General features: G+C 34.4%; 1 protein-coding gene across 5 annotated transcripts; it reads left to right on the top strand.

Annotated features, from left to right (window-relative positions):
• The first annotated feature begins 21,968 nt into the window (after positions 1–21,968).
• Positions 21,969–61,534, top strand: LOC131061015 (cytochrome P450 716B1). Of its 5 annotated transcripts, none has more exons than XM_059211205.1 (4): positions 21,969–22,793; positions 29,621–29,936; positions 60,841–61,028; positions 61,162–61,534. In XM_059211205.1, the coding sequence occupies exons 1-4, from the start codon at positions 22,131–22,133 to the stop codon at positions 61,459–61,461; spliced, it is 1,467 nt and encodes a 488-aa protein (XP_059067188.1). In that variant the 5' UTR covers positions 21,969–22,130; the 3' UTR covers positions 61,462–61,534. The 5 variants fall into 5 exon arrangements, with proteins under 5 accessions (XP_059067188.1, XP_057850502.2, XP_059067189.1 ...); XM_057994519.2 differs by lacking the exons at positions 60,841–61,028; positions 61,162–61,534 and adding exons at positions 30,265–30,452; positions 30,595–31,011 and having other exon boundaries at positions 21,978–22,793; XM_059211206.1 differs by lacking the exons at positions 60,841–61,028; positions 61,162–61,534 and adding exons at positions 30,265–30,452; positions 30,590–31,011 and having other exon boundaries at positions 21,979–22,793.
• Positions 61,535–72,089: the final 10,555 nt, after the last annotated feature.

The following is a 72,089-nucleotide window of genomic DNA, read 5'->3' as shown; positions in this document are numbered from 1 at the left end:
TCAACTAAATTATTAATAACTCGAAATATAACTTGTACAATACTGATAATTATGAAATTCACATACTAATAATAAATTTGTTTCTTATGCGATATCAATAAATGTGTATTTTACATGGATATGAAGAAAGTGCAACTTGCTAATCAACAAATACTAATAAGGTATAGAAATTCACATGAAGCAAGTATAGTGAAATTTACATGCAAGATTAAGCAATATTTATTTCTATTGTGAGATTATCTAGAAAAGGAGTCACTAGTTCAAAATAAGCAAAATGAGTTTAGACATTAAAAAAAATTTAGATCAAATCCTATAAATTAATTATTTTTAATGAATCTTAAGATGCCAACTAAGTGTCCCAATAAATCCCAAATGGATTGAAAAGATTCCAATTATTAATCTTAATTAAAATTACAATTATAAATTTATTTTTTACTAAGGATTTATTTGAAAGTATTAGTTAACAATGAATCAAAATTTACTTATAAGTTTATCCAAGTTTATCATTACCAAACTAAAATTTAAGTTAACGATTTCCATTTGCAATTTAAATAAAAAAGAAAATGAGTAAACTACCCATCGATTATATGATATTTACTAGATATTTAAGTCTTTTCCATTTCTTGGAAACCGGATGCATGAGGTGGCGAAGGTGGGGGTTAAACAAGGGAAGAGGGAATGGAAAGGTGGGCCCCCATACACCCTACGCTAGCAAAAGCCACAGGGAGTGGGGTCGGTGGGGCTCCACGTGCCCTCCTCACCTTCCACTAACCATTTGAACACCCATTTCATTAAAGTTTTGCAATGCCCTATTTAATTTTCACACGGTGTAATATTTGCAATGTAATATAATTTCTTTGTAATGTAATAAAATTTATTTGTAATGTAATATAATTTTCGTACGACGCTTCATTGAAACAAAAAAAGATGCAAATAAATATATATATATTTATGTGTGTGTGTATATATATATATATATATATGTATTTGTTTATTTATAATTATTTGCAATATATGAAAATGGACTCTTTAACTTTTCCAAGAGAATAAGAATAATAATACAGATAATAATGATAATATCATAAAATTTATAGATCATTCATGAGTTAGTTTAATCCGAAATTAATTTACATAGTGAATACAAATGAAATCCTCTCATAAGATTGATCAGAGGGGAGAGGTAAAGTTGATCACAGAGGGGAGAGATGAGGGTTAAGATTTAATCCAAATCTATATTCAGAGAGGAGAAAGAATTTATTAAAGGAAAAATAATGAAAGAAAAATGACTTCGATCCACAGATGATCAAACTACAAACACAGAGAGATAGATTTATTTCCATGGAGAATAATGAATACAATTTATATTTTATTATCAGACATTTTCTGTTCACAAAGAAGTAAGACTACTCATAAGGAGTTTAAAATCTATGATCAAATCTACATTAAGAGAGAGATTTATATTTCATTTTGCACAAAGAGATGTATACTTCTTTTTTTTTACAGAGAGATTTATATTCCATTTTGCACAGAGAAATTTATTTCTTCACCCACAGAGAGATTTATTTCTTCACACAGAGAAATTTATTTAATTAAAATTCACAGAGAGATCTTATTCAACTCACAGGGAGATTTATTTATTCTAATAATCACAGAGAGATTTATTTAACTAAAATTCACAGAGAGGTCTTATTCAACTCACAGGGAGATTTAATAATTACAAAGGGATTTATTCCTTAGTTTTCAACTATTATTTCCAGAGAGAAGTAGATAACCAAACACAAAAATATTAATGGAACCAAATGAGAATATCACAGAGAATTATTCACAACGAAACTATTCCTCCATTTCAACTAATTTTCATAGAGAGGATATATAGCCAGCTAATAGAAAAATATATATGGAATCAAATGAGAATATCATAGAGGATTATTCATAGCGAAATCTATTAAAAGGATGAGATTCAGATTTCTATTCGAAAAACCAAAGAGATGAATTAGAGGGAGGAAATAAAAATTGATCTAATCTAGTTCTTAGCAAGGAATTGAAACAAGATTCTCTTTTTTTTTTCTTTTACTAATCTAACACTCAGCAAGGAATTGAAACAAATTGATCCAATTCTCATCAAGGAATTGAAACAACATTGAACTAATCTAATTCGCAACAAGAATAAGATGCATGATTCAAAATAAAATAAAACTAAATTAAAAGAACCTAGATACTTGCAATTGATGTAGAATCCCCTATGAATCCTTCAATTAGCCTCCCTTGATCCTTCAAGCTTGAAAAAAAATCCTCCAAAGCAACCTTAGCTATTCTCCAAAATGAAATATGACTAACAAAACAATTACTTGAGAGAAGAATTTCTTCATGGAATAACTAACTCCCATTTTTGAAAACTTGCATATCATTTATAAGAAAAATCCATCCATTCCACTATCTAGAAATTTTAATTAAAAAAGAGATTCTTTTCCAATATTGGACTCATGCAAATTGATTAAACTTAGTGGGGGAGTTACATGCAAGGAGGTGGAAATTCATCTAGAAGCTTCTTATTCTTCCTACAACATGTGCCAAAATTGGGAGTGAAAAATAAATAAATAAATAAAAATAATTATATTCTCCAAGTGTGTGTGTGTGTGTGTTTATTATTATTCTTTTATAACAATTATTCAATCATTTTAAATAGCTTAACCAAAAATATAATAGAATTGCATTTAAATCAAAAAGTGATAAAGGAGGGTTGTGGCAATGGATACCATGGTACAGCCTCCATAGGTCCTGGCCCCCATCTTGGGTTATCCTAGTAACCTCTCCCGAGCCTCCAGTTCCAACTAAGTCTCATGCGGACCCTACCAATCCTTTCGTGAAGACAAGGTGGTAAGTTTGCCATTCCATGCCTTCTCGTAACATTATGAGCCCTGTACAAGCACTACACCTATGCACGAGGTACATTATCTTAATTAATATTTATTCTACCCACCCCCTAATCAATTATTAGGTTATCACTTTTTAACTGACTTTCGACGGGTTATCCTGTCATCTACTTTGGGCACGGCCCCCACTCGAAAGCCACTCTCTCTCATAGGACACTAACAGGAAAGGTCTCTCTACGAGAACTCTATGGCGAAATAGACAACCATAACTAATCCTGACAAACCATAGCTAAAGGATACACAATCACTAACCCAAGATTGACCATTTGGACAAAAACACACAATGGCTCACATCAATGAGGTTATACAACAACACCTAACCAAGGAGATAAAATAACATATGACACAATGACAACTCAACTAGAATTGCAACGAAATTAAGCTTGACTACAAACACCATTTACACAAGATCCTAATACAGGCAATCTTTTCTTAAAACAGCGAAAAACATAAATAACTTGCAATTAAAGATTTTCCAGACAATAAGAAAATACAACTATATTAATACAAAGAAATCAATGTTGTCATTTGTCCAATAAGGCTAAATCAATCACATAAAAATTAACCCCCTAATTATATGCTCATGATTAATTTACAAATATATCTAATTAACTTATACCAATAATCTAAATTAAATTACAAATTAAAGATATATATAATAATGTAATAAAATTACATAAATATATATACTCATTGAATATAATATCATATAATTATATCACATTAAAAATATATAATAAAATGAAGATTTAATTTTATAATAACTTTTTATTTCCAAAATAACATAATAAAACCATAATACTATATATAAAAAAAAATTAATTTTGTTTTTTAATTTTTATAATTAATTAAAAAAAATTTAATCAATTAATATTTTTTTTAATTAATTTTATTTTTTTTAAATTAATTTTATTTTATTTTTTTAAATGTTTTTTTTTTTTAATTCCAATAACCTAAAAAAAAACATTAAATTTTATTTCCAATAAAATTTATTTCCAGGGAATCTAATTAATACAGATTTTCTCCAAAATACTAAAATAAAACAATTTCTCCATAACTTTTAATAACCTAATAAATTTAATTAAAATTAAATTCATTACCATAGTAACTAAATAATTACACAGAGATGTACAAATATTGACAGAACAACCATAGCAAAATATCAAAACAAAATCAAACAAGAGGGAATGATTTCTCTGGTAAACCCCATTCCTCCCAAATCTTGCAATTTTCCATGCACAACAAAAATCTTGGCAAAACTTTCCATAATAACTTTTCCCAATTTTCTCAAAATTTAATCTACAAACACCAAAGAAATAACTTCTTTCCATAAACTAGAAATTAACTTCAGGAATGGATTCTAACCAAGAATAAGAAATAATCAGACAGGATTTCATATTTGACAAACGCCTTAATACACACATCATTCAGAGAGATGAAAGAAATAGAAATTTTTTCTTAAAAAATAACAATCAAAAGAAGCCACCCAACCTGGTATAGCTTTCCTAGAAGAAATCTGTAGAAGAGTCCTAATCTTTTCAACAAGCTGCCAATAAATTTCTTCACCTAAATTCCTGACTTGTTTCCTATGTTTTTTTTTTAAAATAAAAGACCTAGTCCCCTTTTAAACTAAAATTCTAGGTTGAATATCTTTTTCCAAAAAACCTAAATTTAGAATAAAAGCAATTTTATTGTCTTTTTCAATTTTCTAACCAAAGATAAGTTAACATGCAATAATTAAAAATCATTATTCATTCTTTTTTTTTCTCATGCAAATTAATTAATTTTCTAAATAAAGAATTAAAACAATAATTTAATTCTAATTAATTCTTTTATTCATTTATTTATTTATTCTTTTATTTATTTAAAATTCTAGGAAATAATAAATACAATTAATCTAATTTATTTTTCCACAAAAATTTAAATAAAAATATATTTCTAATATCATGCAGCTTGCAACTTAGTTTAATAGTTTCTTTTAATTAAATAAATTTATAATCTCAATGCATAAACAATTCAACTATGAGATAATTCCATAAACTTAATTAATTAATTAATTAAATCCACTAAAACACTCAAATTGAACAAATCTCAAGCAAATACCCATAAAAAGATCAAACGACAAAATACGAAGGCCGAACAAATTGACAAGACGACCAACTGACGACATTCACACGAGTGTAACTGAGTAAAAATAGGGTCAACTACTATCTCCTCAACTTCCATCAGAAAATATAAGGCACGCTCAGACTTGTGAAGCCAGGTGGAGATGATACCTCGTACCTACCCGATACTTGTACCTGCAAAACCCGCATCACCAAACCACACATGCATATATACAATATAGAAAACACGACATACCCACCGATGAAGAAGAATCACGATGTTCCTTGTCTCACCGAAACGAGTGAAGAAAAATCATCCCTTCATCCAATACACTCTCAGACACACAACATATAATTCCACATTGCATAGATAAAGTAAAGTGTCAGTATATAGCAATAATCTATAAAATGCCATAAATCACAAGTACTGAAATACTACAAATAAATTATGCATCTCATATCCAGATAAAGCATGAAATAATGTCATATAAATATGAATAACACATCATGGTAATGTATCCACTGAAAACAAACAATAATAAAATATGAGTCTAATGAGTTCAAACAAGTAGGGGTACTACATTCTCCCCCCCAAAACTAGGCTTACACCTGGAAGCCTAAAATAAATAAGAATATAGCTCTCTTATCTTCGTTGCATCCTCCCAAGTCATCGAGGTCTCATCATTTGGGTCCCATAGGACCCTTACCTGGTCAGTGGTGTGACCCCTAAGGATCAGCTTAGCGATCATCCACCGTTGTAAACACTCTATGGGTTCTCTCAGCATCTCCCACTGTAGGCTCTGATGCTGCTGGCCTCTGACTACCTGTATTGTGGAAACGTTGAGGGCACTGCGCAGCTCTATGACCAAACTGTCCACAAGAGAAGCAAGCTCCTCTATTATCTGTTGGCCCACTAGACTGCTAGAAACTTCACTGGCTAGGGGCATGAGATGCACTCTACGAGGACTGCCCTGAAGGGCCCTGAAATTGTTTCGATTTTGACGGTTGTTGTTGTTGTTGTTGTCCACCCTTAGTAGGTGCTTGAGGAGTCCTAAACAGTGTAGCTAACTGAGAATGATTTCCCCAAACTCTATTCCCACTGGAAGGTGCACTCCTTATCTACACACCTAGCTGACCACCAAGTGCATGACTAAGGTTTAGCTCAACTAATCTGGCTTTCGCCACAGCTATCTCAACTGAAGGTGGCTCAAATACCCTCACTCCTCCACTAATGCGATCATTCAAACCTCTCAAGAAGTGTTGAGCAAGCATAGCCTGGTCATTACCAATTCCAGCATATTGTTTGAGCTCATAGAACCTGTGCTCATACTGGTCTACTATCATACCATACTAACGCAAGGCATAGAACTCATCTTCTTGAGTCTACCTCCACTGGGGTGAGAGAAATCATGCCCTAAATCTCTCCAAAAATAGTTCCCATGTTACAGTGTTAATGCATACATTGATCTTCTCCTCCTCTAGTCTCCACCAGATCGAAGCAAAATTATTGAGACGCATAATAGTGCATCTCATTTTGGTGTTGCTACTGTATGGAAACATAGCAAAACACCAATCTAAACCGATAAGCCAGGTCTCTACCTCAAGACCGGTACCCATACCATCGAAGTAAGGAGGGTTGGACCTCATCAAGTCCTTTATGTGACCCAAAGAAAGTGGATCTCAGTCAGGTAGAATCTCCCTCCTCCTAGGTGATATCTCCCTCTCTCTCTCTCCTCTGGAACCTGCTGAAGCGGTTCCTCAACCTGAACATCAATAGACTGCTCAAACTCAAGCCTTTGGCCTAACCTAGCCAGAAACTCCTGAAACATCTGTCTCAGCTCTTCCCTTTTGAAAACCTGCTCTCCTGCATGCTGAGAATTCTGATGAACAGACTGTTCCAACTCAACACTCACATGAGTGGGTTGTGGTGAAGGATTGTGATGGTTAGAACCATGGCCCCATCCTCCACCTCTGCCTCCCTTGAGACCACCCGTATGGCCACCTCCTCTAGCTTTCCTAGCCATGACCTAGCACTGTATAGAGAAAACAGTTCAAACCTATAGCAAGGATAAAACAAGAGAGATACAAACATTATGACCTAAGCAAGATGGTCAACTAAAAGGCACACTACAAACCAAAAGTACCCAGTGTTTGAAACTTGGGCTCTAATACCAATTGTAATGCCCCACCAGGAACCCTAAAGGAAAACAACACAAATAGGCAACTAAAGGGTGAAATAATTTTTTCTTTAAAGATTAAGTACATTAATTATAACCATTGCACGTCTAATAACACATCAGAAGACTAACACATGATTTCCTAAAGGTTACCAACGAAGATTAATCGTAGATTATATTAACACCATTGTTAATCCAATTGTCCATTTAATTAGATAAAGTAAATGCTTAAGTTCAAAACTACACATACATCTAAATTCCATAATGAAGAACTTAAAGTCTTCCAATGTATCCAATTTCCATAAAACATGTATACATAAGATCAAAGCAGCAGAACAACCATAGCAAAATATCGAAACAAAATCAAACAAGAGGGAATGATTACTCTTGTAAACCCCATTCCTCCCAAATCTTGCAATTTTCCATGCACAACAAAAATGTTGGCAAAATTTTCCATAATAACTTTTCCCAATTTTCTCAAAATTTAATCTACAAACACCTAGGAAATAACTTCTTTCCATAAACTAGAAATTAACTTCAGGAATGGATTCTAACCAAGAATAAGAAATAATCAGTCAAGATTTCAAATTTGACAAACACCTTAATACACACATCATTCGGAGAGATGAAAGAAATAGAAAATTTTTCTTAAAAAACAACAATCAAAAGAAGCCACCCAACCTGGTATAGCTTTCCTGGAAGAAATCTATAGAAGAGCCCTAAACTTTTCAACAAGCTTCCAATAAATTTCTTCACCTAAATTCTTGACCTGTTTCCTGTGTTTTTTTTTTTAAATAAAAGACCTATTCCCCTTTTAAACTAAAACTCTAGGTTGAATATCTTTTTCCAAAAAACCTAAATTTAGAACAAAAGCAATTTTATTTTCTTTTCCAATTTTCTAACCAAAGATAAGTTAACATGCAATAATTAAAAATCATTATTCATTCTTTTCTTTTCTCATGCAAATTAATTAATTTTCTAAATAAAGAATTAAAGCAATACTATAATTTTAATTAATTATTTTATTCATTTATTTATTTATTCTTTTATTCTTCTATTTGTTTAAAATTCTAGGAAATAATAAATACAATTAATCTAATTTATTTTTCCAAAAAAATTTAAATAAAAATATATTTCTAATATCATGCAGCTTGCAACTTAATTTAATAATTTCTTTTAATTAACTAAATTTATAATCTCAATGCATAAACAATTCAACTATGAGATAATTCCATAAACTTAATTAATTAATTAATTAAATCCACTAAAACACTCAAATTGAACAAATCTCAAGCAAATACCCATAAAAAGATCAAACGACAAAATATGAAGGATGAACAAACTGACAAGATGACCAACTAACGACATTCACACGAGTGTAACTGAGTAAAAATAGGCTCAACTACTATCTCCTCCACTTCCATTAAAAAATATAAGGCACGCTCAAACTTGTGAAGCCAAGTGGAGACGATACCCCGTACCTACCCGATACTTGTACTTGCAAAATCCTACATCACCGAACCACACATGCATATATACAATATAGAAAACATGGCATACACACCGACGAAGGAGAATCATGACATTCCCTGTCTCACTGAAATGAGTGAAGGAAAATCATCCCCTTGCATCCAATACACTCTCAAACACACAACATATAATTCCACATTTCATAGATAAAGTAAAGTGTCAGTATATAGCAATAATCCATAAAATACCGTAAATCACAAGTATTGAAATACTGCAAATAAATTATGCATCGCATAAAATAATGTCATATAAATCTAAATAACACATCATGGTAATGTATCCACTGAAAAAAAATAATAATAAAATATGAGTCTAACGAGTTCAAACGAGTAGGGGTACTACATAACCTCTCTCCCCATCTCTCCTTCTCTCCCTTTGTTGATACTTTCCCCTCTCCCTCTCCTCCTACCCCCTAATTATCCCCAAAACTCTCACTCTATTCAACCCAATAACCCTCTCTTTCTCTAACCTCTCTTTGTCTCTCCCTTTGTTGATACTTTCCCCTCTCCCCTCTCCTCCTACCCCCTAATTATCCCCAAAACTCTCACTCTATTCAACCCAATAACCCTCTCTTTCTCTAACCTCTCTTTGTCTCTCCCTTTGTTGATACTTTCCCCTCTCCCCTCTCCTCCTACCCCCTAATTATCCCCAACTCTCTCTCTCTCTCTCTCTCTCTCTCTCTCTCTCTCTCTCTCTTCCACCCAATAACAATCTCTTTCTCTAGCCTCTCTTCCACCTTATGGTGTCCTAAGGGGCCACGCATGTGTTAGAACACCATGTATGACCCCTTAGGACACCATATGGACATCATGGTGTCCTAAGGGGTTATGTGGTGTCCCGAGGGGTCATATTATGTCCTAGGGGGTCATATGGCGTCATTAGGGGTCACATGGGGTCCTAAGGGGCTACACATTGTATGACCCCTTAGTACACCATATGACCCATTAGAACATCATATTGTCCTAAGGGGTCATATGGTGCGATTAGGGGTCACATGGGGTCCTAAGGGGCCACACATGTGTTACACCACCATATGACCCCTTAGAACACCATATGGACATCATATGGTCCTAAGGGGACATATGGTGTCGTTAGGGGTCATATGGGGTCCTAAGGGGCCACACGTGTTAGAACACCATATGACCCCTTAGGACATCATATGACCTAGTAGGACATCATATTGTCCTAAGGGGTCATATCGTGTCATATGGGGTCATATGGTGTCCTGAGGGGTCATATAGTGTCGTTAGGGGTCATATGGGGTCTTAAGGGGCCACACATGTATTAGAAGATCATATGATCCCTTAGAACATTGTATGATCCATTAGGACATCATATCATCCTAAGGGGTCATATGGTGTCCTAAGGGGTCACATAGCGTCGTTAGGGGTTATATGGGTCCTAAGGGGCCACACATGTGTTAGAACACCATATGACCCCTTAGGACACCATAAGGACATCAAATGGTCCTAAGGGGTCATATGGTGCCATGAGGGGTCATATGGTGTCCTAAGGGGTCATATAATGTCGTTAGGGGTCATATGGGGTCCTAAGAGGCCACACATGTATTAGAAGACCATACGATTCCTTAGTACACCATATGACCCCTTAGGACACCATATAACCCATTAGGACATCATATTGTCCTAAGGGGTCATGTCATGTACTAGGATACTAAAAGGGGCCTTATGGTGTCTTGAGGGGTCATACGGTGTCCTAAGGGGTCATATGGTGTCGTAAGGGATCATATGGGGTTCTAAGGGGCCACACATGTGTTAGAGCATTATATGATCCCTTAGGACACCATATGACCCATTGGGACATCATATTGTCCTAAGGGGTCATATGGTGTCCTAAGGGGTCATATAATGTCCTAAGGAGTCATATGGTATCGTTAGGGGTCATATGGGGTCCGAAAGCACCACACATGTGTTAGAACACCATATAACTCCTTAGGATACCATATGGTCCTAAGGGTTCATATGGTGTCCTAAGGGGTCATATGTTGTTGTTAGGGGTGATATGGTGTCCTAAGGGGCCACACATGTGTTAGAAGATCATATGACCCCTTGGGACACCATATGACCCATTAGGACATCATATTATCCTAAGGGGTCATATAGTGTCATAAGGGGTCATGTCATGTAGTAGGATGTTAAAAGGGGTCATATGGTCTCTTGAGAGGTAATATGGTGTCCTAAGGGGTCATTTGGTGTTGTTAGGGGTCATATGGTCTTGTTAATGGTCATATGGTGTCATAAGGGGCCACACGTGTTATAACACCATATGACCCCTTAGGATATCATCTCTCTCTCTCTCTCTCTCTTTGTTGATACTTCCTTGATAATTCCCTCTTCCCCCTACCCCCTCTTTCTCTTTGTCTCTCCATGTCTCTCTCTCCACTTTTCTCCCCATCTCTCCCTCTCGTAGTCTCTATCGCTCTCTCCCATATCTCCCCCCTCTCCCCCTTCCTCCTTAGCAACAAAAGTCATAGGGGAAAGATACTCCACACACCTCATCAAGAACTAAGATCCAAATATAGATGACACAAAAACATATAATTAGAAAAATAATCAAGATCCATTACCAATAGGGAGAGAGATCTCTACATAGATTAAAATAGAGATAGAGAGGGAGATACAAATAAAGAGAGAGGAGAGGGATAAAGATAGGTAGAAGAGATAAATATATAGTGAGGGAGAGAGAGATTTATAAAGATAAAGATTCAAATAAGGAGATATATAAGGGTGAAGAGAGATGAAGAGATAAAGAGAGGGAGAGATAGAAGGAGAAATAGAGAGAGATAGACAAACTTAGAAAATAGATAGAGACATAAACAGAGATATAGATATTAAGGACTATGAAGAGAGATGGAGAAATAATGAATGACAAGGATGGATAGAAAAAGGGAGACATGTCTAGAGATTGAAAAGGAGAGAGGAAGAAAGAGATAAAAATGAAGATAAAGGGAGAGGGAGATGAATAGATATAGAGAAAGAGAGAGGTAAAGACAAAGATAAATATATAAAGAGATAGAGAAAAATGGATAGAGAGGGGTAAAGAGAGTGAGATACAAAAATGAAGAGATAGAGAGATATAAAGGAAGAGGATATCGATAGATAGAGAGGGGGAGAGAAAGAGGGATATATATATATATATATATATATATAGAGAGAGAGAGAGAGAGAGAGAGAGAGAGAGAGGGCGATAAAGGAAGAGAGGGAGAGGTAGATTAGTCATGTATACAGGAAGATATATAAAGATAGAGGGACATATAGAAAGAAAGGTTGATAGGGAAAGAGATAGAGATGTGAAGATGGAGATAGATATAGATATGGACAGAAAGTGATAGAGAGAGTAGTACAAATGGAGAGAGAGATGGAGTGAATAAGTGAGATTTAGAGATAATTAGATATAAATATACATGAAGATAGATCTATAGGGATATAGAGATAGAGGGGACACGATAGGGAGAGAAAGGAGGTGATAGAGACAAGTAATAAATAGGTATAGGTAGGATAAGATAGAGGAGGTAGATAATAGAGAGAAGAGAGATATAGAAATAAGGAGTGACAAGGATAGAGTGGGAGAGGGCGAGATAGGAATAGAAAGATGGAGATATATGTAGAGATGGATGTAACTTGGGAAATATCTAGATGGGATGAGAAAAGGAGTGAGATAAGTAGGGAAGGAAGAGATAGATAAAAGATATTTATAGAAGTATAGATAGACAAGTGATAGATAAAGGAGGTGATATGAAAAAAAAGAGACTTTGTATGCAAAATTTGTGAGTATTTAAAGTTTTAAAAATGAAGGATTAAATTCAAATGATTATAATTAATTTTTGCTCTATAATATAATAAAATTACCTTATCCATTTGATAGGTCTCTGAATTACCTTTCCAATGCCCTTAAAAGATCAAAATTTTGATAAGAAACACAAAAGTTATGCCCATTTTACTTAAGTGTGTTTTTTATGTTGAGAAAAATGGATATCCGTTAATATCGGATATCCATTAATATCAAATATTCGTTTTGGTTTGGTATTACCAAACCAAATTCAAATTTTGGCCGACCCATACAAAAATTCAAAACGGAATTTGGTGTGTTTGACAAAGTTTGAAACACATTTTTTCCCCATTCCCACTTTTTGGCCCCTCATGATCCTACACATACCCTGAAATGGAAGGGAAGATTTGTTGAAGATTCATCATGGTTGTCTAAGGCAGAGGTTGATTGTTTGAGTTTTCTTGAACCAGCTAAGACGTGATGAAGTTACTTCTCAAACTACCTCGGGTGTCTGATGCAGGAGTATCCGGTGGTGTAATGACATACCTGCATCACCCGAAAAAAAGTTCCTTTTTGTTAGTTTTCTTTTAATGTTTTTTTATTTCTATATACTCATTTGGGTGAATAAGAAATTCCAACTGTCAAAATCACTTTGCTACTTTTTCTAGCCAACCTGCTATTTTTAGAAAGTTTCAATTTGAAGGCAAATGGGAACAAAAATTTGTGGGAAGCTTCAGAGTAGGAAAATAAGGACTTTGGAAAAAGAATCAAGTCAAAATCATTTATGGTTTGAAAGTTATTCAAGTTTCAGTTTCCTGAAAATATGCTAAAATCTCTTCCAAGTCAAATTTGAGGCACTAAACAGTCCCAAACGATCCCAAAAATGACAAGAATCAAGAATCAGAAAATTCTTAGCATATTCTTCACTTTGAGATCTTTCCAACGCTTCAAACGACATGTTAATATGACTACTGGATCAAAAGTTATGGCTTCTGGAAGTTGGACAACTTTTTCAGAAAGTTTCCAGTTTTCGAATTTGGCTCAATTTCAAAATTTTGAATTTCAAGTTTTGGCACTTGACTGCCAAATTTTAATTTTCAAATTGTACTTTTGGCTCCAAACCGTAGGGAGGCTATTTAGGAGCAATTTTGGGGAAACTTGTAATATTTTTTGAGTTAGAAAAGTTGGATTGTGGGAAAGGGTATTATCTAGAAAATTTGTGTAAGTTGTAATGTGTTGCAGCTTGTGAGGATTTATTCCTCTTGATTGTATTTGCATGTATTGAGAATAAATTTCAATCACTAATAAATAGATCTTTTGTTGTCTCATTTTCTATGTTTTTCTAAGTCCCAGGTTATGCCCTCATCAACAAGCCATGTGAGAGATAGGATAAACATAAGCTCATGGACACGTTAAAGATAAGTGAATATAAAAGAAAGGGATAAGTACTAACCAACTCTATAAATGAAGGGAAAATGTGTATTTTGTAAAATATCACCTTCATGGAAAATATATCCTCATCCCTAGCATAAAAATGTATGAGTGTATCAAGGATGAAAGGATCAAAAACCATAAAAGATAGGAACATACATAATAATCCGAAGTGCATACATGTAGATAAGTTAGATGAAATTACCTTTGAAGATCCATGTTAATGGATAATCCAAGGGGGGGGGGGGGGGGGGGGGTGGATGAGATCAAATAGATATAGTAAAATGATATTTCAAACCTAATATGTTATAATTATGCACAGGGGCTTCACTGGTTAGGCAATATTATATCATGTGCGTTCATATTGGGAGGTTTAATATCCCAAAAAATGAGCTCGATATATTGCCTATTTGGTGAAAATAGGGGACTTTTTAATTCAGGCTATGAAAAAATGCAATATCTAGTGTAAATAGGGGGTTTTTAATTCGTTAGGGCAATATGTTTGAAAATAGGGGAACTCTTTAGTATGCCATGAACACACGTGATATAACCCAAGTTCACTACATGAAGCCCATGTGTAATTATGAAACCTAAAGAATGGTGGATCCATACATGAATTTGATATGAAAGATTGTAATTAAAAATTTTGATTTTAAAAAACCTAATTAGAATGAGGGATATAAACCCTAAGGTTATCAAAGAATATTATAAACTCAATAGATGAGCAACGACTAGTAACGAATGTTGGAATAAAAGCTAAGAGAACTATGAAAATTGAATAAATTAGATGAATGAGTATTTAGCTTTATTTTTTATAATATAGATGTCAAGAGTACACTCATCATAGTGTCAAAAAATAATGACCTATCAAATGATTGTTGTTGATCTACATTTTTCATTTTGAAACTTCTAATTCATTTCTATAGGTGTGGAAGGGATCTTGATATGCACAAATCTAAACCTATATGCAAAACTAATGGTACAAGTCATGAACACAATTCAGTAAAGTTTTACTATTTAAAAATTGTTCACCTCTATGTATATTCTTTGATTATGATAACGAACATGTAGTTTGGAAACACCTTTAGGAGAATATGTTAAATTGTGCAGGTTATGTTCTCCTTGGTCAAACCTTTGGCTAGAGTGATTTACTGATGATGGACCAATTTTAAGCCCATCAAGCAAGTGTGTAATGTGCTTCTAATATGATGATGCAATGTTAATGTAATTTGTTTTACCCAATTGCAAATATAATTCTAAATGTGGTCCCTACAATATAGATATGATTCATTTGAATTTAGATCAATCTATGAGTACACCACCATAGAGATGGCATTTCGAAATTATTCCCACTTTAGTGGACTCATATTGTCTAATGAAAAATGTAACAAAGATTTAAATTTAAAATTTTAATATTTTAAATTCAAGAAGTTATCTGTAAAGATTTAGAGCTAAGTGTTAGGCCCAATATAGAAAGCTAATGTACTAAGAGGGGAGGGGTGAATCAGTACTCCAAAACTTCTCCTTTGTAATAACCTCACTGTTATGCATAAACAGAATAGTGCAGTAACATAAAATAAAACTATAATCAACAAATAACAATCATACATGATTCACTCCATAACACATATATTTTGGTCACGCAGAAACTCTTGGTTAGAGAGAAAAACTGTGGTGGGGATGGCACCCACAACTTCACTACTGTAATAATAAGGAATGCTCGGTTAGAGCTACATTTAGCTATTTCTGATAGCTTACCCTGTTAGGAGTATTAAGATCAGTTAGATCTACCTTACTAAAGGATTTTTACAACACTATATAAGTGTAGCACCTGGTTAAAGGATTTACAATTTATAGACTTGGTTAGAGTCTTTTACCCTGTTAAAGGTTTCTCTTACAACTTCAAAATATTACAATATAATCATTACAAATATCTGCAACTTTACATCTGAAATGTTAAAGCAGATTTTATGTGCTCTGAATAAGATTACCTAGCTTGTAGCATACCTCGGTAACCCATAATGTAACTCGGTAAACCCTTATGTTTACTCTGTTCTTCGACTGTTCACTGATAACCTATTTGGTGACCTCTCTGTGTCTTTGTAACAGTCTTCCTTCATGTATACACACTGCTATCTCATTGCATCTCTTATCACATCATATCATGTCATATATCTAACCCTAGAATCATGCTGTATATATAGATCTCTTACTGCGGTGATCTAATTCATTGCTTCGATGTTACAAAAAGATTCTTCGAATGAATAACTAAACAAAATATCTCATAGGTTAGATTGGCCTTGTAATCATACACAATCTCATAGTGCAATTTCCAATGCAAAAACGGTTAGATGTGCCTCGATCTTGTAACACGTTTTCATGTGCATGTCCAGGTTCAATGTATCTAGTAAAATGTTTCACTCGGTGAATATCAACTCAGTGAGTTAACTTTACCACTCGGTAGCCATGAACCTTTAATCGATAAACAGCTCGGTGAATACTGAGTTCTGTGACTACTTTCTTCAGTAACCGACTAGACTGTTCATATCGACTTCTCTGTGTGTACCGACTGCATGATTCGGCAATACTAACCGACTAGAATATAGTATGACTTTGGATATGAAACTAATGGCAATTTGATAAGTAGTAACACTAAGTTGGATCACCTTCACACTCATGGACATGAATGACATTAATGAATGGTGATTTAGGGATAAAATTTAATTTTGGGCGATGAATGATGGTGAAATTGAGGTTGAATGACATCATATACCAACTTCCATATAAAATAGGTCATCTCTACACACTAGTTAATGTATTTAAGGACAATTTAATTGCCACAAACCTAAAATATTAAAAAAAAGAGACATGAACATAAAATATTTACTAATTACAAATTTTAATTATTAATTAGATTTTTATGTTTGGTGAGATTTGAATTATGTTCTGAGTGAGATCTCAAAAAAACTGAAATATGATATATATTTTTTGTAGATTTCAATTTAAGATGGTATGTGATACAGCCAATAAAAATTAGAAGCCAAATATAAACAATATGACCACGAACAATATGATATTGGCAAAAAAAAAGGAATGGTAGGCATAAGTTTTCAGAATCTATTAGTTTAGTGTAGAGTACTTCTAGATTCAACAATATATATTTTTGCATTAAAAAAAGATGTTTCAAGTCAAGCTTAGTGAACTAAAAATAGAACGATGAAAGAGAAGGAAAAAAGATTAAAAACATAAAGGAAGCATAAATAATATAAAAACATAACATATATAGAGTGCTTTTGGATTCAATGGTATGTATTTTTTAATTAAAAAAGATGTTTCAGATCACAGATTCATCAGCAGAAAGAGAAGGATAAAAATAAAGATTATAAACAAAATATTTACAAAAAAAGGAGTTGACAATTTTTAAAACCAATAATTTCGTTGTTGTATGGTTGGATCAACCTTGCTTAGGTTGTGCTTTAATGGTTTATTCTTAAGTTTGTATTCGACACCTAATGATTATTACTAATAACCCTTAACAACTATTACATTTTTCTTATTTGCAACTCCTTTTTTATACTGCTATTCATTATGTATATGATATTTCAACTTTATTCAATAATACTAATAACTCTTAACGACTGTTACATTTTTCTTATTTGCAACTCCTTTTCTATCCTTGTTACAGTGATTGTTTTGTTGTTGTCTTCTTTCCAACAATATTGTTGGTAGCTGTTGATCAGTTTTTGTAATTGCACTTGTAATCTGAATTGAATTCTTTTCAGTTGCTTATTCCAATAATTGAAAAAAAAAAAGCAAAAAAAGAAAATAAGATTTAAAAACAAAAAGAAAACATAAATATTATAAAAATACCCAAAGGTGAATCCAAGAATACTTTCCTCTGTAAACAAGATCTTAATATATATATTTATACAATGTATGGCTAACACTTCCCACCTAGTCTCAACAATAATTGGAACCGAGCACAACCACACAAAGAAATATATGCTATGTAATTCTCAATGTTACCATTAAAATCCAATTTATTTTAGAAACACCCATTTGTAACCAACAAGTTTTTATTCTATAATTAAACTATCATTATTCCTTAATCCAATTATCTCCTTATTTATTGCCAAGTTCTAGCACTCGCAATTACCCTTTTTTATTATGTATTTAACTAATATAGGCTCATCGATTCCAATAAATAAAGGAAATATACATCTAAAATCAAGTGACATGTGTCTCTAACATGTCATGGGCCCAATTTATTTCCTTATTATTTTAAAAAATCCACTTATCGAGTCAGCTCCACGTGGCAATTTATCAAATGCCTTCTTTAGATTGCAAGTTGTTAAAATGCAATCATGCAGAATGGTGACACTTGTTAGTTTGCGTGATCCAATGGTGGGACCTTGTTGATGATGTGTAAATTTGTTTGTGATTTGGCGATTTCTTATTGGTCCAAATTTTTATTTTTCTCGTCTTTATCTAAAAATATATTCATATCAAGTCAAAGATTATGCTCACCGTTGATTCTACCCTCGTCATCCAAAGATCAATGGTTTGTGCTTAAACATGAGAAATGACTATTCATGAACACTCTGTTTGCACAAAGGAGGAGCAATGGAGGAATTAAAAAATATTTGACAGATTTCTAAAGATTTTGATTAAGGGAAGTCTATGAAGACATATGATTTACACATAAAAGGTAGGTTTGGGACTACCAAGCCCAATATCAATGTAATCTTCAGATTTTTTATGGACTGTTTTTTTTTAAAACAAGAAACAAATATTAATTTTTTCAAGATCTATTTTCCAAAATAGATGTTTGCCAATAGTTTCATATGGCTTTTATCCCCATTGACACTATTTTACCCATCATAGTCTCATCCACTTGATCTGTCATACTCTCATACTCATCACTATTACAAGTCATTAGAGAGTTAAGATTAATATAAGATTATGGACAAGTTTAAGATGAGTGAATCTAAAAGAAAGGGATAAGTACTAACTAATTCTATAAATGAGAGGAAAATGTGTATATTATAATTAACACCTTTATGAAAAATATATTCTCATCCTTGGCATAGAAATGCATGAATGTGTCAAGGACGGAAAGATAATCCAAAATGCATACATGTAGATCAACTAAATGAAATGTCAAAAGATAATCCAAAATACATGCATGTAGGTCAACTAAATAAAATGACCTTTGAATAGCCATATTAATGGATAATCGAAGGGTGGGTGGATTAGATCAAATAGATATAGTAAAATGAAAGTTCAAATATGAATCGAGATGTAATTATAAAACCCAAATAATGGTGGATCCATACCTTAAGTAAATTTGATACGGAATGATGTAATTAAGAAATTAGATTTTAAAAAATCAATTAGAAAAAAAGGATAAACCCTAAGGTCATGTAAGATTATGTGTTCACAAAAAACATAAGGGTAAATGCCTACCTTACATTAGTATATGGGCCAATTAAATAAAAAACATTCAAATAATATAACCTTAATAAATGAGCTAGGACAAATGACAAATGTTAAAACAAGTGATTTAAATGAATTATGAAAATTAAATAAATTAAAATACATGAGTATTTAATAGCTTTATTTTCTATTACGTTTGTACAATATAGATGTCAATAATTTACTCACCATAGTGTCAAAAACTGACCTATCAAATGATTATCATTAATCTAAATTTTTCACTATGAAACTTCTAGTTCATTTATATAAGTGTGGAATGGATCTTGGCTATGAGAACATAGCTAAACCAGAACACAAAACTAAACCTATAAGTCATGAACATATTTTGATACATTTTTACTATCTAAAAATTGTTCACCTCTATGTATATGTTTTTCTTATGGTAAAGAACATGAAGTGTTTAGAAAAACTTTTAGGATAATTTGTTAAATTGTGAGAGTTATGTTCTCCTTAGTCAAATCTTTGAATGGAGTTGAATAGTGATGAACCAAAGTTAATACCACCAATCATGTATGCACCAAGTTCCTAATATTATGATCCAATGTTAATGCAATTTGTTTGATCCAATTGTAAATATAATTCTATGTGTGCTCCCTAATTATGCTATGGATATAACTCATTTGAATTCAAATTAGCCTTTGAGTACACCACCCTAGCTTTCATTTTGCAACTATTCCTACTTTAGTGGACTTGTAATGACTAATGAAAAATGTAATGGAGATTTAAATTGAAAATTTTAATATTTGATATTCAAGACCAAAGGCTTGGATTTAGAGGTGATCTAGATCATCTTCACACTCATGGACATGAATGAGGTTAATAAATGGTTATTTAGGGATACAAATCAATTGTGGGGATAGATTATGGTGAAATTGAGGTTGAATGACATCATATACCAACTTCTATATAAAACTGGTCATCTTACACACTAGTTAATTTAAGGACAACTTAATTGTCACATATCTAAACACAAAGAAAAAAGACATGAATGTAAAAATATTACTTACAATTTTTAATTTTTAATTAGATTTATTTTTTTATATGTTTGATGAACTTTGAATTATGCTTTTAGTGAGATCTCAAAACAACTAAAATTTTATTCAAATCTTGCTAGGCCTTTTTAAAAGGTAAAAAACAAAATTATCAATATAACTCCAGCAATTTCATCCACTTTTATCAAAAAAAAAAAAATGAGATTGACAATTAAAAAGGAATAGTAAGCATGAGTTTTCCATAATTCATTAGTTTAATGTAGAGATCATCTAGATTCAATATTATGTATTTTGCATATTAATAGACGTTATAAATCACACTTAGTGACCCATTATCAAAAAGAGGATAATAAGATAAAGATTGTAAGCAAAAAAAAATACAAATAATGAAAGTGACAAAAAGACCAAAAATAGAAAGATGGGAGAGGAGAAAATATTAAAAACATAAAGAAATCAAGAATAATATAAAAATATAACAAACGTAGAGTGCTTCTAGATTCAACCTTATGTATGTTTGCCTTAAAAAAGATGTTCCAAATCACACTCAATGGTTCCTCATCAAAAAAAGGAGAGTAAAGATTAAGATTGTAATTAAAATCTTTACAAAAGGAGGTGACAAAAAGATTGAAAATAGAAACAATGAGAGAGAAGGAGAAAATATAAAAAACATAAAGGAAAAATAGATAATATACAAATATTACGAATGTAGAGTGTTTCTAGATTAACAATATGCATTTTTATATTTAAAAAAAAGACATTTTACATCTCACCTAATGATCCATCATCAAAAAGAGGAGAGCAAATTAAGATCGTAATCAAAATCTTTACAAAGAAGGGAGGTGAGAAGAAGGTCAAAAATAGAAGGATGATTTAGAGAAGAAAAAAAAATAAAAACATAAAAGGAAACATAAATAATATAAAAATATATTAGAATTAGAGTGCTTATAGATTCAACAATACATATTTTTACTTTAAAAAGAAGTTTGAAATCACATTCAATGATCCATCAGCATAAAGAGAAGAGTAAAGATAAAGATTGTAAACAAAATCTTTACAACAAAGAGAGGTGACAAGGTGGTGGAAATTAGAGAAATGAGAGAGAAGAAGAAAAATTCAAAACATGGGCGTACATCCAAATTGGTCTAATAGTGGTAGTGGAGAACTTTTACTCTTAAAAAAGATGTCACAAGTTCAAATCTTGCAAGGGTTAGGGTATGTAATAGTTAGGTAGGCTAGTCCCATACTATAAGTCATTTGTAGACCCAAAAACAAATCTTCAAATTACATAGATTATCAAAAGATCCATTAAACAAATCTTAAAGTCACATAGATTATCGAAAGAACCTTTTCTATTTTCATAAACAAATATAAATAATATAAAATACACTCTAGAGAATCCAACTAATCAAAATTATGATGTATATAAAAATACCGAGAGGTGAATCCATTCCTCCGTAAAAATTATCTTAATATATATACTTATATTGCGTATGGCTAACGCTTCCCACCTAATCTCCACAATAATTGGAAAAGAGCAAAGCCACACAAAGAAATATCTCGAGTGGGCAATAATTTCCACCCAAATAGTGGCATAAAAGCTAGTTGCAGTCGGCGTGAAGGAGATTGAGTTTGGAAGAAGTGTGAACGATTCAATTGGTAGTTTACAGCTGATCATCAATGGCGATGATGAAGTGGGTGGGCGATGGATATGATGCTGTAAAGCCAATTCCTTTAACACTGTTGATGGGCTTCTTGCTGTCTTTGATCGGACTACTTATAAATATGAAGAGAAAAGCAGGGGGCAAAATCCCACCTGGTAAATTTGGATGGCCATTCCTTGGAGAAACGTTGGAATTTCTGAAATGGCAGAAAAAAGGAGCTCCTTTTGTGTTTTATGACACTCGGGTGCAAAAATATGGCGAAATTTTCACCACCCATCTGGTCGGCCATCCCACTGTGACCTTCTTCAGCGCAGATGGAAACAAGTTTTTGTTCACCAATGAGAACAAACTGGTGCAGAACTCATGGCCTGCCTCTGTGGGGAAACTCTTCGAGAGGTCTGTAATAAATGCTGTGGGAGATGATGCAAAGAGGCTCAAGGGATTGCTCATGACCTTTTTGAGGCCAGAGGCTCTGCAGAAATTTACAGGTCGGGTGGATTCGATCACTAGACGTCATCTGGCTCAGTACTGGTTGGGTGAAGAGGAGGTCACTGTTTTTCCTCTCATGAAAATCTATACTTTTTCTCTCGCTTGTCAGTTGTTTGCAAGTATTGAAGATGGCCCTGCCATGGACAAACTTTCCCACGACTTCGAGCAGCTCGCTCAGGGAGTACTGCAGGTTAGCATGGCTGTTTCCAGATATATTTATCCTCTGTTTTTTCCCTTTTTCAGGTATCATATTGGCAAGAGAACTCTCTCCTTATCTTTACATCAAGTGTCCTTATCCTCTCCTTATCTTTACATCAAGTGTCCTTATCCTCTTTATCTTTACATCAAGTGTCCTTATCCTCTTTCTCGTTATCGGGACTTTAAAGAGTCAATTTAGTCGTAGCTGTCCTTGTACATATATTATTTTATTATTTCTTCTACCTACCCTTCAATCTTAGCTAACCATCTTTTACCTCACCTCTTAATTGTAACCATCTGTTTTTAGGATGCTCTATATATAGGAAACTTCCTCCTCTCTCTTTTCAATCAATCAATCTTCGTTCACCACCACATTCATTCACCATTGAGCTCTTGTGCAAGCATAAAATCTGAGGGCAAACACATCAAAGCAAGATCAATGGAGATAGGAGAACAATGAAGATCAAATTCATGTGAATGTGTGAAGGTATCATTTGAGTTATTTTATGGTTTTGCATGTTTGATGGTTCTTCATTGATGTGTTGTTGAATTTTTAGTGTAGATCTACGATTTAGTGGTTGGAACTAGGGTTTGCAATATTTAGAGTTCAAATTCGACATATACACTACTTTTTATGATCATTCATATATGTGTCCATGACAAAAACCCATCATTAGATCTATATATTTATCCTTGTTGAGAGCACAAATACAAAAGGAAAAGACATTAGAAACCGCAATCATAATCAAGATAATGTATCAACATAATGAACAATGAAGATTGTTGCATTGAACATAGTCTTTCATGTGTGAAAGAAATATTTTTGTATAAAGTAAAAAAAGGAAAGAGAAATCCCTTGTGACTTGTGTATGGTTAGGGTCCATATCATTTCAATGATGATTTGTGTACAATTGTCTCTCATAATAGGAAAAACAGAGATGGATCTTAGATTATTAATGTCTAGTCACACACACAAATATTTTTTTGTGGGAATAGGAGTCAAAAGGAGAATTGCTTTTTATGACCATCCGACACATCTATGTTGATTTCTCTAAGTAGCCAAGGACTTGTATCTCATCATGATAATCATTTGAAGATTCTCTTCTTGAAAGCACCCTAGTACTTTTCCAAATATTGTTGGGCTCACCATTGAAAGGGATACCAATTGGTTGAAAATTTTGTTGATAGTTAGACATCAATAGAGTTAAATCAAGCAAAAAGAAGAAATAAATTTGTGTTGATGATATATATATTAGATGCAACATGGTAACTATTGATTATGAGACATTGAATTTGCAAGCGACAAATTTTTTTGCCATTGTCGAATAACTAACCTTAAGAAATGTCTATGATCAAATAAATTCATCTAATGTTTTAGTTTCATTATAGTCATACAAAAACAAAAGAAAAAGTATAAATAAATCTTAAGACAAATAAAAAATGTAAAATACATGTCGCAAGCTATAAATTTTTTATGTTTGAATGATTTTTTTAGCAATTACAAAGAAAGTCAACTTCGTTGATAAGTACAATTTTTTCATTAATTTATTTTCTTTTTCTTTGTAAGGTTGTTTGTTTTACCATGCAAGTTGTTACAAAATCATTCATCCAATCAACTTTAAGAGTAGGTTAAGAATATATGACAAATTTGTGGAAACCACATGGGCTCTCAACAAGGTTTTGAGAACCCCTCTCCAAACCAACAAAATTGTGTTTTGTCTTCACAAACTGAGAAAGTTTTAAAGTTTCTTTTCTAAAGAGTCCTTAAAAATGGGGGCTTCTCCTCATGAGTTCACATGATAAGGCCAACTATCAAGGTGTCATTTTTTTAGAAAGGGATTTGATTAGAAAAAATGAGGGACTCGACAAAACAAAATGGGAACAACATGTAAATTTTCTTAGTAGAAAGATGAGTATGAAATATAACAACAACTACAAATACAAATTTGCATGTTTTAGCATTAAATATATTGACTATTAAATGACATAAAACTTAAAATATGAAAACTAGATTGAACATCCAAATTATATAAGTTGTATTGTCTCATTGGTTAAGCTTGAGGAATTTCAAGCCAAGCACCAAGATTGTACTTTGGCTACACTCTAGCCAAAAAATTATGAATGAGCTAAATGCTAGTGTATGGCAATGATGGAATCAATACCCATTGGACAAGCACACAGATACACACTATAAGAAGCATTGTGATACTTGAAATGTTCAACAATCAAACTAAACGATAATTGTGGAAAAATTAAGGTGACAGAGCATTCTTAATGTAATACTAACCTTGTGAAAAAATCAAGAGAAGAAATAACAAAATTTACAACTGAAAGTGGATTTGGGATTGATTCAAAATTTGGGTTTGATTTAGGATTTAAAGCTAAAAAGGAACAAGAAAAACTGGAGCTAGACATGATTAAGCATAAAGAAACACTAGACCTAGATTAGATTATGAACAAACTTTTCATTTAGCTTTAACATAGGAAGGGATTATAGCAACCATAATTTTAATCCATAAATAACCACATGAAGCCATGCTTGTTGGGAACAAAGGAGGTCTGCAATTGCACCATGATGTTGCTAACCTTGAAATTGGAAGACTAAATATTCCATAATTGAACAAAGTATGTATTCACAATGACACTCACACCAATTCGTCAATCTTTCGTACCATTACATATAAAGAAGCTATTTCAAAGACATTGGTGCTCTTATGTTATCTTTTGATTAATATGTAAGATTAGTTCATACTTGTGACAACCACGTGATTTTGCACCCTTTCTTTTTAGTTATGTTTTTTTTTTATTAGGTAAAAATGCTTTTGATTAAAGATATGAATTAAAGGAGGGGCTTTGAAAGGACTCCAAAACCTAATATGTCAAGAAAAGGTAATAACAACATTAGACTAAAATCAACGAAATAAGCCTAAAAGACCACCAATAAAAAACTTACAATAAAGGGACACCAAAAACACAATCAAGGATGTTTGAATCCAAATCTCTCCAAAGTCCAAAGGATTATGAATCCAAACATCACACGAGAATTTTTTCACGTTGCTGGAAAAGGTAGACCACACATGAAGTTGAATGGTAAGTTTCTAGAGCACTGAAATTGAGAATTTTGATTCACATCAGCCATGAAACATTCGTGCTAAACCAGACCAACTTGCTGAAAACCTATGAAGAAGTCCCTGCCATTGGCGACCTTACAGTGTTTGCCCCAATGATGGTGAATTTCATGAAAAAATGATCAAGAAATGTGGTGGAAGGATATCTGGGACATTGCTTAGACAAATTGTGGTTCAATTGCAAAATAACACTTTAATATTACAATAGAAATAGCTATGAAACCAAATTAAAAAATCTACAACTGCATAATTTACTATTTCCTAGACAAGACATATTTTCCCTATAGGGTCTTTTACTTAACAGCTAAATTGCATTATAGTACTATTTCTTATTGCTCTAAATAAGGGTTAAAACTAACATAATTGATTCAAAATATCAAAAGGAATTTTTTGAAAAAAAATACCCAAATAAATGAAACTTTGAAAATCCAGCCTCCAAAAATTGTTTAAAAAAACAGGTCCATCATTAACAATTCCATACATTTAAAATACTGAAGAGCATGTTGCAATCAAGTTAAATAATTATTTTATTAAAATAGAAATTGATGCATGAACATATTGGTGTAATATCACTATCAAAGACAATACCAAGGAATTAATCAAATTAATCTTTTTTTTTGCCACACTATTACACAAAGTTTGGGACACCGATCACTCGACCATATGCTTGAATATGGCAGAGAAGGACTGCCGACCAACATACTTGTTTTTTATTATAGTGAAGCATTTGTTCGACATCTTGAAACAAAAAAAAACAAAAAGATTTTAGAGAAGAAGACAAAGAATGAATAAATCTACATCTTCCTTGAATTAAACACACAAAAATTTGTATGTTTTTTTTCAATTGCATACCCCCAAATCACTTATCCAAGCTATATCACAAGGACTAGTTTTTAGAAATTTATACAAGTACCAGTTTTTAGAAATTTCAAAATATGAGTTGGACTGCATCTATTAACTGTAAAATATGAGTTGCTGTAAAAGTTTATTTGATTCTAAACTCGTCCTTTATGCAATTCCAAAAGGATCTTAGTGTGATGAATTTAATTTGTTGAATTACTCTAAGACAGCTTAGTCGGCAAATGTAAATTGAGATTACGCATTAGGTTTCAACACTTACAAAATGAGCGAGTAGAAGTAGAGGTAAAATTTCAAACCCTCCATGAGTGGGAACTGGGAAGGTCTTCGTTGGAGGAGAGGCTGATGAAGATACCGAGGATGATGATGCGGATGGTTATGCTGACTACTGGGTCGAGCTGCTGCTGTACTTCTTGCTTGAGGCCTGTCGGAAGGACCAGTGGCTTGATTCACCTGCACCCATTAGGAATGTCCTTGAGGAAATTTTGATTGCAGCTTTATATGATGGTCTTGTGCTTTTTCTGCACGCTGATGGGGTCATTTCTTGTGGTTGTGGGCGCCCTGTTAGGGTTGTGATAGGGTTTGTGTAGCCGCCCTATGTGGAGCTTTCTGTAGGACGGCACTGTTGAGGGTTTCACCTTCTCTTGTCACTAGCGCTCTTGGAACTTGAAGCCCCCTCTTGTTGTTTCTTTAGAAGCTTTGATTTGGACTTACAAATGGATTCTTGTAATGTTTTGATCACTGAGGAGTTTGTCATGCCTGTTATTGCTGAATAGGCTGGAGTTTCGTATATGGTGCCGATTGTTGAAATTGTCTCTTCCATTTGTACCAAGCTCATTTTCGAACTATGCCAGGCTGAAAATCCTTTTTTTTTGTTGGATGGTTTATGCACTACTCTGAAGATTCCTGATGCTGTTGTAGACAAAGCTTCTCCTTATTTGGGGAATGCCCTCAATGTTGTTGCACTCTTAAAAGGTAATGTGTTTGGTCAATTTTTGATTGTCATGTGAAATGGGTTTTTTCTTACTGTCTTTCCAAATCTTTGAGAATTGCATGTGTATATTGCTATGAGGTCTTGTTTCGTTGGTTTTTTGTTTTTTTGATATGGTCTTCTGGTTTTGATGCTGTCATGGAGAACTTCAATAAGGTCTATTTGGGTTAGGCTTCTAAGACTCCTTCCTGAATTGTAATGAAGAGATAATATAAAATATTACCAATTCTTTTGATCAACTTTTATCTATCGATAATGTCATGAAATGTATGAAAAGGTTTGGTTTTTTCTCAGATTTTGTGTGAGTGTTGATTTTGATAAGGTGTTTCTAAATGTCTTAAAACTGTGTTTCAAACTTTTGTTTGGGAGCAGTGAATCCTCTTTGAGTCATCCTCACAGGTTTTCCTTCTTGTCATAACGTTGAATGCTTCTCCAATTCATGTGAAGACTTGTGTTTGGGAGCAGTGAATCCTCTTTGAGTCATCCTCACAGGTTTTCCTTTTGTCATAACGTTGAATGCTTCTCCAATTCATGTGAAGACTTGAAAAAGAACCCAATCTTGAGAAAGAGGATCAAAATATTGATAAAGACTATAATATTATAAGGAAAGGAGTTGGACTCTATTTCATGGATTCTGTTAGAAACGCTTAGGGCCCTTTCTCAAGGACAAGAGAAAATCAGATAATGTGTCTTTGTGTCTTTTGATTTCTTTGTTCTTCTTTGAAAAAAGATAGATTAGCCTTCATGGGTCGGACTTTGATGTCCATTCATAGATATTCGGAGAGGTTTGGATTCAAACCTCCTTGATCATTGTTATGGCTGCCCCTTTGTTGTAAGTGATTGTTTGTTTGGATGAAGAGATAATCTGAACTATCAGGTATTACCAATTCTTTTGGTCTAACTTTTATCTATCAGAAATATGTGAAATGTTTGGTTTTTTCTAAATTCCAGAGTATTGATATTGATAAGGTGCTTTCAAATGTCATAAAGCTGTGTTCCAAACTCATGTCTGGAAGCATTGAATCTTCAATAATTCATCCTCGCAAGTTTGACTTGTTGTCATAAAGTCAAAACGCTTCTATAATCAAATAGAAAATTTCATTTCTTCTCCCAATTTTGGGAAAGAGGCTCAGAATATTGAGACAGACTCTTAATTTATTAGGAAAGGAATTGGACTCTACAGTCGTGGATTCTGTTGGAAACATTCAGCGGCTCTTCCTCAAGGACAAGAGTCTGAGAAATAGATGAAGTGCTTTTGTGTCCTTTGACTGTGCCTTATTCTTCTTTGAAAGAAGGTAGGTTAGGCTTTACGGACTGGACTTGGACATCCATTCAGAATTCTTTGGAGAGGTTTTGATTGCAAACCTCATTGATCGTTGTTATGGATGTCCCTTTGCTGTAAGTGGTTGTTTGTTTCCAGAAGTCTGTTTTGGATTTTAGGCCTGTGTTTTTTTCTTTTTTGGTTAGTTCTGATCTAATGTTGATGCTGGCCCTTTTTTTTAATGTTGATCCTTTTAAAATCCTTCAATTCATAATTCCAATGAAAAATATTCATTTAATAAAAAAAATTTAATCTAAAAAATTGTTTATAATTTAATTTTATAATAATTATAAAAATTAATTGAAAGATAAACTAAACAGGATTCCTGGTTGCCATGATAAAGATGGTAGGTATACCACCAAAGCCCATGAAGGACCCCAGAAAAGGAATTTTAACCTTATCAAGACAAAATGAAACGAAACATGGCATAGCTTGAGCCTTGAACAATGAAAATTGCAAATATATAAGTAAAATATCCAAAAGAAAATACCTGTAAAAACCTCAAAGATTTATAATTGCAGGTACCTGTTGATTTGCCCGGGACAAGGTACCACAAAGCCAGAGTTGCACGTGACGCTCTTCGTGAACAACTTACTCAGATTATTGAGGAAAGGAGAATCGCACTGAGGAATGGAAGGGCTTCTGCTGAGCAAGATCTGCTGTCTTTTCTCCTGTGTAATAGATCTGATGACGAGGAAAGGAGTTTGACAGACGATGAGATCAAGGACAACATAATTTTGCTTTTGTATGCAGGGCATGATACCAGTAGCTCTGCCCTAACATCGCTGTTCAAATTCTTGGCCGAAAATCCTCATTGCTACGATCAAGTTCTTCAAGGTATTTTAATTCCGATTTTTGTTCTTAACTTCTAAACTGCTCAGTTCTTCTCTTTCATTCTTAAGCATGCTGGATTATGATTTGATCTGTCAAGAAAGAAAGATTCTTTTATAATTCACAATGTCAAAAGAAAGCAAACTATATCTCATATGAAATACCAACTGCATGCACTGCGATGGGAAGGTCTCAAGATTAAATTTTAGATTTTAGGGAGTTTAACTAAGCAAGCTTTAAACACCTTCAATTAGAATGATATGACAGTTTCTTTCCTTGCTAGTTTTTGTTAGAAAGAATTATAAGATAATGCAAATAAGTTGATTTTATACAGAACAATTGGAGGTAGCAAGTTCAAAGGAGGAAGGGGAACTTTTAGAGTGGAAGGATCTTCAAAGAATGAAGTACACATGGAGAGCTGTTCAAGAAACATTTAGATTACTTCCTCCTGCACAAGGAGCCTTTCGTAAAGCTATCAAAGACTTCACTTATAGTGGATTCACTATTCCTAAAGGATGGAAGGTATATTCAGATCAAGGACATTTTATCATATATTTTTTCATATTGAAGTGGAAATTTTTTTTTTTTTTAAATTTTCATTAAACAATTTTTTTTACGTTAAATTAATGAAAGGCATATTGGTAACTTTAAATGTTCAGTACAGGCACACTGGACAATAAATGCAACCCACTTCAACTCTAAGTATTTCATTAATCCAAAGAAATTCGATCCATCTAGATTTGAAGGAGCAGGGCCTGCTCCTTATACATTTGTTCCTTTTGGAGGTGGAATAAGAATGTGTCCAGGGAACGAGTTTGCTCGAGTAGAAATATTGGTCTTCTTACATAATTTGTTGAAGAATTTTAGATGGAAGTTAGTGGATCCTGATGAGAAAATAATCGTGGATCCTATGCCTCTTCCTCTCAAAGGATTGCCAATAAAACTTATCCCCCACCTAAAATAATTCTAAATTATGATTCTAAACATTTTTCATATATTTTTAAATATATGTACAAATAATTATTTATAGTTTTAAAATTTGTTTTTGATCAATAAAGGCAGAGCCAGATTTATATATTTATTGTTGATCCAGAATTCCAGCATTGAAAAAGATTACAGCATGAAGATCCAGAATTCCAAAAAACCAGAGAGCCTAAGATAGATATTTGAAACCAATCCCTGAATATACAGTGAGGGAATCTAGCTTCAATGCCCACATATTTTGAGCTGAGTGTGAAAACAAGTTTATCTTGAAAAGCATTAAACCCTATACAGTTTTAAAATTCTAATGATATATGCATTGACTATTATTATATAGTGTAACTTTCTTAATAATTTTTGAATTTCTATAATACAAATTTTGATAATAAAAAATAATATATCTTAATAATATAATAAAAATACCCACCCACACACTCATAAACGTTTAGTTGTTTATTCAAATGTTATTAATTTTTTCAAATTCCATTAGTAGTTTGTAAGTTGCAAGAGAATTCTTACTATAAAAAAATTATTTGTGATCCTTTTAAGGACAAAGAAACAATAAATTATTGTTATTCTACTTTGAAGATTTGAGAAGTTTTTACATATGATTGCTTCATGTAGTTAACAATATATTATGCTTTTCTTTATAATTTCAAGTGATAATTAATAAATTATTATAGATGAATTATTAAACATATTTTTTTCGAGTTTAATATCTATTTGTGTCTATATATAAGGTATTTATGATGTTTTTAAGAAGCATATATAAAATGAAGGTTGAGATCATTTGTATCATTTGTATATACAAATGAAGTTAGAAATCTTTTTTGTTTCAATGAAAATTTATTTAAAGAATATGAAAGGAGCATGTCATGGCTTTCCTTCCATTTTGAGACACATAGAGCTAAAGACAAGGGTGATCCAGCATTTGATGTCAAAAGAATTCTCACCTGCGTTTTTACTAGAAACACAAAACAATAAGGGTGAAGGTATAAGTATTAAATGAAATTATGTTGTTGTTGCATTATCATATGGTACAAAAGGCTCAACAAACTTAATGTTGAGGAGGTCATTAGGTTTTTAAAAGTTTTTTCAAAAATGAGAGATTTATTTTGTCATGATCTGAGTGGAGGCTTTTATTTTGATAAGATAATTCTGTATTTTTTTAATGTGAATATAAACATGTCAATTTTATGTTTTTGATATTAGTGAGTGGAGGCTTTTATTTTGTTAAGATAATTCTGTATTTTTTTAATGTGAATATAAACATGTCAATTTAATGTTTTTGATATTAGTAAGAAGCAAAACAAGGGTGTTGGCCCTTACACAAACAATCCACAAGCAACATTAATAGTAACAACACATTAGCACAAAACTAATAGTAGTTAAAGTATCGAGAGTATAAAGTTTTAATAACAGATACAAAAATCAAAATAAAACATCGAACCAAAGTCTTAGAACTAGCAAGAGACTATAAAAAGAACATAAAAAACTAGCCTAATTAGATTGCTTGAGCACATTGCTCCGTAAGAAACTTAAACAATTTTCTTTTAGTTCCCTTCAATGTTTGAGTCCTTGCCCCATGTCATTTTTATGTTAAATGAGTATAACATTTTTTTTTTTAAAGTTGGAGGGTTTCTATGTTAGATTTATATCATCTTTGCAATTTATCCTTATTCATGGTGCTTGAATTACTTATCATCTCATTGGGAGGAAGATTGGGGGATGAAATGAGTGTAATGAAAAGAGGTTGGTAGTGGCAATGCGAAATAATGGAGGTGAAGAACTCCTACACATAGGGTGAAATTGATAAAAGGTGTGTATATGTGATAGGGGGTATGAGGTTGTGGTGAGGGAGAAACAAGTAACCAAATAGATGGTGGATTTAGCTATTTACACATGGTGCCTATAAATAGGTTTTTACCAAGGTGCTTGCTCATAGTGCCACATGAGTGGTTTTCAATAATGTATGATTTATTTCTTTTTACTATTTTTGAAAAGTAAATTATTTTTTTATTTTTTTTGTATTTTTGATATTTTTTATTTATATTTTACTTTTTTGGTTTTTGGAATTGGGATACCTTGAGGATCATGCATAAAATCTTTTGAGATAAATGATGCTCATAGGCTCATCCAAGGGTTCTCCTTTTGATGTAGTGAGTTGATAGGCCCCTAATCCATACTTGATAGTGACAACGAAGGGCCTTAACCAATTAGGCTTAAATTTGTCTTTCTTTTCTCTATCTTGAAGATTTCTTTGTGTTGACACCTAAAATTGTCTTTTGATTGAATAAATATTTAATATTTATTTAATTATTTTATCCCAATGTCTTTTATTAATTAAATAAATATTTTAAACTTTTCTACTATTAATTAAATAAATATCTTAACCTTTTACACTATTAATTAAAAAAATATATGTATTTATTGATTCACTAAGCCTCTTCTTTCTCTCCTAAATTAAATGAATATTTTATTTATTTAGTTCTTTCCTCTATTGATTAAATAAATACTTTTATTTATTTAATTAATTCACTTACCTTTTTCCTCTTTTAATCTTAGCCCTCCAACTTGATCTCGTGGATCATAATCTAAATGTGTAGGCATGTGACAAGTGTCAACCATCTCTTCATTCACTTTGTGTTTTCTCCAATGTCAACATACCTCTTTATCTGCTCCCTCCATCTTTACCCAATCTCAAATCCTATTGATTCTCTTTCATCTATGTGATCATGGCCATTCATAATCCCATCTCCTAATCTAAACCCTCCATTTTTAGGAAGGTCTCTATAAAAGAGGCTTCATCCTCTCATTTTCCATAGAACATATCTTGAGCATACTTACACTCTACCAAAATCATTCGAACAATATGTCATCACACTTTTAGCCATATATCCTCACAACCACATACATTCTTATTTGAGCTCTTGTGCAAGTGCAACACAAATCTAAAAGCACCTATCATCAAATACAAGATCATGGAGGATAGGAGAACAATGAGACAAGGCTCTCTTGCATGTGAAGGTATAACTTTTCTTATTTTATGATTATTTGAATGCATTTGTAGATCTCTATTGATCTTGTGTTGAATTAGTTTGTAGATCTAGGATTAGTGGTTGGCTTAGTTAGGGTTTACAAATAGGTTCAAATTTGACACAAACAATTACTTCATTATTAGAAACAATAACATAATCATCAAATAGTGTAAGCAATGAATGCAACAACACAAAGAACAAAACACTAGATTTTACATGGAAACCCTAGAAGAAAAAAACCAAGATGAGAAAGTTGTTTGGATCTACTAAATCAAATCTAACCTCACAAAGAAATATGAATATTACAATCAATTGTGTTCGGCACCAACTTTTAAGAAAGACCAATTCCTTAATCAATACAACATTTATGAGTACCTGCCAAAAGGAGACTGCAATCCACCACTCTAAATAACAACTTAATAATAGAGAAGCACCAACCTCACAAAAAAATATACAATTGATGACAAAGATACCAATGTTTGAGATAATATTAGAATGATATAGAAAAGGACCTTTGTAATTATGCTTTTTCTTTTGACAGCCTTTGGTCTAGTCACTGTTCTTTACATAAACCAACTTTGCATCAGATGGTAGATCATGATTTGCATAGCCCGATGCATAGAGCACTCTACTTTGTCATTGGTAACCTCTTTTACACACACATATTCTCAACACACACACACAAACTAAACAAATGAATATGTCTGTGCAATTTGATACAATCCTCATGTTGGCTTGGATACACTTAAACTGTCACAACCAATATTCCGTGTCAGTCTGAAACAAGTTGTACTTACCGCTTCACAGTCAACCTCAAGAATTACAAATTTGAAACTGTAATTAGCCATTTGTAAAGTATGAACTTCGACCATCAATCTCTCCTTTTCATGGCAGAATGGATGCACACGATGTGAGATCTTCAGTAAAATAAATAGACTTCCCATATGGGGCCATGATAGGCACATGGCATGGTCACATAGTTTCACAACTACAACATGTTGTTCCACAAACCTTTCTCCAACCATGCTAGTTGTCAATCCTCTGACACGATCTAACCTGTCACCATTCCACAGTTTCACGACCATGGAAGATGCGTACAATCTACTGATACCGAGCTACCATGTCTTCATTCCACTATTTTGTAGTAATAAGAGATGGATCCTGCTCAGATCTTGTGAATATGCGGAAGTCATTTGATCCTTAGGATTACATCATGATCATTGATCTGATCAAGGAAAGATATTGATCCTCCAATTTAGGAAATGGTAGAGTCTTTGTGTTCGATTAAGATGGTAATTGCTTGGCAAAGGTGTCGATGAGCAACACGAACATAAGGGCTTAAGTTGTGACTTAAGTGACCGGCTATGAGTGACACCAAGTCACTGAGTAGATAAAAGAAAAGTTCTAATGCCCAATATCTCCAAAAATTTATCCTACAAATGTGATATAGGTACAACCCTCTATAATGATCAAAATAGATCATGTTAACTTGGCAATTTCACATGACAAAATTTGACAATATTTATAACTCCTCTCCAAAAAAAATCTCCCTCTATGATGGACATCATAATGATGAACAACTTCTCTATATATTTGCAGACTTGACATCAATGACAACATCAATTTCCAACTAAAACTCTATCATGGTAAAGCTTCTCTTGGAGATGATAGAACCTATGATGTCAAAGGTATTGGTGGAATCTCCTTGCAATTTGGCATGTAACATTGTAGGTTTACTAAAGTCTTATATGTGTTGGTACTTACCGAAAATCTTCTATCTATCAATTAGCTTACTGATCACAATTTGAGGGTTGAATTTGACATAAATGATGATAAAAATGTATTCCTAATTCATGATGAGTATAAAAGTTCAAGGATTATCGCAAGCGCTTCTAAAATTGGTAGATTTCTTAAGCCTGACTTAATTGGCAATAATCAAGCCTTGGTGACTAACCATAATGATCTTTCTATGTTATTGCATTTTTGTTTTTGTCACTTGAGCACTAGCTATTTGCTTACTTTTAGTAAGAAAGACAAGGGTAAGTGCACAAAGATGGTGGTCAGAAAGTGGACACGCCAAAAAAAAACATGAAAAACACCAAAACGCGCACGGGCTATTTCAAATTTAAAGAACCCTGTACGCGTTTAGGCTCGTTTTGCCGAGCCTAACCAAAGCTAAACCACGTGTGCGGTTTAAAACATACTAACTGCGTACGCGGTTTGAAGAATACTAACCACGTACGCAGTTTGAAGAATACTAACCGCGTACGCGGTTTAAAGCATACTAACCGCGTACGCGGTTGAAAAACTAAAACCGCGTGCGCGGTTCTATCTGTCAATAAAATGCAATTCACTTACATTCCATTAGGTTTTTTAGTAGGATATATACATAAAATATAACATTTAAAGACAAAGAGAAATGTCACTTATACTTTAAGTTATATTTTATGTATATATTATCAAGATGTTTGAGAGTGGTTCCAGATCTCTAAGAGTTATAATGCAGATTCTAGTTTTTTGAGTATTCTTATAAATTTCAGACTTAGTCAAATTTCAGTAATCAACATGCTCATATCAGCATTATGTCTCTCATCTCTTCCCTACATTCCCCCTCTCTCTTCCTTAACCCCTACCTTTTTGTCTCTTAGGCATCTTCCTCTCTACTTTCTTCCCTCTCTCGGGTATCTCTTTGTCTCTTTCTCATCTCCCTCACCCTCTTTCTCTCTTTCATATATCTCTCTCTTTCTCCCCCTCTCACAAATATCTCTATCTCTCACTCTCTCCCCATCTCTTAAGTGTCTCTCTCTCTCATTCTCTCCCTCTCCCTCCCCCTCCCTTTCTCTTCCTTTGTCAAGTATTTATTTCCCTCTAACTCTCTTTATCTCTCCCCCTCTCGCTCCATTTCTCTTTCTCTCAAGTCTATCTCCTTCTCTCTATCACATCTCTGGCTATCAACTCTCTATCACATCTCTGGCTCTCTCTCTCTCTCTCTCTCTCTCTCTCTCTCTCTCAAGTCTCTCTCCCTATCTGCCTCTATCTCACTCTCCTCCTTTGTCAAGTGTACCTCTTTCCCACTCTCTCCCTACCTCCCCCACCTCTCTTTCTATTTTTCACTTAAGTCTCTCTCTCTCTCTCTCTCTCTCTCTCTCTCTCTCTCTCTCTCTCTCTCTCTCTCTCTCTCTCTCTCTCTCTCTCTCTCTCTCATTTATCTCTTGTCTCTCCCTCTCAGTCTCCTCGTCTCTTAGGTGTATCTCTCTCCCATTGCCTCCCTCTCCTCTCCCTCTCTCCCTCTCTAGGGTCAAAAGGTATTCTCAGGGGTCGTATGGTATCCTAGGGATCCATGCATGTGTCTTAAGGGGTCATAGGACACCATGTGACCCATAACGACACATAAGAGGTCATATGGAGTCCTAAGGGGTCATAAGACACCATATGACCCCTTAGCACACCATACGACCCATAAAACACTATATGACCTCTTAGGACACCATGCGATCGATAACGGCACCATATGGAGTCTTAAGGGGTCAAATAGTGTCCTAAGGGGTTGTAGGAGACCATATGACCCCTTAGGACGCCATATGATCCCTAATGACACCATATGGTGTCCTAAGTGGTCATAAGGTGTCCTAGGGGTCATACGACACCATAAGACACATAACGATACCATATGGTGTCCAATGGGTCATTGGACACCATATGACCCTTAGAACACAATACGACCCCTAAAAACATCTAAGGGGTCATAAGCCACTATATGATCCCTTAGAATACCATAGGACCTATAATGATGCCAAATAGCGTCCTAAGGGGTCATAGAACACCATATGACCCTTTTGGGCACCATATGGTGGTGTTATGGGTTGTATGGTATCCTGATGGGTCATATGGCATCCTATGACCCCTTAGGACACCATATGATGTCGTTATCGGTCGTATGGTGTCTTAAGGGGTCATATGGTGTCTTAAGGGGTCATAGGACACCATATGACCTCTTAGGAAACAATATGACCTCTAATGACACCTAAGGGATCATATGGTGTCCTAGGAGGTCATAGAATACCATATGACCCTTTAGGACACCATACGACCCATAATGACGCCATATTGAGTCCTAAGGGATCATATGGTGTCCTAAGGGATCATAGAACACCATATGACCCATAACGACACATAAGAGGTCATATGGAGTCCTAAGGGGTTATAAGACACCATATGACCCCTTAGCACACCATACAACCCATAATGACACCAAATGGTGTCCTAAGGGGTCATAAAACACTATATGACCTCTTAGGACACCATACGACCCATAATGACACCATATGGAGTCCTAAGGGGTCAAATAGTGTCCTAAGGGGTCGTAGGAGACCATATGACCCCTTAGGACACCATACGACCCCTAATGACACCATATGACCCCTAATGACACCATATGGTGTCCTAAGTAGTCATAAGGTGTCCTAGGGGTCATACGACAACATAAGACACATAACGATACCATATGGTGTCCTAATGGCTCATAGGACACCATATGACCCTTAGAACACAATATGATCCCTAACAACATCTAAGGGGTCATATGGTATCCTAAGGGGTCATATGACACTATATGTGTTCTAAGGGTCATATGGTGTCCTAATGGCTCATAGGACACCATATGACCCTTAGAACACAATACGATCCCTAACAACATCTAAGGGGTCATATGGTATCCTAAGGGGTCATATGACACTATATGATCCATTAGAATACCATAGGACCTATAATGATGCCAAATAGTATCCTAAGGGGTCATAGAACACCATATGACCCTTTAGGGCACCATATGGTGTTGTTATGGGTCGTATGGAATCTTGAGGGGTCATATGACATCCTATGACCCCTTAGGACACCATATGGTGTCGTTATGGGTCGTATGGTGTCTTAAGGGGTCATATGGTGTCCTAAGGGGTCATAGGACACCAAATGACCTCTTAGGAAACAATATGACCTCTAATGACACCTAAGGGATCATATGGTGTCCTAAGAGGTCATAGAATACCATATGACCCTTTAGGACACCATACAACCCATAACAACACCATGTGGAGTCCCAAGGGATCATATGGTGTCCTAAGGGATCATAGAACACCATATGACCCGTTAGGACACCATATGACCCATAACGACACGTAAGAGGTCATATGGAGTCCTCAGGGGTCATAAGACACCATATGACCCCTCAGCACACCATACAACCCATAATGACACCAAATGGTATCCTAAGGGGTCATAAAACACTATATGACCTCTTAGGACACCATATGACCCATAATGACACCATATGGAGTCCTAAGGGGTCAAATAGTGTCCTAAGGGGTCGTAGGAGACTATATGACCACTTAGGACACCATATGATCCCTAATGAAACCATATGGTGTCCTAAGTGGTCATAAGGTGTCCTAGGGGTCATACGACAACATAAGACACATAACGATACCATATGGTGTCCTAATGGGTCATAGGACACCATATGACCCTTAGAACACAATACGACCCCTAACAACATCTAAGGGGTCATATGGTATCCTAAGGGGTCATAGGAGACTATATGATCCCTTAGCACACCATAGGACCTATAATGACATGTAAGGGATCATATGGTATCCTAAGGGGTCATAGAATACCATATGACCCTTTAGGACACCATATGACCCATAACGACACCATATGGAGTCCTAAGGGGTCATATGGTGTCCTAAGGGATCATTGAACACCATATGACCCATAACGACACCTAAGGGGTCATAATACACCATATGACCCCTTAGTACACCATACAACCCATTAATATTATCCAACCAATACATCCACACAATCCAAAGAAACCAATACGTTCATTTTCTTCAATCGATCTACTTTATATCCTATCTTCTTTAAAAAAAACAAAAACTAACCACCTTGTCAATCGTCTTATCACCTTATATATATGCAAACAAAAAGAAGATATATTGGAGAGAGAGAGAGAGAGAGAGAGAGAGAGAGAGAGAGAGAGAGAGGCACCTTGTATGTGCTTGAGAGGGGGAGAGAGGGAGACAATACACATAGATACACACATATGTGTGTGTATATATGCTTAATATATTATATATATATATAGATATACATATATATAAATATTATATATTATTATATACATATATATATATATATTTATATATTATATATTTTTATATTATATATAAATTATATATTATATATACACATATTATATATACAATATCATACTATACACACTCCCAAAATTTAAACATTAAAAGCGCGTACATGCTTTTTATAGTTAAAATAGACCGTACGCGCTTCTTACACCATAAGTACCCCATACGCACTTTTTATACCACAGGTACCCCATACGCGCTTTTGACTGTTTAGGCTTGGAAATAGGCCTGGTTGACAAAGCTACGGTTTGGAAGTTTGATTTCCCTCCATTTCCCTCCTTTTTGACATGTTTTATTTTATCAACTTGGTTTCTCGACTTTGTCATCATCAGGTTTACACTTCATCAAGTGGGTATTTCTAAAATTTCCACCATATTTTCACCCATCTTCTTAGATTTCTAACCATATAATTTTTTTAAAATTTGAACAACAATAACATATTATTATTGAATTTCTTTTACCAGTGTCCCCATAGTTCTCACAAACATATGTGTACCATTTTTTTAATAACTTTTGATATACTTATCCAAATTTTAAAAAAATTATATATTATTGTAGTGCACTTGATTCTTTACAATTTTAAAAAAAAAATTTGTATTTTTGATTTTTTTAGTGCAACTTATGCTTCGTGCACGAACAGGGACCTAATTTTTCAGGATGTGCTCGATTGGAAAAATCATAAAAAAAAAAAATTCTCAACAAAAAATTACAAAAAAATACACATCTTCTAGTGCTCACTCTTAACTATCTTTCTACCGAAGGATTTTCCAAAATACTAAATCTAACTATGACTTTTTTGATGCGCACGTCAAACACTATGTTATGTTTTTCTGAAAAAATCAAGGTCTATTTTTCGTGTGCGAAGGATTTGACCCCCTTAATCTTATCCAATTTTGAAAAAGTTTAGTAGTTTGGAAACTAGATTCAGAGTACTACAATATTTGTTTTTTGATTATCTTCATATCTTGAGTGGATGACTTTCAAATTTGTCTCCAAGTTCAGGTTCACCTGATTTCAGAAAAAAAAGTGTCCACTTATACCCCCCTTTTTGACCACCATCTTTGTGCACTTACCCACAAGGTAAAAGGGATCCCCAAACTTAAGAATTTGAGTGCTATTTGTTCTAGTTTTCTTAGTACACAACAAAATTGAGCACCCTTCCATCCTAGCAAAAATTGTACAAGTCAACCTTTGCAACTAGTGCATACTAGATCTATGTGGAGCCATGACACCTAGTCAAAATAGTTTTTGGTACTTTCAAATTTTTGTTGATGACTATTTATTAAAAATTTGAGTCTATTGTTTGCAAACCAAATATGGATCTTTTTCCTACTTTAAAGAGTTTTCAACTCTTGTGAAAATATAAATGAATAATCATATCCATATCCTTTACCCAAATCAAAGGGGAATAAACCAATATAGAATTTTTCACCTACTTGAAGAAAAATGGAATTGATCATCAACTAATTATAGCTTACACACCTCATCAAAATGGAGTCAAAAAACAATGTAAGTGCATCAGCATGGAGATGGTACATAAAATGTTGAAGGATTCTCATTTTGTACATGCATATTGGGCTAAAGCTATGCATACATTGGTTAATCTTTTGAATCGCGCACCAACCAAAGTTCTTGATGGCATCACATAAGAGAAAGCCTAGATGAGAGTTAAGTTGTCTATCTCTTATGTTCATGTATTTGGTTGCACAATATGCATGTGCATTCTTAAGAAAAAGAGACCAAAAAATGATGATAAATCCATGAAATATATTCTTCTTGGGTAATAGAAATGAAGCAAAGGCCTATCGACTTATGAATCTTACCACAAATAAGATATACATTAGTAGAGATGTTATTTTTATGAAAAGAATGAGTTAAGTTCACCTTCCACATCATCACTTGCTCTAGATAATGCTCCTATATTCAACTTGGATGAGAAAAGTAATGAGAATGTTGATAATCAAACTAAATCAGCACCCCAAAACATCACACAATCTATGCCCAAGTAGTATACTAGTGTCCTTTGTGATGCAAATCTAAATGGAGTCCCAAACACTTCAAATTCAAGACTGGGGACTTGTGCCATGAATTGTAATGAGGTAAATCAAGCACTAATGAATTCAGTAATTGATAATTTTAACCTATCTAATGTTCAAGAAGCACTATAATCAAAGCCTTGGAAGGAGGCTATGGTTCTAAAATTTCAATTTGAAACATGTACTAGAATGAAAAATAAGACTTGGAACTTGTTGATCTACCACCTAGTAGAAAGTCATTGGGTTTAAATGGAACTTCAAGACGAAGTATAAGGAAAATAGTAGTATGGATAATCATAAGTCCAAACTTGTGGCTAAGGGATATGCTTAGAAAGAAGGGATTGATTATGAAAAAAGTTTTGCTTTCACAAAAAAGATCAAAATCATCTTAATGCTTTTTTCTTTAGCATCACAATTTGGATGGAAGATGTATCAAATGGATGCAAAGAAGTCATATCAAATGGATGTAAAGAGTGTCTTTCTTAACGAAGACATTAAGGTGGAAGTATATATGACCCAACTAGAGATTTTTGTTGCACCTAGTAAAGAAGAAAATGTATGAAAACTTATTCTTATATGGTCTCATATACGCTTCTAAATCGTAGTATATCAAAATTGATGAACATATTCTACAACATGAATTTAGTAGGCATCCATATGATCCAAATATCTGCCTCAAGGAAGAAGGGGGAGATTGTGATTATCAATATAGATGTCTACGACCTATTTATCACAGGTAGCTTAAAAATGATGGTTGATACAACCAAGAATGATCTCAAGAAGGAATATTATATGACATATCTCAAGCTATTACATTATTTTCTCGACTTAGAGGTATGACAAACTAATCACCGCGCTTTTTATATCAAAGAAAATATGCCAATATGTTGCTTGAGAAATTAAGAATGATGGGTTCCAAACCCATGTCAAAAGCCATGGAATTAGGATTGCATTATTTGTTTTTGATCCATCTCCTTAAATTAATGCATCTCTCTATTGAGATATAATAAGAGGTTCAATTTACTTGACCTACGTTAGATTACATGCAAATTTTTATATTAATTATATTTCACGATTCATGCAAGAACCAAAGATGTGTCATTGGAAAGAAACAAAATAGATGCTTCTAAAGGTGTATCCAAGGTACAATGAATCATAGTTTGGAATCTTAAAAAATGATCAATTCTTCTTGATAGAGCACACAATTGTAGAATATACAAAATTTGTTGATGATAGGAAATCCACATCTAGATTTGATATTTTCTCATATTTAGGTCCTATTTATTAGGGTAGGAAGAGGCAAGCCATAGTTGCTCATTCCTCAATAGAAGCAGAACATCATGCAAAATGTGCAATAGTTTGTGAGCCAATTCAGGTACATAATTTACTAGAAGGATTGGTAGTAACTCAAAATCAACCCATAATCCTCCATTGTTACTATCACAATGTTCTTAAGCTTGTTCATAATCCATTGTTTCATGAACAAACCAAACATATTGAGGTTGAATGTCACATCATATAAGAAACTATACAACAAAACATACTCAACTCCAATTCTCTACTCAAGAGAAATGCGTTGACATCTTCACCAAGCCCCTTGGACATGTGAAGTTTGATACTTTTCAAGATTCTCTCATTAGTACACTACAAAACAATGATGCAATAAAGGGGGAAAGTTTTTTATTAAGTGAAACGAAGGTTTTGAAGTGGCCCTGAAACCCTTTACATCAAATTAAAAAATAGATAAAGCATTGAAAGCCCAGCTAGATAGAACAACCAAAAAAAACAGGGACTGCTCCTAAAGACAACAGGCAACCCATACAAGGACTGTCGCCACCGTTGCCCTAAGGACGTCCACTGCAGTGAAGCCGTCTACCCTTAGGTCGGCTGGTGATTCCATCCAGTCCCCTGGTTCCCTTAGTGCGGCTGGTGAGACTTTGCCTGGTGCTATGAATGGGAGCTCTGCGGGGGTTTCCTCTATGGATGGTGATATGGTGCATCCAGCGCCCTCTGCTGCTGATCGGGGTATCCGTGGCTTGGGGCTTGTGGCTGTTTCTGTTTGCGAACCTCTGGTTTTCAAGGTGTCTGTTGATATTGATATGGAGATCATCCACACTTCCTCTGTGTTTGAAGCTCATGGTTTGATCTGCAGGTTTCGGGGTTTTTGGCCAAGCCTTCCTCAGCTGCACACTTGGATTTCCCAAAGCTGGGAACTGATCATAAAAGGTTCAGTTAACATTTTTCCTTCAGCCAAGGGTTTTTTCATTGCTAAATTTGAATATGCAGAGGACAGATCGAAAATCTTAGGGATTAATCCTTTTAGCTAGGAGGACAAATATGTTTTGATGGTTAAACCCTAGTTCTCAGGCTTTAATCCATCTACTGATTCATTTAATGAGATTCATATTTGGGTTAGGCTCCCTAACCTTCCCCTTCATCTATGGACGGACTCTCTGCTAGAGGAAGTGGGGGAGGCTTTAGGTGAATTCCTAATGATTGATAAGGAATCTTACCAAATTTATCATTCTACTTATGCTCGTATTTTGGTTAACATTGATGTCTCTAAAGGGCTTCCAGCTGAGTTAGAGATTGAATCTTCCTTGGGATCTTGGGTCCAACCACTCGACTTTGAAGGTATCCCCTTTAGATGTCGAAAGTGCTTCCAGACTGGACATGTTGCTGCAGGGTGTGAAACAGAAAAAAAGAAAAAAAGATCTGCTTCTTGGTGGAAGGGTGCATCCTCTGAACACTATTTTGTTAAAAAGAAAAGCTTCTCCCAGGTGGTGGCACAGGTTCCTTAGACTGAGGGTACGCCTCTTGTTTCTGGTGTTGCCTTGCCTCAGGAATGTGTGGATGCCTGTGGTGGCATCCTGAGTGATCATTTGAAAAATGATGGATCTTCCTCTTCGATGGATGACCCTCCCGCATCTCAAATTGTTGTTGTTGTCTCTACCTCTCTAGATGCTAGCTTTGTTCCTCCTGATGAGGGGAGGTCCTCTATTCTGGACCCATCCTCTTGGCAAAAGGTTGCTGCTAGGGTTGAGGAGGGATGGATTACTGTTAAAAGTAAAATATCTAAATTGTCCCAGTCCTCTTTTGATATGACCCTTCGATCTCATAAGGGTAGGTCAAATTCTTGATCCTTCCTGGTTGGGTTAGGGCTACTGGTTTTTTGCAGCCTGTAGGTTTTTGGTGGGGGTTAATGTTGTTCCCCTTCTTTTGATTGGTTGGGCCAAATCTCTTTTGTGTTCTGTTTCTTTGAGTGGTCTTTCAAGTTTATCTTTCGGTTCGGGTTGCAAGTCCTTCTAAAACCTATCTTGTAAAGGGTTTCTGGTCCCTTAAAAACTTGTTTTTCCTTAATCAAAAAAAGGCAACCCATACAAAGAAAGGGCCGGTAAAACCAACCCAAACAACCAACTACAAGGGCCCTCAAGATTTTCAATTGGCATTGTGGGAACGAAGAGTCATATCAAAAGAAGGCTTGGACGTCTTTGAATGCCTCCCCTTAACAGTAATCCATCCTTCTTCAACTTTAGCTGCCACGACTGACCAATCCAAAGGGTCCAGCACTAATCTTTTCGGACTGGAAAAAAGAGTGTTAGAAGAGGGAGCAACAACCATTGTGAGCATAGGACAACCAACAAGTGGGGCAAAAGTTGTGTCAACACACGGTGAAGCAACCGGCGAGGTAAGAGACAACAATCCATTTTCAGTAGAGGGGACAACAACATCCTTTATTACATCATCATTAATCTTAGAAGCACCCTTAGTGGCAACCGAAGAATCTTTCATCGTTAATAAAGGGGGAATGTTAGCTATTCCATCATTTACCCATACTACTTGTTTGTTTGTTTTGTTGTTGTTTATATTTACATGGGTGAATAGTTCAAGTTGTCCTCTATGGAACTTTTGAGTTCCCTCTTTAGTATCATAAGTGTATAAAAATATTTTTTGCAATTCAACGAACGATCTTTGGCATTTGTGTTTCTTTCAAGAATCAACATTGATTTGGATTTTTTATATAGCTTTTGCATTATATCTTTATAAAAAATTAATGTAAATAATAAATCTAAAGAGGTATTCTAGCTTGGATACTTTGAAGTTTTGTAATGATGCCAAATTCCTTATATGCCTTGGAAGTAAGTTTAGGTGAATAAGGAACTAAAACTAAATTAAGTGGTAAGATTGGGTATCAAATTGGAACATCTTGACTTCTAGCTAATTTCTACAGCATGTGAGTCTAGGTGCATGATAAATCTATGAAGTTTTCTTAGCATGAAAAGTAGGCATCTCTCTAAGAGGAGATGACATTGAATGAAATGTAGGATAAATATCTATGCATAATCCATATGGATAGTAGAAGAGAAAGGTGAATAAATATCAAGAGATAGCTCATGAAAAGGTGCAACTAAGTCCATATCATCCTTAGGCACACTAAGAGAAGAGAAATAATCAATAAAATCATGTGCTAAGTCTGTAAAATAGTGATAGTAAAATCAAGATCAATCAAAACATTATAAATCTCTATCTGTCAAATAAAGCATAAATTCACTAATAAATAATTTATCACGATATAAATACTTATAATTACCAAGAAAGAATGATTTAACATACAAAGATGTATTGGTAGTACCATTAAAATCATTGTGCAATAATTCACTAGGAGCAACAATATCATCACATAGTGCAACTAGGAGATAATGAAGTGTCACTAATAATTACATGAGAAGGTAATGGACCAACATTGTAATAGATTCTATCATGATACAATGGATCACTAGGAAAAATATATTTGAGTATTCATAGAACTAACATTCGATGCAGTATCCATAAAACTAAAATGAGATGTAAAAGACTAATTCTCACATGATTTAATATCATGTATAAAACATAGTTTGACACAAGCCATTATTTTTAAATTCATCACAAGGTGACCTATGCATTATCAAAAGAGCATGAATCTATAGAAATAGGCATAGGGCTATCATGATATGTGAGAGGAATTCTATCATATGATGCAACAATATCATGCATAGGTTAAGAAAGTATGATTTCATTAATATCAATCATATTATATTAAAATGAATTAATAATATAAAGTGAAGCTTCACCAGGTGCATACTTGTCAAGGTGAGTATAAGACCATAATGGGCCAAGCACTACCATGGAGTGGCATGCAAATGTTAAAATATAATTTAGTACATTTGTGCATGAAAAGTAAACGGATAATTTACATAATTTGAAGAAAAGGTAATAATAAAATTTATAGGAAATTGAATGCATTTTATGGATTGTTTTTTAAATATGAATTAATTTGATAAAATATGAATATTTCAAGTATAAGTACTACTAAAATAAATAAATAAGTTTCATTTCAGTAAGGCTAATTATGAGTAATTTTTATCACAATGAATAAATAAGTTTTTTATGATTTTTTTTCTATGAAGTTTAATAAATTCTAAAAAATTACAGCCAACTTAAGCTGGTTAAAAAAACATAACTCAATTTCTTTTTTTAAATTTATAATCAATGAATTCTATAGTGTGATACATCTTTCAAATTTGAAAAAAGGATAAAAAGTATGAAAAATATGGATGTTTTTTGATATATATAGAATTTTGAGAGTTTTTGAGATATATACCCTTTTTATTATATTGAATCTTGATTAAAGAAAGTTTGTCAACATCAAGAATGAAGTCCTTAATTTTATGAAGACCTACTAGCCTATGGTTTGCATGGAAAGCCTGCAGCTATTCTAGCTCCAAAAACACAACTGTCTTGCTACGGATGTCAGTAATACGAGAGTTATACACTGTTGATTTCGTAAAGAACGGCTGTGATTTTTCAAAAATGTCAATAACACACATTTGCTAACCCCATTTTGGAGCCAGAATAGCTACATCCGCGTAGAAGAGGTAAGTTCATGACTACCAAGCCTATTATCAATGTAATATTGAGGCAATCTTTAATGAATTTTTTAACAACACACAACATTTATTTCTTCAAGATCTACTTTTCAAAATAGATGGTTCTTTTGAATTTAGATACTAAACCAAAAAAAAATTATGATGTGAGCTAAAATTTTCATATCCCATTGGAATTATTTGACTCATCACTATCACAAGCCATGTGAGATATAGGATTAATATAAGCTCATGGACAAGTTCAAGATAAGTGAATCTAAAAGAAAGGGAATAGTACTAACCAACTCTATAAATGAAGCGAAAATGTGTATTTTGTAAAATATCACCTTCATGAAAAATATATCCTCATCCTTAGCATAAAATTGCATGAGTGTATCAAGGATGAAAGGATCAAAAGCCATAAAATATGAGAACATACATCATAATCCGAAGTGCATACATGCAGATAAGCTAAACGATTTTTTTTTTTGAAGATCCATGTTAATGGATAATCCAAGGGTGGGTAGGTGAGATAAAATAAATATAGTAAAATGACAGCTCAAACCTAACCATGATGTAATTATGAAACCTAAACAATGGTGGATCTATACATGAATTTGATTGAAAGGATGTAATTAGAAATTTTGTTTTTAAAAACCTTATTAGAATGAAAGGATAAACCTTAACGTTATGAAAGAATATTATAACCTCAATAAATGAGTCGAGACTAATAAAAAATATTGGAATAAATGCTAAGAGAATTATGAAAATTGAATAAATTAAATGCAAGAGTATTTAGCTTTATTTTCTATGAAATTTGTATAATATAGATGTCAAGAATACACTTACCATAGTGTCAAAAAATAAGGACCTATCAAATGATTGTTGCTGATTTAAATTTTTCATTTTGAAACTTCTAATTCATTTTTATAGGTGTGGAAGGGATCTTGGTATGCACAAACCTAAACCTATATGCAAACCTAAAGGTACAAGTCTTCAACACAATTCGATAAAGTTTTATTATTTAAAAATTGATCACCTCTATGTATATGCTTTGGTTATGATAACAAACATGTAGTTTGGAAACACTTTTAGGAGAATTTGTTAAATTATGAGGGTTATGTTCTCTTTAGTCAAACCTTTGGCTAGAGTGATTTAATGATAAGAGACCAATTTTAAGACCATCAAGCAAGTGTGTAATTTCCTTCTAATATGATGATGCAGTGTTTTTGATTAAAAAAGCAGCGTTAACTAGGGCGATGACCCTTAACAAAAAGCAACATCAAGAGAGATGATGTTGGAAAAGAACCACAACCCAAAGGCGGAAAGGAACAAACACAAGAACGTAACCAACCAGGGAACAAACCCCACTCAAGGGGGGGACAGGCCACCCAAACCCCCACGAGGGGGGGTATGGGGCAGGGGAGAAGATTTCCCCTTGTGCCTACGAGAAACCATAAACTAGGCAATGCTAAGATCCGTCGAAGGGGCCCTCGCAGGGTCAACAACACAGGAGACAGCAAAAGGCTGGAAGAGGGTCGTAGGGGGCTGCAGAACATCAACAACAACAGGTTGAGACAAAACAACAGTAGCAGGAGCAAATCCAACAGTAGGGGAGGGCTGCAGGATAGGAGAAGCGGATGTGGGCACCTCCGGAGACGAGGTCACAAAAACATCAGTAGGAGCAACAGGAGTCGTGGGGGGCATGACATCATCCCCATGGGAGGAACCAACAGACGCATAATATGTAGCATGTACTGTAAGGTGGTCAGCAGTAGCATTCTTCCACCAGGTAGAGACCTCTTTGTGTTGTGGAGAAGAGCAACCCGAAGCAAGATGGCCAATAGAGAAGCATCTTCTGCAACGAAAGAGGAGGCCTTCAAAATTCAGCAGTTGTGACCAAGGCCTATCCCCCACCATAAGAACCACATCACCCGAGAGAGGAGCAAAGATGTCGATATCGACAAGAATGTGGGCAAAGGTAGTGTGTTCCATAGAGGACGTAGTATCATCGACCTTCAAGAAACGGCCAATAGAGTTACCGATCGCCTCATAACAAGAGTGCTCCCATAAATGAAGAGGGAGATTGATGAGCCGAACCCAAATTGGACGCACATTAAGTGGTTCAGTGAGAGGGTTGAAAGAGTTTGTCCAAGGCTTGATGGAGAGGGAGTGCACTCCCCAAGCTCAAAGCTTGCTCAAAATCAAATCCCTATCAACGTAAGAAGTGAAGGAAGCAACAAAAAATCCTTAGCACAGGGAAAAAGCTCGATATTGAGAGAAACCAAAGGCTTCTAGGAGACACTAACCTAGCAGTGAAGGTCCGGTAGGGAAGGCTAGAGCCCAGACACACCAAAGCACAATGTTGGTAAAACCCAATATTGTCCACAACATCCTATCTGCAAACCACCACAGGGGAGGATTTCGCACAAGGGAGAGGACAGACCCCCTTAGAGGGTTTGGCGGAAGATTTGGCCACACGAGCAAAGCTACGCATACCAACTGGTTTGGGAAAAGGACCATCAGCACCAGCGACATGCGGCAAGGTCACTTCCTCAAAAGCCAAAGAGCCGACAACAGCAGGATCCATAGTTGAGGAACCGAGGGGGTGGATGCAACACCAAGTACATCAACAACCACGAAAGGGGTCACCAGCCAAACAACAGTAGCATGGATCATAGGAGTCGAGGACCCTACGCCAGGAAGGGGGGGGAAAGCAAAGCCCCAGACATCTGCGGCAGAACCAGGGGCGTTCAAAAATAGGGAGGCGAGAGAGCCATTGGAGGGAGACAAGAGAGCCATTGTTGATGATGCAATGTTAATATAATTTGTTTTACCCAATTGCAAATAGAATTCTACATGTGGTTCTTATTTATACTATAGATATGATTCATTTGAATTTAGATTAATCAGTGAGTACACCACCCTAGAGCTTGCATTTTGGAATTATTCCCACTTTAGTGGACTCATAATGACTAAGGAAAAATGTAACAAAGATTTGAATTTAAAATTTTAATGTTTGAAATTCAAGAAGTTAAATGTAAAGATTTAGAGCTAATCTAGATCGCCTTCACACTCATGGACATGAGTGAGGTTAATGAATGGTGATTTAGGGATACATTAATTTTGGGAGATGAATGATGGTGAAATTGAGTTTGAATGACATCATATACCAACTTCCATATAAAACCTACCATCTCTACACGCTAGGTAATGTAGTTAAGGAAAACTTAATTGCGTTGGACCTAAAACATAAAGAAAAAAGACATGAACATAAAAAATTTACTAATTACAAATTTTCAAAACTAATTAGATTTTTATGTTTGGTGAAATATGAATTATGTTCTTAGTGAGATCTCAAAACAACTAAAATATGATTAATATTTTTATGTAGATTTCACTTTAAGATGGTATTTCATACAACCAGTAAAAAATAGAAGTCAAATGAAAATAAATATAAAACATAAACACTATAAGATTGGCAAATAAAAAGGAATGGTAGGCATGAATTTTTGTAATCTATTAGTTTAGTATAGAGTACTTCTAGATTCAATATATATTTTTGCATTAAAAAAAGAGGTTTCAAATCACTTAGTGATCCATCACTAAAAAGATGAGAGTAAAGATAAAGATTATAAACAAAATCTGTACAAAAAAAGGGATGTAACACGAAGAAAACTGAAAAATAGAAAGATGAAAGAGAAGGGAAAAAAAGATTAAAAGCATAAAGGAAGCATAAAATATAACATATATAGAGTGCTTTTGGATTCAACAGTATGTATTTTTGAATTAAAAAAGATGTTTTAAATCACAGATTCATCAACAAAAAGAAAAGGATAAAAATAAAGATTGTAAACAAAATATTTACAAAGAAAGGAGGTGACAACATTTTGAAATAGTGATTTTGTTGTTGCATTGTTGGATCAACCTTGTTTAGGCTATACTTTAGTGGTTTATTCTTGATTTTGTACTCAACATCTAATGATTACTACTAATGACCCTTAAAAGTTGTTACATTTTCTTATTTGCAACTCTTTTTTAGATTGCTATTCACTATTTCAACTTTGTTCAAAAATAAAAAAAAATAGAAAGATGTGTCATGTCCCCTACTTGGAAGTTGTCATATTTCCAACAATTATTATACATTACTGAACGCATTACAAAGTTATTATGTCTTTTTACAATTAATTCTACATCTCTTTTTCATAGCCTTCTATACTAGGATCTAACCTTATTACTACCAAACCCTAAGGGAGGAAGGGGCAATTATGTTGCCAGGGCATTGAGAAACCAAACTACAACAAACTCCCTCAAGGTTTTTGAATGCAAACCCTTACACCATCTTGGGATCATGCCCTAAGTTTATGGAATTTGATCCTTACCCCATCTCAGAACTACCTAATTGGTTGGTATTAGACCACATCTCCCTAAGCACAAATCTAGCCTATCCACCACAGGCATTAGCAAAAGTCTAAGGACTGGGCTATATATATAATAGTCTTTCATGTACTATGAATGTATCTGAAATTATGTATGACCATCCTACATATTGTAGTCTATATTAATATTATTACTAAATTTTGCACAAGAACATTATCAGGTTTCATATATTAAGCATACATATTCAACACAAGCCCATGCATACTACCAAGAACAAAGATGTTACTGCCTGTAACTTAATAATAAATCTGATCTGATCTAATTGATGGTGATGTCACTGGATGCTTTGATTACTTTCCTTTATATCTCTCAATGTGAAGGGAGAGATCACACCTCTTCATCATGTATGCCTTTTGGCAAGAGACGTGTCCTTTCACCATTAGCACCCTTTGGAAATGTGCAACTCTTCATTATTTATGTCCTTTGAAAGGGACACAACCTTTCAAATCAGATCTGCACTTCTGGTTTCCAAATTATCCCCCTCAAACGAAGCTCTCTTCTCCCTTTTATATCTCATGTTTGAGGGAGTCACAAATTTTCATTTGATATCTTTTGAACATTCATTAACTTATTTAAAATTTAATTTTATTATTAAATTCTATTTCAAGGGACATTACAAGATTAAAAAAAAAGGAAATAAGACTTAAAAACATAAAGAAAGCATAAATAATATAAAAATACCCAAAGGTGAATCCAAGAATCCTTTCCCCTGTAAACAAGATCTTAAAATGCATATTTATATTGTGCATGGCCAACGCTTCCCACATGATCTCCACAATAATGGGTACAGAGCAAGGCCACCCAAAGAGATATCTAATATCTATAGTGGACAATAATTTCCACCTGACTGGCATAAAAGCTAGTTGCAGTCAGCCTGAAGGAGATTGAAAGTAGAAACAAGTAAACAATTCAGTTCCTAGTTTCAGCAGCTGAGTATCAATGGAGATGATGAAATGGGTGGGCAATGGATATGATGCTGTAAAGCCAATTCCTCTAACAGTATTGATGGGACTGTTGGTGTGTTTGATTGGACTAATAAATATGAAGAGAAGAGCAGGGGGTAAAATCCCACCTGGTACATTTGGATGGCCATTCCTTGGAGAAACGTTGGAATTTCTGAAATGGCAGAGAAAAGGAGCCCCTTTTGTGTTTTTCGACACTCGGGTGCAAAAATATGGCGAAATCTTCACCACTCATCTGGTCGGCCATCCCACTGTGACCTTGTGCAGCGCAGATGGAAGCCGATTTGTGTTCACCAATGAGAACAAACTGGTGCAGAAATCATGGCCTGCCTCTGTGGGAAAACTCTTCAAAAGGTCTTTACTAAATGCTGTGGGAGATGATGCGAAGAGGCTCAAGGGAATGCTCATGACTTTTTTGAGGCCGGAGGCTCTGCAGAAATTTACAGGACGGGTGGATTCGATCGCTAGACGTCATCTAGCTCAACACTGGTTGGGTGAAGAGGAGGTCACTGTTTTACCTCTCATGAAAATCTATACTTTTTCTCTCGCTTGTCAGTTGTTTACAAGTATTGAAGATGGCCCCACCATGGACAAACTTTCCCACGACTTCAAGCAGCTCGCTCAGGGAGTACTGCAGGTGAGTATGGCTGTTTCCAGATATATTTATCCTTATTTTTTTTAAATTGAGATTTGAACTCAATACAAAAAATTGGAGCTATATTTCACACAAAATGGTACATTTGTATAGGGTGGTACAATTTCTGAAATTTACATGAGAGATTTTGCGAAAATTTTCAGATGTTCTTCATGATTCACTTTTCGTTTGAGATTAAACTACAAATAATAAAAAATATATATATATTTTACATATTTTAAGATTTTTCATGATACCATTTTGTATGAATAAATAAAAATTTATTACATATAATTATAAAATTATCTAAAATCATTATAAAAATAATAAAAACAAAATCAACATAAATATACAAATTTCACAATTACAAACTTACCACACTTATTTAGATCTCTAAATTAATATAGCATACCTTTTATTTGCCTAAAATTCATCTCACTTACAACATGACATATTAAAATATAAGCTTACATGGAGCTCACATGTCCACTGCTTTTTTGGATAGATTGTTGACATTTCAATACATCATGCAACATTGAAAATCATCTCTTAAATCGCATGCAGTCCATGCTGCATTTATAATATTAGCTGGAATGTATTCGAGACTAAAGCTGTCAACCCACGCATTAAAATTTTAGGAAAAGGATGGAGACCAGTTCAAGTCTGACAACTTGAAGATTTTGTATAGATAAGCGAATCATACAGGCTGGCACATAGCTGGTATGATTGTTCTCAATTATGCTTCAGATGAATTCCAGATCCATCCTACCATCAAACAAGATTTAACAAATCATAAAAATTATTTAAGATATAGTAAGCCCTTATATTTTAAGTGCTAGACTACTCTTCTTTTTTTTTTAAATTGAAGTTTAAAGTGTCGAAAACACAACTCTGTCCTTACATCAAGGATCCTTGAGCATGTATTTATCCTTGTTGAGAGGACATATATAAAAAAGCAAAGATATTAGAAATCACAATCATAATCAAATCAAGATAAGATATCAATACATTGAATCATGAAGATTGTTGTATTGAATATTGTCTTTTTCATGTGAAAGAAAAATGTTTGTATAGAGTAAAAACAAAGAAGAGAAATCTTTTGTGACTTGTGTATGGTTGAAGTTCATATCATTTTAACAATAATTTGTGTACAATTGTCTTTCGTAATAGGAAAAAAGGAGATGGATCTTAGATCATTAATGTCTCATGACATACCTACATAGTTTCTTGTTGGAATACAACTGAATACAACCAAGTCAAAAGGAAAAATGGAGATGGATCTTAGATTATTAATGTCTCATGACACACCCACATAATTTCTTGTGGGAATACAACCAAATATAATCGAGTCAAAAGAAACATTGCTTTTTATGATCATTCAACATATCTATGTTTCTTGCAAGCAGTTCAGGACTTGTATCTGATCATGCTAATCATCTTACGCTTCTCTTCTTGAAAACACATCCCTAGTACTTATCCAAATATCATTGGGGTCACCATTGAAAGGGCTACCAATTGTTTGAAAAGTTTGCAGATACCTATACATCAATAGAGTTAGATCAAGCAACAAGATGCAATAAATTTATGTTGATTGTGGACCTTAGATATAATGGAAACTATTGACTATGAGATATTCAAATGTTTCTTGCCATTGTTGGAATAATTAGTCTTAAGAAATATATATGATCAAATAAATTCTTCTAATGTTTCAATTTCATTATAGATATAAAAACAAAAGAAAAAGTATAAAGAAATCTTTAGACAAATAAAAATGTAAAATACATGTCACAAGCTATATTTTTTATATTTGAATAAATTTTTAGCAATTACAAAAAAAGTTAGCTTTGTTGATAAGTACAAATTCTTCATTAGTTATTTTGCTTTTCTTTGTAAAGTTGTTTATTTTATAATGCAAGCTATTACAAAATCATTCTTCTAATTGACTTTAAGAATAGGTTAAGAATATATGATGAAATTGTGGAAACCACTTCGGCTCTCAACAAGGTTTCCAGAACCAACAAAATTGTGTTTTGTCTTCATAAAAGTTTTAAAGTTACTTTTCTCAAGACTCCTTAAAAATGGGGGCTTCCTCTTATGAATTTACATAACAAGGCCAACCATTTTAAGGTGCTGAAATTTTTAGAAAGGGCCTTGATTAGGCAAAATGAGTAAGAGGGACTCTACAAAACAAAATGGGGACAACACCATGCAAAAAGTTAAATAGAAAGATTAGTATGAATATAACAAGAATTACAAATAAAAAATTTGCATGGTTTAGCATTAAATATATTGACTATTGAATGACATAAAACTTAAAATATGAAAAAGTAGATTGAAAAATCCAAATTATTCAAGTTATAGTCTCATTGGTTAGGCTAAAGGAAATTCAAGTCAAGCACCAAGATTCTACTTTGATTGCAATCTAGCCAAAATTTATAAATGAGCTAAATGCTAGTGCATGACAATTTGGATGGAATTGATGTACCCATTGGACAAGCACAAGAATACACACTATGAGAAGCATTATGATGCTTGAAATGTCCAACAATCAAACTGAATGATAATTGTGGAAAATTTAAGGTAACGGAGTCTTCTTAATGTAATACTAGCCATGTGAAAAAATAAAGCAAAGAAATAATAAAATTTATAAATGAAAGTGGATTTGGAATTGATTCATGATTTGGGTTTTATTTAGTATTTAAAGATGAAAAGGAACAAGAAAAACTAGAGCCAGGCATGATTAAGCATAAAGAAACACTAGATCTAGATTAGATTAATAACAAACCTAGATTAATAACAAACCTTTCATTTAGCTTTAACATAGGAAGCGATTATAGCAATCCAAAATTTTAATCTATAAACAACTGAAAGAAGCCACGCCTTTTGGGAATAAAGCAGTTGTTATTTGCTGCAAATGCACCATGATGTTGCTAACCTTGAGATTGGAAGATATATTCACTAAATATCCCAACATTGAACTAAGTACAGATCCACCATGACACTCGCAACAATTCATCAATCTTCTTTGTCACTACATACAAAGAAACTATTTCAAAAACATTAGTGTGCTTTTATGGTATCTTTTGATTAATAAGATTAGTTCATACTTGTGACCACCACATACATTTTTCAGCCTTTCTTTTTAGTTACAAATGCTTTTTATTATGTAAATGCTTTTGATTGAAGATATGAACTAAAGTAGGGGCTTTGAAAGGACCCCAAAACCTTGTATGTCAAGAAAAGGTAATAACAACTTAAGACTAGAATCAACAGCAAAATGAACCTAAAAGCCAAAATAACTTCCGAGAAACAAACAACTCACAACAAAGGGACAACCAAAACAACAATCAAGGAGGCTTGAATCCAAAACTCTCCAAAGGACTATGAAGAGGAGTCAAAATTTGACCCATAAGGGCCAACCTACCTTTTTTCAAAGAGGAACCAAGCACAATTAAAAGACACAAAGTAACAACATTTGGGTTTCCCTCGTCCTTAGAGAAAGACCCCTCAGAGTTACCAACATGACCCACAATAAAATCCATCTCTTTTTGCCTCATTCTTCAAAAAGGAGCATTTTAAACAACATTTTAAACCTCTTTCCCATGATTGGGATTAAAAAAGACACTTTTTGTCTAGATATGATGTTTCTTTTTTAAGTCTTGGCACAAATGAAAATGGCTATCCAACCCCTAGAACACACTAAACATCTATTATAATGTATTTATAATGTATAAAAGATAATGATGATTTTGTGCATTATAAAGGTTGGATAGCTGTTTCCATCTTTATCACACACCTCACCTCATCTATTGCTCTAATTTTAAAAAAATTGTAAAAGTTTAAATGATTCTTAAATAGAAGGTTTGTAATTATTTGGAAAATATTTTGTTTCTTTTAATTAAAATTACGCATTGGATTTCAAGAATTTAAAAAATGAGCCAAAGAAGTGGAGGTCAATTCCAAACCCTCTATGGGTGGGCAGGTCTTCGCTGGAGGATAGGCTGATGAAGATTCAGAGGATGGTGATACGGATGGTTATGCTGACTACTGGGTCGAGCCGCTGCTGGACTTCCTGTTCGATGCCTGTCTGAAGGACTAGTGCCTTGATTCTCCTGCGGCCATTAGGAATGTCCTCGAGGAAACTTTCATTGCAGCTTTATATGGTGGTCTTGCCTTTTTTGTGCACACTGATGGGGTCATTTCTTGGGGTTGTGAGTGCCCTGTTAGGGTTGTGATAGGGCTTGTGCAGCCGCCCTATATGGAGCTTCTGTACGACAGCACTGGCGAGGGCTTCTCCATTGCTGTGAAGCCTTCTCTTGTCACTAGCGCTCTTGGGACTTGAAGTCCCTTCCTGTCGTCTCTTTACAAGCTTTTGATTTGGACTTACAAATGGGTTCTTGCAATGCTTTGATCACCGAGGAGTTTGTCATGTCTGTTATTGCTGAAATAGGCTGGAGCTTCGTATATGGTGCCGAAGGTTGGAGTTGCCTCTTCCATTTCAACCAAGCTTATTTTGGAACTATGCCAGGCTGAAAGTCCTTTTTTTTGTTGGAAGGTTTAACTCTGAGGATTCCTGATGCTGTTGTCTAAAAAGCTTCTGCCTATTTGGGGAATGACCTCATTAAGATTTACCCAAATATTGATGTTGTGCTCTTAAAAGAAAGTGTGTGTTTGGTCGAGTTTTGGTGGTTGTCATGTGAAACAGATTTTTCCTACTGTATTTCCAAACCCTTGAGGATTGCATGAGTATTTTGCAAGGAGGTCTTTGGTTCGTTAGTAAAGCTTTTTTTTTTGTCTTTGAGAAAATGATCTTCTGGTTTTGATGCTGTCAGAGGATTTCAATAAGTTCTCTATGTAGATTAGGCTCTCAGGTCTTATTCTTGAATATTGGGATTAAGAGATAATATCAGCCATAAGGTATTACCAATTCTTTTGGTTAATTTTACTCCATGGATAATGTTATGAAATATATGAAATTTTTGGTTTTTTTAAAATTTTATGTGAGTATTGATATTGAAAAGATTTTCCAAATATTATAAAGTTGTGTTCTAAAATCTGTGTTTGGGAGCAGTGAATCCTTGATAAGTCATCCCCATACATTTACCTTGTTGTCATAAAGTCGAGTGCTTCTCCAATTCATGTCAAGACTTCAAAAAGAATCGCCATAATCAAATAGAAAATTTCATTTCTTCTCTCAATCTTGGGAAAGAGGCTCAGAATATTGACAAACTGTTATTTTACAAAGAATAAAGGAAAGGAGTTGGAGTGTACAGTAGTGGATTCTGTTGGAAACATTCAGAGGCCCTTCCTCAGGGACACAAGAAAACCAGATGATGTGCCTTTATGTCCTTTGGCTGTGCCTTCTTCTTCTTTTAAAAGAACCAGGTTAACATTCACTGGATGGACTTTGACGCCCATTTAGAGTTCTTTGGAGAGGTTTAGGTTAAAACCTCCTAGATCATTGAAATGGCTGTCCCTTTGTTGTAAGTGGTTGTTTGTTTTTCAAGGGCCTTCACGGATTTTAGGTCTGTTATTTTTTGCTAGTTCTGATCTGATGTTAATGCTGTCTTGATGTACAAAGTTTTAAAATTCTTTCAAACTCCTTCAGTTTACAACCCCAATCAAAAATATTTATCTAATAAAAAATAAATATAATCTAAAAGAACCTGTCTATAATTTTATTTTATAAATAATTATAAATACTGATTGAAAAATAAACCAAACAGAATATCTGATTGTAATGGTTCCAAAGCCCATGAAGGACCCAAAAAAAATAAGAATTAATCTTAACAAGAGAAAATGAAAAGAAACATGACATAGCTTGAACAATGAAAATTGCAAATATATAAGTTAAATATGAGAATTCAAAAGAAAATCCCTGTAAAAACCTCAGATTTAATATTGCAGGTACCCATTGATTTGCCCGGGACAAGGTATCACAAAGCCAGAGTTGCAGCTGACGCTCTTCGGCAACAACTTACTCAGATTATTGAGGAAAGGAGAATTGCACTGAGGAACGGAAGGGCTTCTGCTGAGCAGGATCTGCTGTCTTTTCTCCTGAGTAATGGATCAGATGAGGAGGAAAGGGGTTTGACAGACGATGAGATCAAGGACAACATAATTTTGCTTCTGTATGCAGGGCATGATACCAGTAGCTCTACCCTGACATCGCTGTTCAAATTCTTGGCTGAAAACCCTCATTGCTACGATCAAGTTCTGCGAGGTATTTTAACTCCGGTTTTTGTTCTTAACTTTTGAGCAGCTCAATTCTTCTCTTTCATTCTAAGCATGCTTGGATTTTGTGGATCAAAATTGGATAGGATTTTGTTGATATTTAACATGATAAAACATTTAGATTTCAATGACACTCATTTAAATTCTAATGATTAAGATAATTTGATTTGGGTCTCTTGCATTCAAATTGATTTGATCTGTCAGAAAGAAAGAAAGGAAAAATGATTCTTTTATAATCCACAATGTCAAAGGAAAGCAAATTATATCTCAAATGATATACCAACCGCATACAGTGCAATGGGAAGGTCTCATGGGAATTTAACTAAGCAAGCTTTAGACACCTTCAATTAGAATGATATGACAGAGTTTTCTTTGCTTAGAGCCAGTTTTTGTATGTTTATTGAATTACTGTCTAATTAATACCTCTATGATATTGAAAAGAGTTATAAGATAATGTGAATAATATAGCTGATTTTATGCAGAACAATTGAAGGTCGCAAGTTCAAAGGAGGAAGGGGAACTTTTAGAGTGGAAGGATCTTCAAAGAATGAAGTACACATGGAGAGTTGTTCAAGAAACACTTAGATTACTTCCTCCCGCACAAGGAGGCTTTCGTAAAGCTATCAAAGACTTCACCTATAGTGGATTCACTATTCCTAAAGGATGGAAGGTATATTCAGATCTAATCAAGGATATTTTATCATATTGTAGTGGAAAAAAATTTCTTATAAATTTTCACAAACCAATTTTTTTAGGTTGAAATTAATGAATGGCATATTGGTAACTTTAAATGTTATGTACAGGCATACTGGACAGTAAATGCAACCCACTTCAACTCTAAGTATTTCATTAATCCAAAGAAATTTGATCCATCTAGATTTGAAGGAGCGGGGCCTGCTCCTTATACATTTGTCCCTTTTGGAGGTGGACTAAGAATATGTCCAGGGAACGAGTTTGCTCGAGTGGAAATATTGGTCTTCTTACATAATGTGTTAAAGAATTTTAGATGGAACCTAGTGGATCCTGATGAGAAAATAATCATAGATCCTATGCCTCTTCCTCTCAAAGGATTGCCAATAAAACTTATCCCCCATTCAAAATAACTCTAAACTATGATTCTAAGACATTTTTCATATCATTTTTAAATATGTATGTATAAAATAATTAAAAAAATATGTAATCATTCAAGGGATTGAGATTATTAGTTAAAACATTGGATTTTAATTGTGGAGATTCAAGTTCAATACATCATAGGGGCATCTAAATGGAATTCTCAGTTGTGACTCTCAATCTTCCATAATTGACTTTTAATATATTTATCTATTTATTTAAATATTATTGACTTTTCCAAATTTCAGTAGCATTTCATACCCCCCTCCAAGAAAAATTGGCATTGTAAGAGTTCTCATCATGAATTATTTGTGACTGTATTTTAAGGACAAAAAAATAATCGATTAGTGTTGTTCTACTTTGAAAATCTAAGAAGATTTTGCTTATGATTTCTTTATGTATTTATCGATATATTGCACCTTTTCTAATAGTTTCAAGTGATAATTTATATAGACAAGTCATATATTTACATTAAAGTGGTATACATTTTATTGTTTAAAGTTGAAGGGTTCTATGTTAAATATATATCATCTTTGCAATTTAATATGGGAATGTGTCTAAATTGACACCTCTTTGGCTGAGAGACAGGGACTGCGAGGTATCCATTCCATCAAGATCATTTGTAACATGATCTTGGCTTGATCCTTTATGATGTTGAAAGCCTTTTTACTCATTAGGACTTGATCTCTAACATGCTCATTAAAAACCTTTCAGTTTGAAAAATAAAATAAAATTTAAAATTAATATCCCCTCCAAATACATGCATATTACTCAAATTTGACATGTTCATTCATAAATTGGTGCATGTATCGGAGATGGACAAGATTCTTTTTATTTTGTAGCTTAATGGTGCCCTCTTGTAGAGGGTTCACTCCACAACTTATAACATTTCTTAAATGAATCTCAAGAGTAGAGTTGAGAAATTGGAGATTGTTCATTCTAAGAACATTTTGAAAGGCATGCTCTACCTTACAGAGATTGATTAGTGAAGGCTATAAGGTGATAATTTCTTGAAGGCATCCCAACCTTGATTGTGCTTGGTTCAGATGGGAAAAAATTACAAACAGAAGATATGGAGTTTTGTTATGGAATATGGTGTTCAAATTTGTCAATTTACAAGGATGAAATTAGATGAACTCAAAGCCTAAGAAGATACGGAGTTGGTTATGGAATATGGTGTTTAAGTTTATCAATTTACAAGTATGAAATTAGATGAACTCAAAGCCTAAGAGAAGCTAGACGCACTGCAGACATTGGAGTCCCTATTAATCTTTGATGGGTGCAAGTTTGAAGTCACAAACATGGATAGAAAGTTAATTGTGTGTACTAATCAATCTTTAATCACCAATTTTGTTTTAGATTTTTTTTCTTCTATAATTTCACCTAGATATATCCTTCACAACTACATCAATGTAAAGAAACCAAAAAATTGACATGCCAAGAATTAAAGGATACACCATATAGCAAGTACCAATAGGAAGTTTCAGCACATAACTATCCTAAAAATCATAAGATTCTTCAATGATGAATACAATAGAAGAAGCATAAATAGTCCTAGCTATAACACTAAGCTAGAAATAACCCATAGCTTATTAAGTTTGTCCTGACTTACACCCTATTAACTAAATCCCATTGTTATTCTCATCACATGGTTCTCCATAACCTCGATACGTTGTTTTAAACCAAGGCACATACCATATATAATATTATGGGTCTAGGGCATGGAAGGTATCAATTTCATTATTGTAGCTATAATTTTATATTTCTAAAATTTATATGGATATAATTGCTTTTTATTAAGATAAATAGATATTTTGAAAAGGCATAGACCCTTGTAAACTAAGGAGAAAGCAATAAAGCTCATCAAGCAATAAAAGACCATCAAAAGAAACCAACAACAAGACAATTATACCACAACTAAAAGAAAGTTAACAAAGGGGCAGATATAAAAGGGGCAATACAATATCTGGCAAATGACCAACCCAAAGCTAAACAATTTGGCAAACTGTTCTAGTGATCATTGATTAACCTCAACCAACTTATTCTTGGTGCTGAAAATCCCTCCACACAAATCTCATTTTTTAAAGAAAGATCGAAAGGGCCATAAGTAGTCCCATCTCCCAACCCATTGCCCACCTTGAATCAAAGGGGTCTCCATCATAGGATGGCCATCAAGAGCATTTCCCTAACATCCTTTTTTTTGCATAACCTTAGTGGTGGTGTTGGAATCATCAACAACAATTGTTGCTTGTTCCTTTTTCCTCCAAAAGAATATTTCTTGTTGCTTGGGAAAACAACACCATGGCTCATTCTAAAACAACATTGGGAAACCGGCAAAGGGTTTTCAAACTCAATCTACTGCACCCAATTACACAACTTGATAATAAGATAATCCATGAAGGGAGCGCCATGTTTTCCTCCACAAGAACACATAATGTAGTAAACAAATATTTCTTGACTTTTATGACCGGATCTCCCACAATATATTGCTCAGAAGTATTTGCAATACACATAAAAATATCCTCATCCCAGCAATCCAATGGCAACCCTGGCAATCTAACCCAAACTAGAAACTTGAAAATGTTTTCTTTAAAAGGATTAAATTAGGAGACCAACTTTTTAGACAAAGACTATCCTACCCAAGAAACCAAGGAGCTTCTAGAAGGATCCTTGAGTAATCATCTAAATTGAAAAATGAAAATAAGAAAATAAATTTTAGTAGAGCAACCACCTCAACTTGTCCCCTTAGTTTTTATTTTCAAAGCACCCACTTTCTAACAATGTCAATGTTGGGATATTTGACGTAGAATCTCCCAAAAAGCGAGTGTTTGAGCCAAGCAATCAACTTATCGATGAGAGAGTCAAGGATGATAGTTTGGTGTATCAAGTCCTCCAACACAACTTGAGCAAGAACAACATCAAATCCATACAACACCATAAGAGAGCCTTCAAGAAGGAATTCCTCAATCAAGGAGGAAAAAAGGGAATCCACCACCACAACCTAAGCAACAAGCTCGCACACAAGAAGGACAACAAAAGGGCCAACCACTTTTGGGCATTGATGCTCAACGACTCCCCCCACAACCACCTCAAGGGCTTTTATGTCCTCAAGATCAAACATTGATGTAATAGATAATATAAATTAAATGGATGTCAATTTAATAATGTTGATGGTGTTTTTACACACTATGCAACACAGAATAAAATACTAAGTATTCTATCCTCTCTTGAACAAAGACTCCCAAAGCTAAGTTGCATGATCAAGTGGGACGACTCCAAGGTTCTCGAATGTCAGGGTTTGACATGCTCTTGGATAGACTCAATTGTATATGATGTGATATTGTTGGTTTGACAAGGTGGACTTACGTTGAATGCCTGAAATGCTTGAATGTCACTGCATTGTGGGATTAACTCGATTGAAAAGAAAAAAGGAAAAGGATAAGGTTTAGGAAGCTAATCTAACTCTAGGAATAAAAGAGCAAAGGACAATCTTTGGTGAAATTCAACTAAGTCTTGCTTTGACATGCTATGAACATCTCCACAAGGCTAGTGCAATCTCCTAAGGATAGCTTTATGATTTTCAAATCATCACCACAAGCATAGACACCATCAAGTTGATGCATATCAATGAAGAAGCGATAATTGAAGTTAAGCTTAAGTTGAATGATTCCAATTGACTACGCAAGGCACTTTACCATCGGCAAGGTGTTAGTAGTATGGATATATGAATTTCACCATTGATCATACACAAAGTTCTCCATTCATCTAAACAACAAAATCAAATTGAGAAGTAGAGACCATGCAAATTGTTGAATCAACGTATAGAATTCACCATATCTTCAATGAAGTTTACACCTCTTTTGCAACAATGTTTAGGCAACAATCTTTGCCTTCTCTTTCTACTCTACTCTAATTATTTGCTATCTACTTTCTACTACTATCTTGAACTCTATCTATTCAATATTAACTTTTAATATGAAGAAGTGGAGCCTTTTATAGTGCTCTCATTACAATTCAGTGGCTCAGATTGATTTGAGATCAATGGCCAAGATCGAAAGATAGAAATCCTAATTAGGGTTTGTTACACCCATTGCAAAGCATTTAATGCTTGACCAATGATATATTTACATTTTAAGGGACACATGCCCTCTTTTGAAAATTCAACCAATAGATGATGACAGTGGGTATTGTTGTCACAAAAGTTTGCACCCTTGTTGAGCTATCAACTCAGCAACCTTGTGAAACATGGAAACAACCCCGAAGTGTGGGACCTTGCGCAAGGGGGTTGAATCTCCGGAGAAGGTCGGCTTCCTTCTCAATCCAAGTGGAGTGTTGAACCAACTCAACACTCCAAATTCTACTTCTAAACCTATCCTAATAGCTTGCAGAGGAAAGGGGGAAGAAGGAAAAGCTAAAATGAAAGGAGGTGATGCACCAAGATGAGAGACATTTTTCTCCCCACCCAAAAATGACACAAAGAATCAATTGAAACACCCTGGAGATGCACAAACTTTAGTTGCATGAATGATCCCAAACACATATATGGAGGTTAGAAATTGCTGACTGTCCAAAGGGGAGAAGATTTCCCACAAGTCGCGCCCAGAATAGGTTAACACATTATACACGTGAGAGAAAGCCACCAACATACACTTACAATGAAGGTAAGAACACATACACAACACAACATGCATAAATTGAAGCAAGGCAAGAATGATGATTTCAATTCATTATAAGGCCAATGGCCAAACTTAGAGGTGCAAAAATGCAAGATAAATACAAGTCTTCAAGAGAAGTGACAGAGCATAGAATAGCTCAAGCCAACAAGGAGAGAACCCTTTACAATGAGGCTTAGCAGCCTTTATATAGAAAACTGGTCGCAAAGGAGAGACCATTGGTCAAGGAAGAGAAGCCTTGACCCTTGTGTGTGCAGAGGAATATCAATTAGGGAATGCAAGGAAGTGCATGCACCTGACATGGTGTACATGCAAGCAACCCAACCATACCTTGACAAGGCAAGTACTTCTAGAAGGTTGATTGCTTGACATTCCAAAGTCAGAGCATGCAGGCATAACAAGAAGGTCAACAAGTAACCATGAATAAGTATGGCCCTGTACTCCACTTGATGCAAATCCTGCAAAAATCATTTAATGCGCCCCTATAGCTCCATGAAAGAAAGTGTACAAGTTGCAAGAGTTGATGGAGCATTAAGAGCTTTGAGTGTTGATCACGCCATCTAGAAGTGTTGCAAATCGTTGGAAATCGGAAGACTTGGGAAACTTGGGTTTCTGGAATTTGGAAGGAAAAGGGACTTAGAACTTTGAATTTCGGGATTCCGGAGTTTGAAAGGAAAAGGCTTGGGAACTTGGGAACTTCGGGGTTCCGGAGTTCCAAGGTTCCGAAGAGGAAAAGACTTAGGAACTTGGGGACTTCGGGGTTCTGGGGAGGAAAAGACTTAGGAACTTGGTAACTTCGAGGTTCCAGAGTTTGAAAGGAAAAGGCTTGGGAACTCGGGAACTTCGGGGCTCCGGGGGGGAAAAGACTTAGGAACTTGGGAACTTCGAGGTTCCGAAGTTCTAGGGTTCCGAGGAGGAAAAGACTTAAGAACTTGGGAACTTCGAGGTTCCAGAGTCCTGAAGTTCCGAGGAGGAAAAGGCTTGGGAACTTCAAGGTTACGGAGTTCCGAGGTTCCGAGGAGGAAAAGGCTCAGGAACTTGGGAACTTCGGGATTTCGGAGTTTCGGGGTCAAGGAAAGGCAAAGGCTTGGGAACTTCGGGATCACGAGATTCCGAAGTTCCGAGGTCAAGACAACACTTCACACTTCATGATTCCATTGTTTCTTTCCTTGATCAACTGGGGCAACATTGGTCCATAGAACATATCTCTGATCGGTTCTCACTAATGGACCGAGGGTGTCATAAAAACGACAACAGGTACATCGAACTTTGTGCCCATGTGGTGGTTATCTTCTTTTGATGGATAAGCTAAGTACATTGAATCTGGACACCTTAGCTTGAAATGATGTGATTGGATAAATGATGACTAGGCGCCACATCAGCTTGTTCAATCTTTGTAACTCATCACAAGTTGTGAATGAATTAGGCATATCTCTTGATACTCAACATTATCAAGCTCTTGATGTGATGATGACTTTGCTCAAGTTGATCTTCTAACTTTTATTAACTCTTCTGAAACTATCTCCTGTCTTGATCACTTGTATTCTTCTTTTTGTCCGGCTATACTAGCAATGATTCTTGGATTTCCAAAGGAAATTCAAGATTGTGAAAATTTCATCCTTGAATGCTTGATGTTGAAAGTTTCTCCTCAATTGAAGTGTGTTTTGTGAAATCCTTTCCTTCAAGCAGCTTCCTTGTATCCTTCCAAGACTTGAAGTGTTGCAATGAATCATCATGCTGATCACGCTCTTGGTCCTTGACTTGGCTTGGTACGGACCCTGTTCTTGGCAAGGACGCATTGTTCTCCTTCATCCTAGAGCTGATCTTCATCTCTTGAATGCTTGATGCAATGATAGGATTATGTTGATCTCCTCCTTATTCCTTATGCTGACTCTCTGTATCAGACCTGGAAGACAATGAAAACACCTTAATCATGATTACGAAAACAAAAGCCTTATGAAGATAATGAATAAGAAGCTGGATCAGTCATGAAGTGAGGTCTGATTTTATATAAAAATGATGAAATACTCCTTATTTCAGACCTGCAAACACTTCAAAATAGAATGGTTATGTTAATTTGATTGCCCTTTTGGTCAAATTGCGTTTCTTCAAATGAATATGTCCTCTAATTGATCACTGGATTCAGTCAAATTGTGGCGTAGATTCAGTACTCTACAAAGATTAATGAATTTGCTGAGTCAAGAGGCCTGTTCGCCGTGAGTATTGATCAAATTCAATGCCCAAGTCAAAATCACACTTCTACATGAATTCGCTATGGCTCTGTGATCTTGGTGCAATTTGGATCAGATTTGTTTTTTCAAAGTGAGCTCGCTGTAGTTTAATGTATAATCTGAGTTTGAACTGCTATGCTGGTAGTAAAATTCGCTGATATCCGATAATCACAAGGTCGCTGCCTTCAATGAGAAATTTGCTGTTGGTGATGATGGGTTCACTGTCTCAAATGACTGAACTGATTTTGCCTTACCTTGATCAAAATCGCAGTTAATAATGAACAAATTCGCTGATGTCAAATTGAGAGTTAAATCGCTGATCCAGTGGCAATATCGATCATGTGTTGATCAAATGAAATGATCAACACTAGTTTATAGCGATTTGGAGATATTCAGTACCTCATCACAAGCATTTGGCAAATTCTATTAAATGCATTACACTTGAGACAATAAGTGTCTTTGTCCTCTTCATTTAATGTTTCATAATCATTTATTACATATTTTAAATGAAGGCACCTTCCTCAAAATCGTGGTCTCTTTGAAATGATTTAATTTGCCACTCACATTAAACGTATTACAATTACTAAATGGAATGCAATCTCCAAACATTAAATACATTGCAATTGATTTCAATAAAGTATATCGAGTTTTGCAAATTAAACCATTAAATGCAATTGCCTTGCAACCATTAATAAATACAATCCACATGCATTGAATGCATTGTAATTGTCATTTATAGCATGTGCTTAGAACTTAAAATTTTGAACTAAATGAGAACAACCAGCATTAAATGACACGCATTGATCGAATTAGATTGAAGTCACCAATTTTAAATGCTTTCGTTTTGCCTTGCATTTACTATTTGAAATCATCCTTGAGTTTTAAATCTTCACATTGAATGCACTTTGTGCGAACAGTTTGGAGGTATGATGAGTTAGTCTTGAAAGGTGGTATCATCATCTTCGTTCATCGCACTTATTGAATGACTTGCATTGTTCAAGGCCTAGCTCTCCTTTCTCTCATAATCGAACTTGACAATAGCACAATGCATTGAGAGCAATGCACGAGGCGTGCGAGAGAAATGCACAATGTGTGCAAGAGCAATGCATGAGGCGTGTGAGAGCAATGCACGAGGTAGCTCATTCCCATGCCTTAACCAATTTTTTTGATTTTGCAATTTTGCACTTCTTCCAAATGAAAAGCTAATAGCTAGAGACTCAACAACTTGCTTAGAAAGCAGAAAAGTGGGGGTCCCCATTTGCAATGGGGCAATGTGTGAAAACATCACAACAAATAGCTAGGGAGAAAATCTCACAATAATCAATTCCCTTAATTTAGGAATACCACTTCACAACCAATCTTGCCTTGCACTTCTCGATACTACCATTTGAACCAATTTTATTTTTGAACACCCATTTTCATTTACATCGATGAGGCAAAGGTAAGAGGTATCATGTGTCAATTTTCTTTGATGTAACCATCTTCTCATTCATGGCCATATTTCAGGACTTTGTATCATTCATACTCATAGCCTCCTTTACAATCTTAGACTCATCAGTGTTAGTGATTAGAGAAAAAATACATCTCAAATTAAAAGGATTATACTTGTCTGGTTGCTAATTGTGCCAAGTGGACCTCCTCAAGAGATGAGATGGAAGCTTTGCCTCTTCAAAAATCTCCAAACTATTTGAGCTCTCCTTTGTAGATCTTTCGTGGGCTTTTGGTTCAACTTTTTCAGTCTTTGGAATTAGTTGAGCCACATCTTTCTGTTTATCATCTTTTGCTACAATATGAGAAAGCTTAAATTCTCTGAAGATAACACTTCTATAAATTCTCCTGGCAACAAGATTCTAAAGCTTGTACCCTTTCACACCAATACCAAACGAACGAAAATACATTTTAGAAAGCTTTTTCTTCAACTTTGACTTCTTGTCTCTAGGCACATGAGAATATGCCTCACGATAAACAAAAAAAATCCTCTAGGATGTCTCTCAATGAGGTTTTTTTCCTGACCACACCTCCATTGGTGTCTTGTCAACGTGAGTTGATGTAGGAGACCTATTTACTTGGTGACAAGTTGTATCAACCACTTCTACCTACAAAATCTATTCCAAACAAACTCCGCTAAGCACACTCTTTTCTTTTATGAAGTTCGTGTTCATTCTTTCTGCAATTTTATTTGACTTAGGGGTGTGTGGAGATGCCTTATGTCTTTCTATTCAATATCCTTGCATAACCTTTTGAAATTTGCTAAAGACAATTCACTACCTTTATTAGTCCTCAAAATCTTAATCCTTTTAGTAATATGATTCTCTACAAGAACCTTAAAATCTTTAAATGTAATAATCAATGAATCACATATAATATATAGATTTAAAAAATAATAATTATATTAATTGGACCAAAAACATAAAAATGTATCAAGTTTAATACTTTTAGATAATTTATAAGAATTAGAATAAAATTGAACAATGATTTTGTTTTCATGAACACAATGTCCTAAAAAATTGAACTCAAGGTTACAATCATTTAGCTCCTCAACAAGACTTTTATTTTTCGAGGTCCTTAGACTCTTCTCACCTATATAGCACATCTTTGGGTACTAAAACATATTTTTCTCTGTAGAAAGCTTAGTTTTCTGAGTATGAGCACCTTTAAGTACCCAGAAAGCATTACCAGCAAAAGTGAATGTAACAATCATCTTTGTTACTAGTCCCAATAATGTAGATGGAGATTCTATATATCTCTTCATTATAGAAACAAAAGAACTATTGTGCTAAATTGGGCATGCATTTAGCTGAAATAGAGTACTATTTGAACACCTTTAGTAAGCACAATAGCTACTTTGCCCATCTTGTACCCTTCACTTGAGAAAACAAACCTCCACATCCAAACCATTCTGTTTACTTATAGAATGCATATTTCATACCAAACTAGGGATATGTAATACACCATTTATTTCCTTCACTAATCCATCAAGGAATTGAATCAAGATCTTATCATGACTGACAATCTTTACTTGAAAACCATCTCCAATGTCACCTTTTCACTATCATCTTCATATTTTGTAAACCAACCCCAATGTGAGGTCTCCTAAAAAGGTGCACTAGACTCAATCAATCAGACACTTTCTAATACCTGTGTAGCCAAGGCTACAACAAAAGCGTCACCATCATCTAGGGAGGAATTCTTAGACTCGTCATCATAATCTCTCTTTTTCTTTTTTCTTTGTTCTTTTTGTCCTTATATTCTTTTCTAAAATTATTAGTTTTGGCACAATTCCAAAAATTTTCCTTGGACCTACCAATAGATTTATATCTGTTGCAAGATTTATATATAGAGTTATCTTGCTTCTGGTCTTTTTTCTTTCCTTTTCTTTCTGCCTAGCAAGAAGAACAAGGGCCTCCTTGGTAGATTTACAATACTTTTTTCAAATCTCTTTAGAAAGCAATAATCCACTACCTCATCCATTTTCAATTTAGCGGTAGTGCTCCCAATTGTTTTAACAAAATGGTCCCGTGAATTTGACAAAAGACACAGCAACATCATGCATTGATACTCCTCTAATTTTCCTCCAATATGGTGCAACTAGGTAACAACCATGCTAAATGCATTTATATGTTTAACCACAAAACCACCATCCTCCATTTGAAGGGTATGTAGTTTTGTTCTTAGAAAGAGTTTGTTAACTAGGGATTTAACTTGATACAAATCTCT

This window comes from Cryptomeria japonica, chromosome 9 (assembly GCF_030272615.1).
Source record: "Cryptomeria japonica chromosome 9, Sugi_1.0, whole genome shotgun sequence".
In the NCBI taxonomy this organism is placed as follows: domain Eukaryota; kingdom Viridiplantae; phylum Streptophyta; class Pinopsida; order Cupressales; family Cupressaceae; genus Cryptomeria; species Cryptomeria japonica.
This window is presented reverse-complemented; position numbering and strand designations above follow the sequence as displayed.

What these genes read in the sequence shown, in the direction of transcription:
- LOC131061015 (XM_059211205.1), top strand. Translation starts at nt 22,131, where the DNA reads ATGGCGATGATGAAGTGGGTGGGCGATGGATATGATGCTGTAAAGCCA. An exon ending in TCGCTCAGGGAGTACTGCAG is followed by an intron (nt 22,794 to 29,620) that starts GTTAGCATGGCT and finishes TTATAATTGCAG; the next exon opens with GTACCTGTTGATTTGCCCGG. An exon ending in CTATTCCTAAAGGATGGAAG is followed by an intron (nt 61,029 to 61,161) that starts GTATATTCAGAT and finishes TGTTATGTACAG; the next exon opens with GCATACTGGACAGTAAATGC.